The 68,571-nt window shown below is 56.1% G+C and overlaps 2 protein-coding genes across 7 annotated transcripts; both read left to right on the top strand.

Moving 5' to 3' along the window:
- The first annotated feature begins 11,264 nt into the window (after nt 1-11,264).
- Nucleotides 11,265-36,710, top strand: HIC2 (HIC ZBTB transcriptional repressor 2). 3 transcript variants are annotated; one of them, XM_051826733.3, is made up of 3 exons: nt 11,265-11,405; nt 28,755-28,857; nt 30,303-36,710. In XM_051826733.3, the coding sequence occupies exons 2-3, from the start codon at nt 28,832-28,834 to the stop codon at nt 32,137-32,139; spliced, it is 1,863 nt and encodes a 620-aa protein (XP_051682693.2). In that variant the 5' UTR covers nt 11,265-11,405; nt 28,755-28,831; the 3' UTR covers nt 32,140-36,710. The 3 variants fall into 3 exon arrangements, with proteins under 3 accessions (XP_051682693.2, XP_051682692.2, XP_089179358.1); XM_051826732.3 differs by lacking the exon at nt 11,265-11,405 and adding an exon at nt 12,044-12,228; XM_089323232.1 differs by lacking the exon at nt 11,265-11,405 and adding an exon at nt 16,291-16,911.
- Nucleotides 36,711-46,069: 9,359 nt separating this feature from the next.
- On the top strand, nt 46,070-54,926 carry TMEM191C (transmembrane protein 191C). Of its 4 annotated transcripts, XM_002719722.5 has the most exons (10): nt 46,070-46,224; nt 46,484-46,607; nt 46,694-46,744; nt 46,829-46,906; nt 47,002-47,058; nt 47,201-47,260; nt 47,339-47,403; nt 47,486-47,558; nt 47,723-47,763; nt 47,848-54,926. In XM_002719722.5, exons 1-10 carry the CDS (start codon nt 46,070-46,072, stop codon nt 48,050-48,052), a joined length of 909 nt encoding a protein of 302 aa, XP_002719768.2. In that variant the 3' UTR covers nt 48,053-54,926. The 4 variants fall into 4 exon arrangements, with proteins under 4 accessions (XP_002719768.2, XP_008270394.3, XP_089179359.1 ...); XM_008272172.4 differs by having other exon boundaries at nt 47,486-47,763; nt 47,848-48,076; XM_089323233.1 differs by lacking the exon at nt 46,829-46,906 and having other exon boundaries at nt 47,486-47,763; nt 47,848-48,076.
- Nucleotides 54,927-68,571: the final 13,645 nt, after the last annotated feature.

Here is a 68,571-nt window from a genome sequence, read left to right as displayed (position 1 = left end):
AAGGAGTTCTGATACAAGGGTCCCTTCTGCCCAGGGGACTCCGTGCCACACCCCCCACCGTGACCTCTCCCAGATCTGCCTTTTCTGGCCCAGTGTTGCTGTGCATTTCTTTTTTAAAGATTTATTTATTTATTTGAAAGGCAGAGTTACACACAGAGAGAAGGCAAGGCGAGGCAGAGAGAGAGAGATGCCTTCTATCCTCTGGTTCACTCCCCAAATGGCTGCAATGGCTGGAGCTGCACTGATCCGAAGCCAGGAGCCAGGAGATTCCTCCGGGTCTCCCATGTGGATGCAGGGGCCCAAGAACCTGGACCATCTTCTACTGCCTTCCCAGGCCACAGCAGAGAGCTGGATTGGAAGTGGAGCAGCTGGGACTCGAACCGGCGCCCATATGAGATCCTGGCACTGCAGGCCCCGGCAGTGCTGGCCCCCTGCTGTGCATTTCTTAAAATGTGATTAACTGATCCAATTTCAGGCTCACAGTGAAAAATCTGGGAAGGAATTCCCAAGGCTACAATAGGAGAACCCTCAGAGATGCCTCCACGGTTCATTTTAGGCTCTTTCTACTTTTGGGTCACACCCCTCTTTCGCTGTCTCCCCTCCCCCCTGCCCCGCCCCCCAGATGTAGAATCAGAGGCTGGGCGGGTCTTGTAGGTGGTCAAGTCAGGTGCTCCAGCGAAGGTAAGAGCACGCTGGGCCAACTCCAGTCTTGTGAAATCAGGTGGAGCCGGTTCCAGGGACCGAGAACACGGAGGGCTCCTGGGGCTGTGGTGGCACTGCTGTGTCCCCAGGCAGCCTAGACAGGTCCAGCAGGGGCCCCAGCTCACCTCCATCTGTCGCTGTCCCAGGTCGGGGGAGATGGGTCTGTCGTGGGTCTGTTGCCCTGACCCCTCTCGCCCAGGACTAGAATGGCCTGTTTGAAGCACCATTCCCCCTGCCGCCCCAGCAATTGTCCCGGGTCTGTGTGGCCCGTTTTGCTCTCTCATGGGGGCCCTGGAACCCCAGCAGACGCTCTTGTAGCTGACCACCTGACTGCCTGTGCCAGCGGGACACCGATGGCAGCCTTAGGGACCCCCGATGGTCATCTCAGGTGCTTTGGGTGGACGCACCTGCCGAGCCCCGGGAACAGGATGGGGAGAAATCCTGGCACTTTCATTGCCCAAGTGAGTGATCTGGGCAGTTCTTTTGTAGCTGCACTGTCTCAGCTTTTCCTAAAATCAGCCTTTCCAACTGCTCTGTCCCTGGGGCCTGGCGTTGTCCCCACGCCAGCTAAGGTGCCCTTCATAAGTGCCCTCTTATCACTGTTTTTGGGCAGCTGTCCCTATCCGGCCCCTCCCTTCCTGGACTTCTCTGCCCCTCCCAGGTGCTTGGACAGCCCCCAGGCACAAGCCCTGCACCCAGGAATTACTCATTCACTCGTCACCTCCTCCCCCACCGCCCCCGCCCCATCTGACTGTGTCTTATTCTTGTCCAATCCTTGCATGCAGGTATCTAGGCCCTGGTGTGGAGCCAGCACCCAGGATTGCGCAACCAATTCACTGGGGATCAGGACCTCCCCAAGAAAGAAACACTGTTGCCTTTGCCAATGACCTGCACCCAGGCCTCCCCAGGAGCCTCGGCTTCTACATGGCCCAGAGCAACCCAATGCAGATGGTGTCATTTTGTCCAGCTTTTGCAAAGGAGAGAGTGAAGAGGTCGTTCGACAAGGTCACTCAGCAGGCTGGTGGCAGAGCCTGGGTGCTGAATCCTTTGCCTGCCGCTCTTATCTGGAAGATTCCTTCTCCCCTGCCCTGGGGGGCAGGGCTTGGTCTGAGAAGGAGGCCAGAGGGAGGCAGAGCCAGGAATTCAAATTGGTAGGGTTGGTTGAAGTGGCGGGGTGGGGGGCAGTGGCAGCAGGGTGGGGGGGCTGAGACGCTGGGGAGTGGTCCTAGGAGTCAGGCTTGGGCAATCAGGCGCCCAGGGGGTCAGCAGGGCGGGTGCATGCATGCTGAGTCACAGGTCCCAGGGACTCCCGCGGAGGCATCTGGGAGATGGTGCAGGCAGAGTGGGTGCAGAGGAGGGCATGTGGGGGGTGGGGTGCTGGGGCTGGCGAAAGCACCCTAGGGTGGAAGGCCAAGGGTCAGCATTGGGCGCCAAAGGCCTCCTCTTAGAACTCTGGACATTTAAGGAGAAAGCGACCTCAGAGAGGGCAGGGTGGGGGTGGGGGCACGGTTTTCCAGAGGCAGGGAGTGGTCAGCCGCCACAAGGTCAGGCCAGATAAGGGCTTTTGGGCCCAGCCTTCCTCATGACTGTGACCAGAGGCTGCCGTCCCAGCCGCAGGGGCTTCCACGAATGGCTCCTTTTCCCCCCTCACTGGCACAGGAGGCCCCCTCGGGGGAGGTCGCCTCAAAAGACTGGAATTCCATGTCTTCCTCCGGGAGCCAGAATCCCCACGTGGCTTTGGGGTTCCCTCCAGAAACCCTGGCTCCCCAGCTGGGATTGAAGAGGGGTGGGTTTTCTCCATCCTCGTCTCTCCCCCTTCTCCGCACAATCGCTAGAGGGGAACCTCTTGTTGTCTGTGACCTTTTGCCCTGGGGTCTCTCTCTTGTTGTCTGTGACCTTTTGCCCTGGGGTCTCTCTGGCTTTTTCATCTGCTGGGCCTCTTGGGCGCTTCTGCCTGCCTCTGTCTGTGTAATGACCTCAGGTTCACATGAGCCAACGAGGCAGAGATGGCTCTGTGTTCCATTTTTTTTTTTTTTTTTTTTTTGACAGAGTGGACAGTGAGAGAGAGAGAGACAGAGAGAAAGGTCTTCCTTTTGCCGTTGGTTCACCCTCCAATGGCCGCCGCGGCTGGCGTGCTGCAGCCGGTGCACCATGCTGATCCGAAGGCAGGAGCCAAGTGCTTCTCCTGGTCTCCCATGGGGTGCAGGGCCCAAGCACTTGGGCCATCCCCCACTGCACTCCCTGGCCACAGCAGAGAGCTGGCCTGGAAGAGGGGCAACCGGGACAGAATCCGGCGCCCCGACCGGGACTAGAACCCAGTGTGCCGGCACCGCTAGGGGGAGGATTAGCCTATTGAGCGTGGCGCCGGCCCCATTTTACAGGTGGGAAAACTGAGGCCAGCAGAAGCCAATGGCAAAGAAGTATTCATTTGTTTGAAAGAGTGACAGAGGTTTTTTTTTTTTTTTGGTTTTTTTTTTTTTTTTTAGATTTATTTTATTTATTTGAAAGACAGAGTTACAGAGAGAGGTAGAGTCAGAGAGAGAGGTCTTCCATCTGCTGGTTCACTCCCCAAATGGCTGCAATGGCCGGAGCTGCGCCCATCCAAAGCCAGGAGCCAGGAGCTTCTTCCTGGTCTCCTACATGGGTGCAGGGGCCCAAGGACCTGGCATCTTCCACGGCTTTCCCAGGCCATAGTAGAGAGCTGGATCAGAAGAGGAGCAGCCAGGACTAGAATCGGTGCCCATATGGGATGCCAGTGCTTCAGGCCAGGGCTTTAACCCGCTGCACCAGCGCTGGCCCCCAGAGTTCATTCTTGCATCTGCTGGTTCACTCCCCAAATGTTACAATGGCCAGGGCTGCACTGGGCCAGGCTGAAGCCAGGAGCCAGGAATTCCATCCTGGTCTCCCACAAAGGTGGCAGGGCCCCAAGTATTTGGGGGGCAGTCTTCTGCTGCTTTCCCAGGCACACTAGCAGGGAGCTGGATCGGAAGCGGAGCTGCTAGGATTCAAATTGGCATTCCGAATTGGGATGCTGGCATTGCAAGTGGAATCTTAATCTGCTGTGCCACAGTGCAGGCCTCATAGAATTCAATTCTAGAGCAGCTGGCTGGTCAGCAGCATGGCTGGAACTGGGCTGTGGGTCTGACTGCCTCCCCGTGGGCTTTCCCCAGCAATACAGACTGGCCAGCCCTGGTCTCCACCCTTTCTGTCTTGGAGCAACAACTGGGTCCTCTCTTGGATCTTCTGCTGGTCAGCTACAGAGGCCACAGTGATCTGTGGGCAGACCCCAGAACAGATCTTGCCAGTCTCAGACTGGGGGCAGGCGACCCAGGGGCTGGTGCACACAGAGGAAGTCTTGGAGGGACCAAGGTGAAAGCAGACAGACAAAAACCTCCCGAAAAGGAGGACCTCACTGGGATCTTATTTTTCTTTATTTTGTAATTGTCTTTTTATTTATTTTTAAAGATTATGTATTTATGTGAAAATCAGAGCTACAGAGAGAGAGGAAGAGAGAGAGAGAATATCTACCTTCTGCTGGTTGGATCCCCAGGTGGCCAGGCCAAAGCCAGGAGCTTCATCTGTGTCTCCCATGTGGGTGCAGGGGCCCAAGCACTTGGGCCATCTTATGCTGCTTTTCCCAGGCCATTAGCAGAGAGCTGGATTGGAAGTGGAGCAGCTGGGACATAAACCAGTGCCCATACGAGTTGCTGGCATCACAGGTGGTGGCTTTACCCGCTGTGCCATAATGCTGGGCCCTGGCACAGCATTTTTATAAAATACGTCTCCCATAAACTTTTGGAAGATCCCTCAAATGCATGAATTTCAAAATTTTTGCACCAAAATAAAGTTGTACCTTGCTTCTTTTTAGACTTTTTATTTATGTTCATTTCATTTGAAAAGTCAGAGAGACAGCGACAGACAGAGATCATCCATCTGTTGGTTCATTCCCCCAAATGCCTGCAGCAGCCAGAGCTGGGCCAGGCTGAAGCCAGGAGCCTGGGAACCCAGTCTGGACTTTTCAGCTGGTGACAGGGGCTCAAATAGTTGAGACTGCATCTGTTGCCTCCCAGGGTGTGCGTTACCAGGAAGCTGGATCAGAAGTGGAGACAGGACTTGAATACAGGAACTCTGTTGTAGGATGCAGGTGTCCCAAATATGTGTTAATCGCTGTGCCAAACGCCTGCCTGAAACTTTTTTTTAAAAAAATATTGATTTATTTGAAGGGCCAGTATTGTGGAGTAGTGTGTAAAGCCACTGCCTGTAATGCCAGCATCCCATGTGACTGGTTCATGTCCCCACTGCTCTACTTCCGATCCAGCTCCCTGCTAATACACCTGGGAAAGCAGGGGAAGTTGGCCCAAGTACTTGACCCCCTGCCACCTGCACGGGAGACCTGGATGAAGCTCCTGGCTCCTGGCTTCTACCTGGCCCAGATCCGGCCCTTGCAGCCATCTGGGGAGTGAACCAGGAAACAGACGATCTTTCTCTGGGCTCTCCCTCTCTGCCACTCTGCCTTTCAAATAAATAAATCTCCAAAGGACTTGGGCCATCTTCTGTTGCCTTCCCAGGATACCAGCAGGGGACCGGATCAGAAGTGGAGGCACAGGGACTAGAACAGCGCTCCCAGGTGTGATGCGGATTTTGCAAGTGGCAGCTTCCAGTCTTGGCACCACAATGACCCAGCCCAGCCCAGGCCTGTTTTTTTTTTTTTTTTTAATTCCATTTTCCATAAACTTTTTCAAGTTCTCTCATCTATCAGGAAGATCGTGACCAAACGGGTCAGGACCGGGTGGAAACCAGAAGCAAGGATGAAAACTGAAAGGCGGTTGCTTTAGCAGTAGCCAGCAGAGAAGATACTGCCAGGAGCTACTGCTGAGGGGCAGCGTGCCAGGCACAGGGCCGGGGGAGAGCCGAGCCTCTCCCCTGGCCCCTGTAGCCTGCATCTTTCCCAGCCCTTTGGTGAGTGTTCTGTCATCTTCCTCCTTGGCTGTGGACTTCCAGGGCTGGGGACCCCCGCCGATGCTGTTCACTAGCCCAGCACCCACCTTTTTGTTAGCATCACTGGACTGAATGATGATCCAGCTGGAGTGCAGCCAAGGTGTGAGCTCCCTTGAGCTTGTCTGGGGCTGTGGGATGGCAGAATGACAGGGAGGTTGGTGGCGAGAGAGGAGTCCATCTGGGCCGAGACAGGGTGTTTGCAGTAAAGAATATATAGGTTGGAGGTCTTTCTTCTAGTGGGCTACTCAAAAGGGTGAACTGGGCTCATCACGGCAGTCAGAGGGAGCTGGAGTTTGAGCTGGGCTGCGGCCCTTGAGTAAGCCTCAGTTTACTCATCTGTAAAATTGGCGGGGCGGGGAAGGGGAAGGGGCAGCTGTTTGGTGCTGTGGTTAAGATTTCACTTGGGGGGCTGGCACTGTGGCACAGCAGGTTAATGCCCTGGCCTGAGTGCTGGCATCCCATATGGGCGCTGGTTTGAGACCCAGCTGCACCACTTCCTATCCAGCTCTCTGCTATGGCCTGGGACAGCAGCGGAGGATGGCCCAAGTCCTTGGGCCCCTGCACCCATGTGGGAGACCCAGAAGAAGCTCCTGGCTCCTGGCTTTGGATTGGCGCAGCTCCAGCCATTGCAGCCAATTGGGGAACGAACCAGTGGATGGAAGACCTCTCTCTCTCTGTCTCTCCTCTCTCTGTGTAACTCTGACTTTCAAATAAATAAATAAATCTTTAAAAAAAAAAAAAAGATGCCACTTGGGACGGTAACATCCTGTATTGGAGTGCCTGGGTGCGAGTCCCAGCTCCCCTGGGGAGCCCCACTTCCTGCCAGTGAGCACCCCGGGAGGCAGCAGTGATAATCTCAGGAGCTTGGGTCACTGCCATTGGTGTGGAAAACTTGGATTGAGTTCTCCTGACTTCAGCTGTTTTGGGCATTTGGGGAGTGAGTCAGCAGGTGGAAGAATCTCTATCTCTCAGCTTTTCAAACAATAATTAAATTTTTTTTCCTTTTTAAGATTTATTTTATTTGAAAGGCAGCATTAAAGAGAGGCAGAGAGAAGTCTTCCATCTACTGGTTCACTCCCCAAATGGTCACAGTGGCTGGGGCTAGGTGAAGCTGAAGCTAGGAGCCTGTAACTCCATCTGGGTCTCCCACATGGACACAGGTGCCCAAGGACTCTGGCCATCTTCTGCTGCTTTCCCAGGTGCATTAGCAGGGAGCTGGATTGGAAGTGGAGCAGCTAGGGCTCGAGTCAGCGCTCATATAGGATGCTGTCATTGCAGGCGGTAGCTTATCTGCTGCACCACAATGCTGGCCCTTTGACTTTTTTTTTTTTTTTAAGCTGTATTTGTTTCTTTGAAAGGCAGAGTTACAGAGAGGGAGAAACAAAGAGAGAGTGTCCATCTGCTGGTTCACTCCCCAAATGCCCACAACAGCCCAGACTGGGTCAGCCCCAAACCAGGAGCTGGGAACTCCATTCAGCGGCAGGAACCCATGGACTTGGACCGTGTTCAGCTGCCTCCCAGGCACGTTAGCAAGAAGTTATTCTGGATAGGAAGTATAGAATAGCTGGGACTCAAACCAGGCACTCCTAAGAGATGTGAGTGTCCAAAGTGGAGGTTTAACCCACTGAGCCACATATCCCACGCCCATCTGACTTTTAATTGAGTCTCTGCTTGGTGCCAGGTATGAGCTTGGCACTGGGTCTTCCTGTTCTGGGACCCTCCCAGCAGTATTATTAAGGCTGTACAGGGTGAGTGACCTGGGATGGAGGGACAGTGTTGGAGCTGCGTGGGTTTTATAAGGCAGAGCCAGGGAGGTGGGAGAAGGGTAGCCTGGAGCCAGAAGTGGGAGGAGAAACCATGGCATATACAAGTATAGGAGAGTGAACCAGTGGATGGAAGATTCTCTCTTTCTCTCTGTCTCCCTCTCCCTTTCTCCTTCTGTATCTCTGCCTTTCAAATACATAAATAAAATCCTAAAACAGAAAACCAAGCATATGTTATAGACAGCTTTCTGCTATGGCTGGAGCTTGGGATATCAGAGCATGAGAGTGGATATTGTATAGGAAATACACTATAAACAACCACTACTGTTGATCTTTCATTAAAAACAGATGATGGCAAAAGTAACAAAACCAGGAGCTGGTGCCGTGGCACAGCATGAGGCACCAGCATCCCATGTGGGCACCAGTTCAAGTCCTGTCTGCTCCTCTTCCAGTCCAGCTCTCTGCTATGGCCCAGGAAGGCAGTGGAGGATGGCCCAAGTGCTTGGGCCCTGCACCGGATGGGAGACCAGGAGGAAGCACCTGGCTCCTGGTTTCGGATCAGTGCAGCTCCGGCCATTGCGGCCATTTGGGGAATGAACCAACAGAAAGAAGACCTCTCCCTCTCTCTCTCTCCCTCCCCCTCTCTCTCCCTCCCTCCCTCTCACTGTCTGTAACTCTACCTCTCAAATAAATAAATAAAATCTTAAAAAAAAAAAAGTAACAAACCAGTGCCACTGTCCCACTTGACACTTCATATCTGAGCCCGGCGCCTCGTCTGCTCAGCCTCACCTGCCTCAAGTTTCCCGTGAGTCCCACTGCAGATCAGAGAGAGGTTTAGGTTCTGTCCTAGGTGCACAGAGTGTTGGGGGCATTTGGGATGTGCTGTCTGGTTCCATATTGCTAATGTCTGGCTTTTGTATTTCCATATTGCCCTTTTGGGTTGCTGTCGGTGAGAACACAATTTTGAAATCTGCTATTGTCTCTTGAGCTTGTTCCCTCTGATTCTTGCACGGATCTTAAGTAAGATCACACTAGAAGCAAGGAAGTAATCTCGCGTGGATTTTGTAAAGTGCTTCTTGGGAAATGGGCTCAGGGCTCCGGGACTGCAGGCAGAAAAATCAGTACAGAGGACAGAGACACTGAGAGCTTTGCTCACTGCGGTTTAGAAACGTGTTTTTCTCCCTTGTCCCCCCCCGCCACGCCCCAATTTTTTAAGGAATAAGTACAAGAATGAAGATTCCAGAATGTTTAAATAAGCAAGGAAAAAAAAATGTTACGAGCAGGATTTGGAATTCCTACACAGTTTGGGGAAAGTCTTATAATTGGAACGTAGACATCATTTAACCTATTGATTCAACTTCTGAAAAACTGCTTGGCACAAGGGAAAAGCAGGACAATGTGAAGATAACATACCCAGGAACTATTTTAGAAGTAGCTTTTTAATCCCACCACATTGTGGGGCACCTGAAGAGCTACGAATAAGGCAAGTGTTGAATACAGACTAGATATACAGCCCTATATCCAAGAAAGTTTGTCAGCTATTAAAGAGACATTGGGGGCCGGCACCGCAGCTCAATAGGCTAATCCTCCACCTGTGATGCCGGCACTCCGGGTTCTAGTACCAGTTGGGGCGCCAGTTTCTGTCCCAGTTGCTCCTCTTCCAGGCCAGCTCTCTGCTATGGCCCGGGGGAAGGCAGTGTAGTATGGCCCAAGTCCTTGGGCCCTGCACCCGCATGGGAGACCAGGAAAAGCACCTGGCTCCTGGCTTCGGATCAGCGCGGTGCTGCAGTACGCCGGCCGCAGCGGCCATTGGGGGGTGAACCAACGGCAAAGGAAGAACTTTCTCTCTGTCTCTCTCTCTCACTGTCCACTCTGCCTGTCAAAAAAAAAAAAAAAAAAAAAAAAAAGGGGAAAAAAAAAAAAGAGAGACATTGGGGTGGGCTATTAGCATAGTGTGTTAGAGTATGGGGTTCCACCCTATCCACCTCTGTCTCCGGTCTCCAACTTCCTGCTAATGCAGACTCTGGGAGGCAGCATCCAGGAGTCAAGGAATTGTGTCCCTGTTACCCATGAAGAAGACCTGGGTTGAGTTCCTGAGCTGGTGGGCTGTTGCAAGCATAGCATTTGGGGAACAAGCCATTGGATGGGAACTCTCTCTCTCCTCTCTCTCTCTCTCTGCCTTTCCAATAAAAAAATTAAAATATTAAGAAGTGAATTACAGAAATGACCTAGAAACATGTCTGTGATATATTCTTAGGGGACAGAAAGCAACTGTACTCTAAGTTTTATACTAAATTACTGTTAAGTTTTATGGCAACTATGTAAGTTTATATAGGGTATTAATTTACAGTTTCAAAATAATAAAATTTGGAGACACGTGAACAGACATGTATCAACAACAGAGAAGGCGGCGAAGACATCGAGTTGTTTAACATCATTTCAGAGACACAGGTGGGGCGGCAGAGGAAAGACAATGAGTAATTTTTTAAAGATGTTTTTAAAAATACACTTCAGTAGGGCTAAATTGCTCCAATCAGACATGTTACTTTTGTAGGAAAGAACATACTAAAATATACATAATAAAAGACTCAACTTCCAGAAAGAACCTCTGTAAGTAGGTTGATATATTCTCTTTATTTCTCTGTGGATCAATACTTAACATGCCTCTGTCTCACACAATGTTGCATTTTGCTTTCTTTTTTTTTTTTAACCTCATATCATTTGCACTTTACTAAATCATTAAATGTCCTCATAAACACCATTTGTAGTGTATGCCTAAGATTCCACCACACAGACTATTTAGCCAATTCCCCATTGTTAAACATTTACTTTGTATTTTTTTCATTATTTTAAACAATCCCTGGAAACTATTAATTTCCAAATGCAAATGAAACAAGTGACTGTTTGTTGGATGACTGTTCAGTGCCCAACATGCTCCTAGCCACCAGGGTCCAAGCTTTCAGCCTGGGTAGACAGATAATCACTTCCAGCATCTACACCTGAGGTTAATTTCCCTCGCCCAGGATTCCAGAATGCTGATTCCAGGGAGCATGATCGTCTTCAAAGATTTTTTTTTTTTTTTTTGGTTCCTACTGCCAAATTCAGAGTCAGGAATTTTGAGACAACGAATGTGCTTTCAACAGCCCAAGGCCAAGGTGTGCAGGAAAAAAAAAAAAAAAGAAAAAAGAAAAGAGCAGCTCATTTTGGTGCCAAACATTTTTTAAAAAGCCATCTCTAACCGTCTATCAGGGTGATTACCCACCCAAGGCTCTAGCCTGTGTTGGAAGAAATACCATCTGAGTTTGATTTTTAATTTGGTTAAAAAAAAAACAAACAAACAGAAGTCTCTTGGTAGTTGTTATTTGTACGTTTCTGGTTCCTCCAACAGTTTTTTTTTGTTTTTATTTTTTTTATTTTTATTTTTTCCCTTCAATAGGATGTCCTCCAGGGCGCTCTGTTCGTGGAATAGTCCTTTTCTTTTTCACAGATGTTTGATTTTTTTTCCTTTTGTATCTATTGTGTTCTTTCCGTTTCTAGGTTTTTGTATCTCTTGTTCTGCCCTGCCCTGCACGATTTGTTTTACTACCTTTTGGCGAGTTTATTTTATTTTATTTTTGTTTTTGCTCCCAAGGTTGAGGGCAGTGACAGCTGTTTTTTGGCTGTTTATGCCTCCGGCTGAAGTTTAGAATTTTGTGCAGAGGACTCTAACAAACCTACACACGGGTTAGGGCGTAAACGGAGCGCACCGACCTCGTAAACTCCCCTAACTCCCCGGACACGTGCGCCCCCCTCCCCCGGCTCGCGGCCCGTCCCGGCTCCTCCGAGCCACCGAGTGCCGGCCACGAGCCGCGCCGCTCGACCCCCGCGGCCTGGAGGGGCTGCGGCCACCGGAAGGGGCTGGCTGAGCGCAGCGCGCCCGGGACCTCCGCGCCCTCGGAGCAGGTAGGGCCGGCCCGCGGCGCTCGGAGCGGGGCTTCTGCGGGGCGCTGGGGTCAAGGGTCACGGGGCTCCCCAGGCCTCGGGATCCCGACGGCGCGGGGGTCGTCCCGCGGAGCGCAGACCCTCTGAGCAGTAGTCCCTAAGGGCTGCGGCTTTGGGACCACGGCCGAGGGCAACGCGGAGCGGGAAGCAAAGGCGTCCGGGAGGTGAGGCGCAGGCTGCTGGGTGGGCCCTAATGGCGTGGGTACTGCAAAGGGCCAAAGTTAGGCTCCAAAGGGGTCAGCCTTGAGTCGGGGGGCAGGGAGTCCGCCTACTTGGGGGGCTAGGGTGCCTGTTCCGGGGAGCGTGCGGTCCTGATGCCGCAAGAGCGAAACCGGTGTCTCACCCTGGCGCCTCGGCTTGGCGTCCTGTCGGGCTTCTAGGGGTCGGGGCGGGGGGTCCCCGGCTCCTCCGGCGCGCCCCTCCCCCACTGCGCGTAGCTGCGGCCGCTCACTCCGCCCAGCGCTCGGACCGCTCGCCGGCTCCGCCCCTCCGCCCCGCCCCCGACACGGCCACGCCCACTCGCCGCCCCTGGCCCCGCCCCTCCGCTCGCCCATTCAGATGTGGGTTAGGGGTGAGCGGGCGGCGCCGACGTCACAAGCTTCCAAGATGGCGCCGGGCGGGCGGCTGTGAGCGGCGCTCGGGGCGCGCTGGGCGGGGAGCCGAGCCGGGCCGGCGGCGGGCGGACGGGGCGGGCGCGGGCGGCGCAGGCCGGGCGCCGAAGACGAGGGGTCGCGAGCGAGGCCGGCCGGCCGGCGGGCGGAGCGCCGCCGCTAACGCACACGAGGTGAGAGGGTGGCCGGGGGGCGGTGAGGGGGCGCGGGCGGGGGCCGGGGCCGGGGCGCGCCTCCGGGGAGAGGGGCGTGGGCGCGCGCGCGCCCGGGCGACGTGGGGGCTGCGCGCGTGCTCGTCCGCCGGGGCCGGCCGGGGGGGCGCACGCGGGACCCCCGGCCGGCCCCGGCGGGGCTTTGTGGCTTCCCCGGTGCCCGGCGGGGGCGCGGGCGGCCGGGTGGACCCCGGGCACAAAGCCCCCAGGGCCGCGCCGGGCCCGGGGCGCGGGTCTGCAGAGCGGGGGACGGCAGGCGAGCGGGCGCTGGTTCTTTGTGCCTTTTCATTAGCGATCTAATCCGAACGGCGTCGGGCGAGCTGCGCTGCCTGACAGGCGGGCGGCCTCCCATTATGCAGACCGCCCCGCGCCCGCCGTCGCCCCTCGCTGGAGGATTTTGTGATCTCCAGAACTGCGGCCCTGCGCGCCGTGCGCGGTCCCCGCTTCCCAGCAGGAGGACCGGCCAGGGCAAAGGGGGCAGGGTCGGGCCTGGAGGGGCCGCTCTCGGAGCGCCAGGCCCTGCGCCTGGTGGGCTAGCTGCCCTGCCCCCAGACCGCTCCCCTAGGCAGCCGCTTGGCAGGAAGAGAGATGGGCTTGGGGGAGGGGGTCTGGGGGCCCCAGCTTGTCACTCTCTGTTTATCTTCCAAGATGGTTCGTATTCACGCAGGCTTGGGTGTGTGCGTGAGTGGTGGTGGGTGGGGGGCAGAAATGCTTCTCCCTGGGGGTGGGGGGGATGAAGCCAGATAATGCTCCCAGCGGCCCCACCCAGAACAGCCCGGGACTGCTGGGGGAAGGAGCCCGTTGCGGATCCCGGGAGGCTGGAGTGCGCGTTAAGTTCTTTGGCCATGCCTTCTCCTCCCCCTCCACCCGCAGTGTCTTTCCTGGTAGGAGTTGCCAAGCACATCTGGAAAGCTATGCTCCCGGCCCCCCAGCCCCCAACAGCAGGAGGGGTGTAACCCAGGGAGGCCACCTCTCTGACATATGTGGTGGGGGGGAGGGGCAGTGCCTTGCCCATAGGAATCCCGAGGCAAGGCGGTGGATTGTTGACTGATACGGGGGATTGCTGTGCCTCTTGGCCTGGGGGAAGGGGAGAGCTGGCAGGTAGGTAGTAAGGGGGAGGGACTCAGCTTCTAGGCTGAAGTTGGGGCTGTATTCCAAGGACCCCCCCCAACCCCGGGAAGGAGGGATGGAGCTGGGGTACTCAACCTTTCTCTGTCTCACGTTATTGCTTCCTGGTTGGGCTCCGGGCCCCTCCATTCCCATCTGTTGGTGCCTGGGTTCCCTGGGCCTTCAAGGAGAAGAGGCCATGTGGCCGGTCTGGAGCCCTGGCTCCCGGAGGAAGAGTGTGCCTGGTGGGGCAGGGCTGCCCTAGTGGCCTGAAGGGGACAGCAGATGGGCCAGGCCGAGGCCAGCCTCTGGAGACAAAGCTGTGTTGGTGACATTGTGGGTTTACTGGGCTCTTAACACCCAGGAGGTTGGCTGCAGGGCCAATCCTTGGGGACGGAGCGGAGTCCGTTGGCCACCGGCACTGCTCCCAGGAGTGAGTCGTCTGCCTGCAAGTGAACCTCCCACCCTGTGCGGCTGACTTAGGGAAGCCTCTGGGTCCCCCTGGGCAGGCTGGGCGGAAGCTCCCCACCTGCCTCCCTCTCTGGGGGAGTGGGAGGGGAGGGTCAGAGTTCCCAGGTGGGCCTGCTTTTCCTTGGGCTTCTCCCTAGCTTCCCGCAGGCCGCTGTGGGCAGGAGAGCAGCTTGGCCAAGCACTGCTGTGTGCCCAGAATTTCCCCCGGCCAGTTGTTGGGACTTGCGGATTAGTCACTGGGCTTTTACGAGCTATTCCTGAAAAGAGAAATCTCCCTCTGGTTGCTGGCTCTGCACAGAGGAAGCAGCAGCCCGAGGGAGCCCGCCCTTTAATTAAAGCAGAAACAGAAATGATTGCCGCACTTGCTGGGGGGAGGCGCCACAGCGTGGGCAGCGGTGGCCTGGCCTGCTCTGTGCGGTACCTGCTCCTAGGGACAGGTAGGCACGGTCTCCTCCTGCTCCCTGGCCTTGGCCGGCAGCCCGGGCTCCGTCCGCAAGCGGCAGCCCTGGATTAATCCTCACGTAGTGTTTTCTTTCCACAGATCGGATTTCTCATTTTGTTAATAAGCGCAGCCTCCGATCCACTTGAAGTCAGCTGTTGTGGACTCTGAGCAACAGGGCTTTGCATTATTGAGCTGCCAGGCGTGCTGCCTTCCTAGAGTCCTTATTGTCTGCCAGGGTCAGATCACGGGGGTGGGGGGCAGTGCCTTGTAATCAGCAGCTAGCCCCCGGGGAAGGGCTGGCTGGGCAGTTCTGGAGTCAGGAGTGAGGAAGGAATAAAGTTCAGTTTACCCAGGGGACCTGTGGCTCTGCCCTTTCTTTGCTTGGCCAGTTGGCCTCCGGCAGTCAGCCCCACCCCATAGCTCCTCTTGCCCACTGGGGCGCCCCCTCCCCCCACCCCTGCCCCAGCCGGGAGCTTCTGCCTGAGAAAGCCAGAAGTCAGGCTCCTGCCCTCCTGGCTCCTTGAGACCCCCACCCCCTTGGGGTACTGAGCAGGGCGCTTGCGCAGGCTGTCAGGAAGCCTGGGGTGCCTCGCTGGCTCTGCCGGGGACTCTTGACTGTCCCTGCTGGACAGTGTCCCCGTTTGTAAAATGGGAATGAAAACCTGGGTGCCCATATCGCCCGGCCTCTGGAGCTCAGCCTGGGGAAGACAGGCAAACAAATGATTGTGAGATAGGGTGATAAAGGGCTGGCACTGGCCGTGGTGTGGGAGGGAGGGAGGGGCCGGCCGGCCGTGGGCCTGGAGGGGAGCCCTGGGTAGCAAGCCAGGTTGGCTGTGGCTGTAGGTGACCGTTTTAACCGGGGTGTGTGTGTGTGGGGGGTAGGCGGTGGGTGTGGGAAGGCAGACACTGGGAGAGAGGAGAAGCCAGGGAGAGAGGAGAAGCCAGGGAGAGAGGAGAAGCCAGGGAGAGAGAGAAGCCGGCTCGGGAGCACCGCTGCCTGCGGGCATGTGGGAGGCTCTTTTTGAGAGCTTTGTATTTCAGCCAGCCGCCGTGCAGGCGCAGACCCGGGAGCTAGCTAGCTAGCCCGTGGCTAGGTGAGATGGGTGAAATCACACTGGCTGGCCCTGCCCTCCGGCGCTCACCGACCAGCCCTCGAGGCAGGGCGATAGCGGGTTTTCTCGGAATTCTTCCAGTTCTGCACTGCAGACTGGGAGGCTGAATACCTTGCTGGGCCCGCAGGCGAAGTGCCTTCCTTGGACGCCAGAGCCCGTGGGGGCTCCTGCGGCGTGGCAGGCTCTCCCTGCTTCCCCAGCCTGAGCTCGGGACAGCGGGAGATCCGGCCCTGTAAGCCCTAGCTCTCATCCCAGGGAGGGGTGGGGCAGGGAGCCCCCTCCCCAGGACAGGTCCCGGTTCCTGATTAGGGGCTTCCAAACAAGCCCTTCCAGTTTGACTCCCTGGCACAGCCAGCATTTGCTTCCTGCTGGGAGGGGCCTTGCCCTCGGGGTTAGGGACCCGGCTGGGGGGGAGGGCCGGTGGGGGGAGGAGGGGCTGCAGGCTCGCCTTGAGCCCAGTTTTAGCTGGGAGTGGCAAGGCAAGAAAAGCAGGTGGGGATGGGGCTTGCCTTGGGCCCCCAGTGAGCGAGATAAGGAAGGGCCCAGCCCCTGCCACAGTCCAGGACGGGAGGGTGTGGCTGCACTAAGTGGGAGAGCGACCCTCGGGGAGGCTGCCAGGCTTGGGGGGAGGGGTGCTGGGGGGCCGGTAGTCTCCTTCCAGCTGCTCAGTTTCTGTGTGGTGAGTTAGGGGAGAGGAGGAGGGTGGCCTTGGGGTTGGAGCTTAGAGGTCCTTTCTTGTGCTTATTTCCTGTCGGAGCACATGGAGGCAGGATGTGGGGAAACGCAGGTGGCCTCACTTATCCCATGGGCATTCCATGGTGGCTAAGGAAAGGTGGGAGTGGGCCTGGTGGGGTGGGTGTCTACAGGTGGGAGCTGGCCCGCTTGTGGAGGTGGAGGGGCTATTGGCCACGGTGAGGGCGTGGCTGCCCTCACCCCCACCCCGTGGCTGCCCCCGGGGCCTGTTGGTGACCGCCTCATGGGCCCTGCAGCTCCCTCTGCACCTCAGTGACTCTTTTTTGTTCACACACAACGTGGGGAGGGAGAGAGGGGCCTGGGACCCATGTGGTCTGTGCTGGCGCCCCGCCCCTTGGTTGGGCCCTTGTCTGGGTGGACTCAGGCGGCTGCCATTTCCGCTGCTCTAGCAGGTGGCAGTAACCAGAATCCAGCAGGCAATGAGGCTGAGTTCTTTAGTGCTGTTGCCTCGGTTGCTCAGAACCGCCTCCCTCCAAGGCCTGGGGGCGGCAGCAGCAGCAGCTGGGGGTGGGGAGCGCCCCACCATCTCAGGCTGAGGTCGACTGGCTGAGTCATGGTCACAGAGGGGCCTCTCCTAGGGGGTCCTGGCCTCATAGCCTGGGGTTCCAGAGTCTGCCCTGGCCAGGCTTCTGGGTAGCCGGGCTGGGCCTGACAGTGACGCTTGGGTTCCTTGTGGCTGAAACAGGTGTGACGGGACCACAGCCTCCTCTTGTTCTCCTTGACTTCAGCTTCCCTGGGAGGAAGGAGGCCGTTGCAGAGGTTGGTTTGCTGGGCTGTGTTGTGTGGTCAACGTGAGGCCACTCACCTGGAGGCAGGGAGCCAGAGCTTCAGGGAAGACTCGGCTGGGCTCCCTGTGCTGGGGCAGAGCTGCGGGCTCTCCTGGGGTTGACCACGTGTGTGTGTGTGTGTGTGGAGAGGCAGGGGGACTGGCGAGGCCCTGGGTGTGCGGTGGCTGCGGCGGGTGCCCCGGGCAGAACAGCGATTGTTTGGAGTTGGCGACACAGCCCTCCTCGGGATCTGGTCTTAGGGACGAGGCCCTTGTCTTGCTGCTGTATCCCCACTGCAGCGCTTCCCCAGGTCATCAGGAGCTCCCCCCAGCAGACCCTCCACGGCCCAGGGGACAGGTGGACTCTGCGCCGTCCTCTGCCTCCCATTCCCAGCCCCTTCCTTCCCTTCCGGCTCGTTGGCCTCTTCTGTCCCGTGCAGATGTGTGCCTTTGCCACCCAGCTCCAGAGAGGCCTGTGGGGGGGACACACATGGGCGCGTGGGGTCTGGCCATCCTGGTAAGGAAAGGGAGACACCAGGCCATGCAGCCTGCTGAGGGTCCACCAGGTGGGGAGGTGCTGGCCTTGGGTCATCCCCGGCTGTGGCAGGTGACGCTGAGCGCCCTGTGCAGGCCGAGGGGACAGAGACTTTCCAAAGTCCCACATTCCGGGCCTGTGGGGAAGCTGATAAGGGCAGCAGGGCTGGCTGGGCCGCTCTGGCAGGGGGGGACTTTGACTTCATGCCCCCAGCAGGCAGCTTGCACCTCCCGCTTCCTGGTAGCGCCCCTCCCCCACTGCCCCCTCTGCCTCCAGGTGTGCATGGCCTGCAGCACCAGGGCGGGCTCTGCGAGTTAGCCTGAGGCCCGAGGTCTCCCTGAGGCCTGCCCCAGTGCACACGGATGCTGTTTGAAATGGTGCTTTCCTTTGATTCATGATGTGTCCGTCAGCCTGCTGTAGGTTTACTTATGGGATTTTGAGTCCTGAGGTTGACTTGGGTGGTCCCCATCCCTCCACCTCTGTGGGCTTCATTTTTCTTGCCTGTAATAATTTTTTTTAAGGTTTATTTATTTATTTGAGAGGCAGAGAGGCAGAGAAAGAGGTCTTCCATCCGCTGGTTCACTCTCTAGATGGCTGCAGTGGTCGGAGATGAGCCAATCCGGAGCCAGGAGCTTCTTCCAGGTCTCCCATGCGGGTGCAGGGGCCCAAGCACTTGGGCCATCCTCTACTGCTTTCCCAGGCCACAGCAGAGAGCTGGATCAGAATTGGAGCAGCTGGGACTTGAATTGGTGCCCACATGGGATGCCGGCACTGCAGGCTACAGCTTTACCTGCTATGCCATAGTGCTGGCCCCAGGGGTTGTGAACATTTGAGGCCTCGCATGTCAGCCTCCCGAGGCCTCTTCTCCCCAACACTTCAACATCGCCACCTTTGCCCCATGTCAGCACTTGGCCAGTGGTATGCAGAGCCCTGGACCCGTCCAGGTGGCTGAGGGGTAAATGTAGACCAGTGAGCTCCCATCTGGGTGGTCCCCTGTGGGACTGCGTGCCCAGGACCAGTGTGTCCTCACTCTGGCCAGGACGAGAGCTACCTGCTCTTTGTCATGGAGCAGTATTTTTCACTTGAAAGAAATGATCAACAGAGGAAAGTGTGCATGTTCAGGTGTGGAGGTGTTTGTCAGACATCCTTGAAAATGAACAAAGGGAGCCTGTGGGTGGGGAAAACTGTGTTGCCAATGATGCCCATTCCAAGCATTTGCTGGGAAAGTTAAGATGTTGGAAAGCTTGCATCCATGGCGATGAGCTGGGCAGTTTCCCCGGCCCTTAAGTCTTCTTGGATAACATCAGCCATGAGGCAAGCTGTTGGGATGGGTCGGTGTTGTACAATGAAACGTTTTCCAAGTGACCAGTGCTTGATGCTAACAGAATCTTCTCTGAATCCCAGTGCAAGGTAGACCATGGGACTCTGGGGCACCCGAATGGGAACTAGTCACTCCACGTGGCCTAGAGCCCCCGGTGCAGCTTCTGTGCCAGTCACTGAGGGAGCGGAGGCAGGGTGGGGCTATGGAAGGACTCCTCCACTCGGTGTGAGGCCAGGATCGTAGAGCCAGGCAACACCGGGTGTCCTCCACGCTGAGGACAGAAGCAGTCGGGGTTCCAGCCCCTTCTGAATAGCCAGGTGCTGAAGAGTTGGACTGAGAGAGACAAGCGGTGCCACCCTTCCAACTGCTAAGTTTTCTTTTTTTTGCGAGTGTTTGTTTTCCCCATCAAAATGTATTCACATGTCCATGGGACAGATTTATTACTGATTTTGAACTGGATTATAATAAAATGGTGCATCTTTCCAGCACGGTCAGCGGAACAGCGCCGACCTGATGCTGACAGTGTGGAAGGTGCAGAAGCCAAGGCTCTCTGGGGGTCCTGACTAATTTTAAGAATCTAAGTCGCGTGCTTTTGGAGCCGGGGTGGGGCAGGGCACCGTGCCACCTTATCTTGCGTGTAGTATTTCTCCTTATCTCCCAGAATTGCTTCTGGCTTCCTGGCACTTGCCCAGCTGACAAACGCCTGCGAGTGCCCGCTGCACGCCTGGTGCTAGCGTCTGCGGCCGCTTGGGGCACCAGCGGGGTCCCTGACTTTAGGTGGTGGTGGTTGGGGCGGGGCGGGCAGCCGTGCAGTGGCTTGCGGTGGTGTTGACATCCCCTGAGAGGTGGTAGGAAGAATGGTGGGAGGGGAAGGGATGCCACGTGGGTCAGGTCCTCCCTGCAGACAGCACAGCCTCCCTGGGGTGCTGAGAGGCACGGCTGTGGAAGTGGGGAGCTGGGCTTGGCACCCCTCTTGGAAACACGCTGTGGGCCAGGCCATGCCATGGCCTCCCTCCCAGGTGATCAAAATCCCTGGCAGGCCTTAGGCAGGGAGTGGCTTGGTGAGATGAGTAATTGAGAAAGTAACTCGGGTTGATTGGAGGGGGCTGGGAGCCGGCACAGGTGGGTCGTGTTTTCACTCAACAGTGGCTCTAACTCTGCCCCTCCGGGGGAGCTACACGGCTGCCCCCCAGGTTCTGGGGCCCTGGCTTGGGTGTGAGGACAGGGTGGTAGTGTGTGGGTTGTCACCTGTGGGAACCGAGCCCGCCAGTCTTGGTTCCTGCGTGGTTGCTGTAGTTGGGCCTGTAGCCTCTTGGCTCCTCTGCGGATCGGGATCAGGACCCCGGCCCCGCCCCCCTTTCTTTTGGGACTTCTGCACGGAGCAGGCTCAGCTTCCTTAGTAAACTTAGAGATTGAGCTGTAAAGGTATTAGCCAGAGGGTGTAAGTCACATGCGCGCACACACGTACACACATCTGAAAGAAAGAGGATGAGGAGGAGGAGTGGTAGGCCAGCTTGTTCCTCAGTAGCAGGCATCCCACGAGCTGGACACCTCCGCTTCCCCGTCACCAGGTAAAGCGCGCCCCCCAACACCCACCGGAGCTTCTCCCCTCCTTCTGTGGAAGTCACCACTCTGCTGTCGTGAGGGTTAACCATGCCCTGGCTTTTCTGTCAACTCTTGGCTAGACCCCCTAGAGGGCCGGCAGCTTGTTGGGCCCGACTTGCTGTCTTCTGCATAGCCCTGCGTTCCCGGCCCCCACACCTCGTCACAGGCAGTAAGCATTGGGCGGTTGCAGGGCCTTCGCTTCGTGCCGTTTCCGTAAGCAGCCCGTGTTTCCACGCCTGGCCTGGGCTCCTCGGGCTGAGAAGTGCCTTTTATTTCACCTCTACACTGTGACGCTGAAGTAGCCCTTCCAGCACCACCAACGCTCAACTTTTAAAAGCACAGGGAAGCTTTGCGAAATGTTGTATGTCCCCCCCCTCCCCCCGAATCCTTGTCTAGATCCCTTTCTGAGCGCTCGGCCCCTCCTCTCTCTTTCAGGTTACCTGCTGGACAGGTGAGCCCTGTTCAGTGAAGTGCCACACCTGGAGGGTTCTCTGGCCTGGGTCACAGACTAGTCTTTTCTGTGGGAGTTGCCTAATTTTTTTTTTGTCCTTAAAAATCCTGAAACTCCCAGTGCGTGCCCACGCTGCCGCCTCTGACTGGATTTTGTCCTCTGCACCTGCTGCTTGTCCGCAGCCCCTGAGCTGGTTTGCTGGAGACTCTGAGAGTTCCGGCTTTGGGCTGCCCCCGCAGGAGCACGTAGGCTGTTTCCCCTCTTGTCCGGTGGCTTCCTTCAGCCCGGGTCCCTGAAGGCCTCACCCACGTCCTTGTTGGCTTCCTCCTTTTGATAGACCCAGCCGGCTGCCACCGGGACCGGCTCAGGGCCTTCGCCAGGAGCTCTTCGGTGTCCTGTTTGGAGCGCGGGGTTCTGCTCTGAGTTTCCTGTTTTCTCCATGGGGCTTGCCGTGTAGGATTTGAAGAAACCCCCTATGCCGTCTTTGGAAGCTGTAGGACCTTAGGCTGGTGAAAACACGTTATCAGGGTATTTGTATCTGCAGCTGGCAGACAGGAGGCTGCTCCTAATACTGAGATTTTAAAGTCGTCACTAGGTTTCCTGTGGGTTCCCAACGGCCCATTGGCTGAGCCGCCTCTTCCAGGACAGACACGCTGTCCTGACTTGGTCACTTTGCCAGCGGTCCTGTGTAGTGGTGTTCCTGTTAGCTGCGGGGTGTCAGGGGAGGTCCCTGCTGGACCAGGTCTACTAGCTGATCAGATCCCAGTCCAGAGTCTCTGCCTCTTGAAGGTTTCTATTCAGTGTATGGAAGAGTGTGCACAGCTCGAAGAATCTGTCACTGGGGCAGGACCTTGTGGTGACACCAGCATCCCATATGGGCGCCAGTTCACTTCCCGGCTGCTCCACTTTCGATCCAGCTTCCTGCTAATGACCTGGGAAAGCAGCAGAGGATGGCCCAAGTGCTTAGGCCCCTGCCACCCACATGGGAGACCTGGCTCCAGCCTAGCCCAGCCCTGGCGGTTGCCACCATCTGGGAAGTGAACCAGCAGATGGAAGATCTCTCTCTATATATAACTATACTTTTCAAATAAATAAGTAAATCTTAAAAAAAAAAAATGTGAGAGAGCAGAAAGAGTTCCCATCTTCTGGTTTTCTCCCCAAATGCCCACGACAGCCAGGAGCTGGGGACTCAACCCAGGCCCCCGATGTGGGTGGCAGGAGCCTGGTTACTTGAGTGCTCACCACTGCCTTCTACGGTCAGCTCGGGACCGAGCCCAGGCATTCTGGTACGGGACATGAGTGTCTTCCCTGAGCCTGCTTTCTGAACCGACATCCAGAGCAAGAAACAGCCCCGGAAGCCCTCAGGTGCCCTTTCAGCCACTCTTGGCATGTGCGCACACGCATACACACACATGCACACACACACAGGCACACCCCTTTCTCGTGCTGGATTAATGTTGCTGGCTTTTGAATGTCTGGAATTGGAAATGAGACCAAACTGCATTGTCTGTTTGGGTCTGACTTCTTTGCTTAGTGGTGTGGTTGAGAGGTTGATCTGTGTTGTGTCTTAAGGCAAACCATGCGGCTCAGCCCGTAAACAGCAAATTCCTATGGTTCACCCCAAATGAAGCTCCCTTGTAACTTCAGGGACCGTAGGAGGGCATGGGAGTAGTTTCTGGCATTGAGCAGCGACCACAGATGGATGGCTCCTGTTGGTGCATGCCTCGGAGTTCTTGGGGCTCAGGATTTGCATGTTTTCAGCTTTAAAAGATCCTGTGCTGGGCTTGTGATGTGGTGCAGCAGATTAAATCGCTAGCAGCATCCCATATGGGCTCTGGTTCAAGTTCCAGCTGCTCCATTTCTATCCAGCTCCCTGCTGCTGCACCTGGGAAAGCAACAGAAGATGGCCCAAGTGCTGGGCCCCTGCACCAATGTGGGAAATCCAAGTGAAGCTTCTGCCTGTGGCCTGGTCCTGCCCTGGCTGATGCAGCCATTTGGGGAGTGGACCAGCTGAAGGAAGATTTCCCTCCCTCCCTCCTTCTCTGTCTTTTCCACTCTCATTCTGCCTTTTAAATAAAAATAACTTTTTATTTTAAAAATTTATTCATTTTATTTGAAAGGCAGAGTTAGAGAAAAAGATTGAGAGAGACAGATAGACATCTTCCATCTGCTGGTTCACTCCCTAAATGGCAGAAATGGCTAGGGCTGGGCCAGGCCAGAGCCAGGAGCTTCTTCCCGGTCTCCCATGTGGGTGCAGGGGCCCAAGCACTTGGGCCGTCCTTAATTGCTCTCCCAGGTGCATCAGCAGGGAACTGAAGAAGTGGAGCAGCCAGGACTCAAATTGGCACCCATATGGGATGCCATCACTGCAGGCAGTGGCTTTACCCGCTATGCCACAGCACCGGCCCCAATAAATAAATCTTAAAAAAAAAACAAAAAAAAGTGCCATCCAGGGGTTGTCTAGAGTATGTGGCCTTCCTCTGGCCACTGTCTGGCCAACGTTTGGTTTCATCTGTGCTTTTCATGGTGATTTTAAGTCCTGTCCTTCTGTCTTTTCTGGAACTGTCCTGGTCTTACTTTAAATATCCCCTTTCGTCCTCTCATTCATCCCTGGGAGATTTGTTTTTAGGTTTCCTTTGGCTAATTACTGTCTGGCATGGAGGTTTTTGTTTTTGTTTTTGTTTTTTGAGATTTATTTATTTATTTACTTGAAAGGCAGATGCAGAGAGGCAGAGGCACAGAGAGAGAGAGAGGTCTTCCATCTGCTGGTTCACTCCCCATATGACTGCAATGGCTGGAGCTGGGCTGATCTGAAGCCAGGAGCTTCTTCCTGGTCTCTCACGTGGGTGCAGGGGCCCAAGGACTTGGGCCATCTTCTGCTTTCCCAGGCCATAGCAGAGAGCTGCATCGGAAGTGGAGCAGCCAGGACTAGAACCGGTGCCCATATGGGATGCCGGCACTGCAGGTGGTGGCTTTACCCACTAATGCACAGTGCTGGTCCCTGGCATTGAGTTTTTGTGCTTTTGTTTTTTCCTGTTTTCCCTCATTCCTGTCCCAGCCGGGGCAGGTGAAGGTTCGTGGAGCGGTGCCTCTACTGCTTTTCGGCCATCGAATTATGGAGTGATGATGATAGAGGTGGCAGGGTATCTGTGTCCCCTCTGTACTAGGCAGGAGAAATTGTAAGCCACCAGGGGTTGGCCTGGAATGGACGAAACTGGAGCTTGCTTTCCTGGAGCCGGGCCGGGCAGTTGCAGCTCTGACTCAGCTGTGCCAGGCCCCTCCCTTTGGGGCTCCGCTATCTCATGGAAGGGTGTCCTGGGGCAAGCAGATGATCCTGATAGTCCCTCAGCTGCTGGCCCAGGCAGCCCAGTGCCCTTTTTAAAAACTCCTAGGAATGTCCTGCTGTTTACCACTGTGCCTTTCCCTAACTCCCTCCCTCCCCTGCTCACCGAGCGGCCTTCTCTGCCTGCTGCCCACAGCTCTGTGCAGAAACAGCCGTTAAATTGTTCCACTTCCATAAGCTGTGCTCTCTTGCCTGTCCCCGCCCCACCACCACCAGGGCACACTTGCCACTTGTCACGGGGTCTTGGCCCTATCTGCCACCCCCCACCCTGCCCCAGCAGGATCCCACCTGCAGGTTCCCAGGATTGCCCTGGCCTTGCCTCCCACTGGCTTCAGAGACAGGAGTGAGGGAAGGCAGAGGGGCCCCAAGGCTCTGCCTTCTGGAGAAGCCAGCTTTGGGGTCCGGGGTGCTCACTCTGGTGCCTTTTCTGGAGGCGACATAGCCACGAGCTTCCTCACGTGTCAGGTGGGTTGTCGGGGGACCAGCTGCGGGCAACACTTGGGCATGAAAACTACCGTGGAGGAGCTGTAGGGGGCCAAGGTGGAGGCCGCCTCCCTCATGGTGGGCAATAGGGCTGGCCGGTGAGGTGGAGAAGGCAGGAGGCCGGCCCAGGTCCCCGTCACCAGGCCACCAACGCTGCGAGGAGCCTCACGGTCGGAGGGCAGGCTGGGCTCCTGGCACACCCGGAGCCTGTTGCTTTCCAAGAGGATGAGCTGGGAGAGGAGCCAGGAGCTGCTGGCCGGCATCCAGGTCTGCGCCTGATTACATGGCTGGGCCTGCCCGGAGCAGTGAGCCCCATCCACCTCCACTGCCAGCCCCTGCCTGGAGGGACAGGGCAGGAGGTCAGGAGGCCGAGGTGTTCCCAGAGGCTGGGTGACAGCGCTGGGCCCCTGCCTTGGTTGCCTATGGTGGACCAAGGAAATGTAGCATGGGTGAGAGACCCTGCTGTGGTCAGCTGTGAGGTCCTGGGCGTTGGGGCAGGGAGCATGGGCTGCAGCCCGGAAGTCCTCGCTCTGCTACCTGCCTGGTCTGAGACCTCCGACATGGTGCTGAGCCCCTGAGAGCCTTCCTCCTCTTCGAGGAAACTGGGGGTGGAAGATAATGAGACCAGGTCGCTCCATCTTCCCCGTGGGGCGATGGGAGCTGGAAGAGGCCGTGCAGGAGAACTCCAGGCCTGCCTTGTGGCTGTATGGCTGTATGGCTGGTTGGTGGGTCTGCCACTAAGCTTGGGAGGCTGCAGCTTCTCCCCTCCAGGCAGGCTTTCCCCTTGGCAGAGGCCAGCACTCACACGGGACCACCCACCCCCAGAGGATAAGATGATCCTGGTTGGGGGCATTGCCCGCATGTCTGGGACCCCCGATTGTAGTCAGATGTGCTTAAAGCTCCGGGGGTGTGGAAGGTGCCTGGTGGCTGTGCCCTGCCCACTCCTCTCCCCTGGCCACGCCGCGGCTGCGGGCGCTGGTTCACCATTTCTGCTTTGGCCGGGAGGTGGTTGAGGTGAAAGGAGCGGCTGCCTGGGTGGGAGCGCGCCCTTACTCTCTCTGGGTGAGGAGGTTTCCCAGAGGCTCACTAGGGACCGCCCGTTTCCCTGGTCACCACCCTCCCCTCCAGGCCGCCTTCCGGGCGTGAGCCAGGAGGGGTTGGGGATAGGCCTGGGTCTCCTGTGGCCTGAGACCACACCTAGAGTAGTTGTCCACTGGAGGTAGGTGTGCGGGGGCTGCCATCTTCCCGAGGGAGCTCTTTGGAGGCCCTTAGAATAACTACAGCAGCCCTGGACGCCCTCGCTTTGGGCAGCTGGTGTTCTGGGGCCAAGCTGGGGCAGGGGGGTATGGAGTTGTCCTCCTCAGCTTTCTGCCTGAGCAAGGATCTGTTTGGTTTTTGCAAGAGTTACAGAGAGAGAAGGAGAGACAGGGAGAGAGCTCCCATCCATTGGTTCACTTCCGAGATGGCCAGGCTAAAACCAGGAGCCATTAGTTTCTTCTGGGTCTCCCATGTGGGTGCAGGGGCCCAAGTACTTACTTGGACCATCTTCTGCTGCTTTCTCAGGTCATAGCAGAGAGCTGGATTGGAAGTGGAGCAGCCGGGACTCGAATCAGTGCCCATTTGGGATGCTGGCACTGCAGGCGGTGGCTTTACCTGTTGCGCCACACGTACACCTCCCCCCCACTCCGGTTTCATCTTTACACCTCCTTCTCTCACCCTCATTGGAAGATGCCTGGCAGAAGCACACCGTCCTGGCCTCAGGGGTTGCTAGGAAGAGAGGCCTTGGGTGGCCTGGCCCTGCCTCCCTCGGCACCCCTGCGGCCATGTGGACTTCCTGCCTGGTGGGGAGGTGACAGGGTGCGTCCTGGGGTTGAGGCTCATCAGCCTGACTGGCTGGGACTGCTTTGTGTGCTCCAGCCCTGTCTGGGCACTGGGCTGGCCTGTGCCAGCCTCTGGCTTTCCTGTGGCAGAGGTGTGGGGGGTGGCCATTCTGTTATCAGAGCTTGGATCTCTGCCCTGCCTCCTGAGTTCACAAAGGAGCCAGGGCCACCAGTAAGGAAGCCTAAACCAGCAAGGTAGCTTCCGTGTCACCCCTTCCTGCCTCCCCCTCGGAGACTGGAGGGGCCTGGTCGCAGTCTCAGAGAAGCGCCGTTGGCCCCAGGTTGGGCAGGCAGGGTTGCTTGGGGCTGACAGGCGCCAGGGCTGCTGCCAGGGGCTGGGTGCCAGGCGGTGTCCTCATCCCAGCCTGTGGGCAGAGGCGGGCCGACACCAGCCCCCATCCCAGGTTCCGGGGCTGGCCCGCAGCCACGTCTCTAGTTAACCTGGCAGTGCCCCAGGACGTGGCCTCTCCGGGGGTAGGTGCCAGCTACTCCTGTGCCTGCAGCAGGCGCTGTATGGCCCCCTCTCTGGGGTGTGCGCGCGCATGGTGTCCTGCAGGAGCGGGTAGGTAAGCCTGGGCGTGGGTGGCGGCTGGACTGCACTGTGCTTCTGTGAACTCCTGCTGCCCCCTCACCCAGGCTGTCCCCAGCCCTGATTCCTCGTGACTGACCCCGCCTGGGGTCCCGTCCCTCCCTGGCTAGGAGACTTGGTAGTTAACTCTGCCTAGCCTGGGCGCTGTCCCAGGATGCCCGAGCCCGCTCTGCCCCCGTTCTCTGCGCAGCATCTCATAGCTGACCTGACTTCTGGCAGGCACTGAGGCGTGGGACACCGAGCAGATGTGGGTGGCTGCTCCGCCTGGGCGGGCCGCCAGGGTTCGGGGGTGTGTGGTGGGTGTCCGGTACGTTCTGATGCTCTGCCTGACTTCTGCCAAGGCCAGCTGAGTCCCTAGGGGCAGCATGTGGCAGGCGCTGAGGCATGGGTCATGGAGCAGATAGGGTTATGCTGTGCTAGGGGGGCTGCCTTGTGGGCATCTGGTGGGTTCTGATGCAGCGCTTGACTTCCGGTGCAGCCCCCCGCTGCTCGCTCAAGTGTTTGCATGGGCTTTGCTCTGTCCTGTGTGCAGCCACCCTGGCCCTCGCCTGTCCTCAGCCCTCTTGGGTGAGGGGGGCTTGGGCCCCACCTCATTAAACGTGGAGGCTCTCAGTCCTGCTGCCCTCTGGGCCTTTGGTGAGGTCTGGGGCTAACCAGATGCCCCTCCCCCTTCGAGAGGGGGAGCTGCACCAGGGGCTGGAGAGACAGCTGGCAGCTTGCAGCCTAGAGGCCTCCCAGCCGCAGGCGGGCACCCCGGGTCTGGTCACATTCCTAAGGGACCTGCTGAGCCTCCCTGGCCCTGGGGGTGGGGTGGGGGAAGGGCAGGAAGGAATGGGCTCTGGGCTGTGGCAGGCTCCCTCCCCCATCCCTGGCTTCATTCCAAGGGAGCCTAGGCTGGCCTGTGTGTGTGTGTGTGTGTGTGTGTGTGAGAGAGAGAGAGAGAGAGAGAGGCAAGGACCCAGAATCTCAGGGTCCCCACCTGCAGGAGCCAGAGTTGAGCTGTAGGGGAGACGGAGCCCGCCCTCATGTGGCCGCAGCTGCACAGGGGGGCTTTGGTGGGCTGGTATTGAAAGGCCCACCCTGCAGTTGGGGCAGCCTTTAGCAGTGAACCCTGGGGAGAGGGGAGGCCATGTGGTCGCCCTGGGCTGGGCTGGGCAGGAGGGGGCTGGGCCCTCTGGGCAGGGAGGAGGGAGCCGAGATCTGGACGGGAAGGAGGCAGGGGAGCCAGAAGCGGTTGAGACTGGTTCTTATAAATAGCCCTTGCACAAGTGGCTCCAAATTTGACCTTTTGTTATGTAAATGTGGCCAGCCTGAGGAGGGCCTTGCCCAGGCCTCCTGCCACCACGCCCGTCTGCCTGCCAGGAACTGTGTGCAGGCCACCAGCGCTCCCAAGGCCAGGAGGGCCTCTGGGGATCGTAGATCTCCTGTGTATCTGTGTAGATCTCCTGTGTATCTGTGTAGATCTCCTGTGTATCTGTGTGTTGCTGGGGTTTGGTACCCACCCCACTTCCTGCGTGTGAACGCCTTCCTTCTTCTTCCCTGCGATCACGGACTTGGGCACAGGGCTGCTGTTCCGGTTGGCGCCCCCCACGCTGACTGTCCGAGTGACTGCTTGTTTCCCATCCCCAGGTGCTGAGGCGGGCATTGATGCACCCCCAGGAAGCCCGCGCACTCAAGGAGGCCGCCCCCCGCTGGCTGCTGCTCACATGGTTTCTGGGCCCCTGGCACTCCGGTAGGCCAAGGGGGAGGCTCTGGGCCGGGAGGGTGGCGGAGCATGGAGCTGCCTGTGAGAGCCTGAAGGGTCCCACCTCCACCTGCAGAAGCAGGGCCTGGGCTGGACACACCTACACTCACACCTTCCCATTCCTGGGCTTTGTGCCATCTGCTGGCCAGTCCCCGGCAGCTGGAAGCAGGGTTGGGGCTGTGCTGCGCACCCCTGTGCCCCACCCCTGCTCTCCCTACCGCGGGACGGCCCGGTCCTTGGCAGAAGGGCCGCTCGGTGGTGTGGGGGAGCCTGGCTGGGAGTACCCTGTGCCAGTAGGCTTGTGTGTTCGCTGTGGAAACCAGAGGTGTGTGACCTCAGTGTCTGTGCCAGCCCGCCTGGCAGAGGCCAGCCTGTCCAATGCCCAAGCCGGGCCGAGGCATTTCCTAGAAAGGACACAGGACTCAAGGTGCCTGGTGCTGGGGCGGTGCTCAGAGCCTGCCCCGACAAGGCTCTCACGCACAGGTGGAAGTGGGCGAGGACCAGCGGCCGTGGAGAGAGGGTGTGGGGGTCTGGGAGGCAGGGAGCGAACTCCCCGCAAACCTTCAGCTTGGGCGCTCTTGTGGGTGGCCTGAGAAGCTGAGGCCAGCAGATGGCCGCTTGGACTTGTCCGGTTTCCAAAACAGCTTGCGTTTGGCACTGGGAGATGGGGCACGTGGAAATCCGGATTCCCAGCTGGTTTAGAAAGCTGGGAAGAGCAGCCCTGAGGCTCTGTGTTCCCAGGCAGGAATGGCCAGCTCACCGAGCGCTGCCACTCCCTCCCTTGGCCTCTGCTTCCTGCATTCCATAGCCACCTGCTGGTCGTTTTTGGGTCCTGTGCTTGTCTCCGTCCATCCGTCCACCTGTGGGTCTGTGACCACCTTTTTATTTTTTTAAAGATTCATTTATTTTGAAAGGCAGATAGAGACAGATCTGCCATCTGCTGGTTCACTCCCCAAATGGCCGCAGGGGCCGGGGCTGGGCAAAGCTGAAGTCGGGAGAGCCTGGAATTCCATCAGTCTGCTGTGTGGGTGGCTGGGGCGGGGGCAGGTGCTTCCCAGGCACGTTAGCAGGAAGCTGGATCAGAAGCAGAGCAGCTGGGACTTGAACTGGAGCTCCAACAGGGGATGCCAGCCTGCAGCTGAAACCTTTGCTACTTCAATGCGGGGGCGGGGGGGGGGGGACCAACCAGTTGCCTTTAGTGAGGAGAAGTAGCTTGGGTTGTGAAGCCAAATTCAAAGCTACTTGACCCTCTCGTGGCCCTCGACATCCATTTTGTCATTGATGTGAATGGGACGGAGGCCTCAGTGGGCTGGGCATAGTGAGCGTCCTGCCAGGGTCAGTGCAGAGCCACCCCCACCTCAAATCCTGCCCTGGGGCCCTGGCTGGAGTATGCCCCTGTGAGCTAACGGCTGCGTGCCTGTCCTTGCCCGCAGGTGGTGCGCGTGGGCCGGGCGTGGGGACATGGGGCCGGACATGGAGCTGCCCAGCCACTCGAAGCAACTCCTGCTGCAGCTAAACCAGCAGAGGACCAAGGGCTTCCTGTGTGATGTCATCATCATGGTGGAGAACTCCATCTTCCGGGCCCACAAGAACGTGCTGGCCGCCAGTAGCATCTACTTCAAGTCCCTGGTCCTGCACGACAACCTCATCAACCTGGACACCGACATGGTCAGCTCCACGGTGTTCCAGCAGATCCTGGACTTCATCTACACGGGCAAGCTGCTGCCCAGTGACCAGCCGGCCGAACCTAACTTCAACACCCTCCTCACCGCCGCCAGCTACCTCCAGCTGCCCGAGTTGGCAGCCCTTTGCCGCCGCAAGCTCAAGCGAGCCGGCAAGCCCTTTGGCGCGGGCAGGGTGGGGGCTGCGGGCGTGGGCCGGCCCCCCCGCAGCCAGCGGCTGTCTACAGCCTCAGTCATCCAGGCCCGGTATCCAGGGCTCGTGGACGGGCGCAAGGGGTCCCACATCCCCCAGGAGCTGCCCCAGGCCAAAGGCTCAGACGAAGAGGAGCTCTTCCTGGCCGGCTCGGCCCAGGAGGGCGCCCATGGCCTGGGCGGTGCTGTCTGTCCAGTGAGCGGTGAGGTTGGCCTGGGCGGCTGCAGCGGCAGCACCAATGGGAGCAGCGGGGGCTGCGAGCAGGAGCTGGGCCTGGACCTGTCCAAGAAGAGCCCGCCCCTGCCCCCTGCCACGCCCGGCCCCCACCTTACCCCCGACGACCCTGCGCAGCTGAGTGACAGCCAGCATGGCTCGCCCCCCTCTGCCTCTGCCCCACCCGTTGCCAACAGTGCCTCTTACTCCGAGCTGGGCGGCACCCCTGATGAGCCCATGGATCTCGAGGGGACCGAGGACAACCACCTGGGCCTGCTGGAGGGGCCCAGCGGGCAGCCCCGCAAGAGCCTCCGGCACTCGGCCCGCAAGAAGGAGTGGAGCAAGAAGGAGCCCGTGGCCGGCTCCCCTTTCGAGCGGAGAGAGGCAGGGCCCAAGGGCCCCGGCCCCGGGGAGGAGAGTGAGGGGCTCGGGGACAGGGTTCCCAATGGCATCCTGGCCAGCGGCGTTGGCGGGGGCAGCCAGGGTGGGCCCTATGGGGAGCCCCCGTACCCCTGCAAGGAGGAGGAGGAGAACGGCAAGGATGGGAGTGATGACAGCGGGCAGAGCGGGAGCGAGGGGGGCGGGGGCCACGCCAGTGGTGCGCATTATATGTACCGGCCCGAGGGCTACGACAGCGTGCCCTACGGGGACAACCTGTACGTGTGCATCCCCTGCGCCAAGGGCTTCCCCAGCTCGGAGCAGCTCAACGCGCATGTGGAGACGCACACGGAGGAGGAGCTGTTCATCAAAGAGGAGGGGGCCTACGAGACGGGCAGCGGGGGCGCCGAAGAGGAGGCCGAGGACCTGTCGGCGCCCAGTGCGTCCTACGCGGCCGAGCCCCGGCCCTTCAAGTGCTCGGTCTGCGAGAAGACCTACAAGGACCCGGCCACCCTGCGGCAGCACGAGAAGACCCACTGGCTCACGCGGCCCTTCCCCTGCAACATCTGCGGCAAGATGTTCACGCAGCGCGGCACCATGACGCGCCACATGCGGAGCCACCTGGGCCTGAAGCCCTTCGCCTGCGACGAGTGCGGCATGCGCTTCACGCGCCAGTACCGCCTCACCGAGCACATGCGCGTGCACTCGGGCGAGAAGCCCTACGAGTGCCAGCTGTGCGGCGGCAAGTTCACGCAGCAGCGCAACCTCATCAGCCATCTGCGCATGCACACCTCCCCATCCTAGAAGCCAAAGACCCGCGGGCGCCCTCTGTGGCTGGAGAAGCGAGGAGGCGGCGGCGCAGCGGGAGGGGCTCCCGGCGGCCCCGGCCCGCCCAGGCCCCGCCTCCACACACCCAGAGAGAGCTTTAATCGACAGTCTGTACCAAGGGAAGCTGAGAGGAGAGAAGCCGCCGGCGGCCCGACCCGGGCATGGTGCTGGTGTCCAGTCTACCTCCCCCCCCAACCCGGCTGCCAGCTTCCCCTCGGGGAGTGGCTCGCGTGGGTGTTGCCTGGGGGGAACCTGGTCCCTTTGCTGCCGGCCAGGTGCGTGAGTCCTGCTCTGTGCTAGCAGAGGCCAGGGGTGCTGTGTGCCCGGCAGGGGCCGTGTCTGTGTGCGTGCACGTGTGCTTGTGTTTCTGTGCGGGGCGTGCGGGTGGCCCTGGCTCTACAGGGAGCAGGTGCTGGGGAGGTGGGGGTGGGGTGGGGTGCAGGGTAGAGCCTCCCTCCGTGAGCCAGGACAGACCCCGCTCGCTGATGCTGGAACAGTCAGGGTGAACTCACCCGCCTACCTCTCCAACTTAAGAGCCCTCGGGGCCTGTGTTGCTGTTGATTTCCTACTGATCTGTTCCTTTTTTTTTTTTTTTTTTTTTTTGAATTGTGTTTTTTAAAACCAAAACCAACAAGAGTTTGTTTTCTTCCCGGCCCGCTTTGGGGCCGAGCCTGGGTCTGCAGACTGAATGTAATCGGGGCGGCTGGCCTGCCTGCTGCCCGCAGCCCCCGGCGCTGCGGGGGTGCACAGGGGAGCCTCCTCCTCTAGGCCCCCCAGGAGCCTGTCTTCCCCAAAGGCTCCCTGGCCCCAAGAGCCTCGCCTCAGGAGAGAGAGTGCTTTTTCCTAGTTTCCAAGGAATATTCTTTGTTTAGAGGTACTTGTGGTTTGTTTTTTGTTTGTTTTTTTTTAATTAAGAGGAAAAACCAGTGTAACGTTTATGAGACTGTTGGAACTGGAAGGTCTGGGGTTCCAAGCGGCTGGAAGTGAGGCCGGGGCCGTTGGTGTTTCGTGTTTGCATTTCCGGTGTGGGTGTGGTGTGTGGCGTGTGCGTGGGCGGAAGTTTCGCTTTCCTTCCCCACTGAACAAGGTGGAGAGACCTCTGACCTTTTTGCTACCTCTTGGATCCATTGATGACACAGTGATGCTGGGTGCTGGGGCCGCTCTCCTGGTGCACCTGCTGCTCACGTGTGGTTCTGGCATCCCAAGCCTGGGAGCGCCACGCACCTGAGTGGAAGGGAAACCGCGAGGAGGAAGCAGCTCTGTCAGGGCCAGGGTGAGGCGGAAGTGAGCCCCCCACCTCCCCCTCCAATGCCTGTGGGACCTGGAGCTTGGGAGGGCAGTAGCCCCTGCCAGGCTAGCGAGTGAGTGAGTGCGAGCGAGTGAGCTGTGGGAGGAGCTGACCAAAAATGTGGACTCCCTGGAGGTGAGGGGATGGGCACCTCCCAAGTGGGCATCTGGTCCCCACTGTCACCCTCGCCTTGGGCTTTCTCAGCCACCTCTGGGCCCCTAGCCAAGGGCAGGCCAAGGGCACTGCTCTTGGCTCACAGCCCTCAGCGTCTCTCAGAGCTGTGGGGCTGGGCTGGCCAGCAGGGTCTTAATCTTCACTTGGCTTCACACTTTTCTCTTGGGTTTTTTTTGTTTTTGTTTTTAAGTTTAGACCAAAAAACCTACGTTGTTTCCTACCCCTCCAGGGACCTCCTGCTGAAGACAGAGCCTCAGACCGGGGACCCAGGTGGTGAACTGGGTGTGTTTGGGGGTGTGAGGGCAGCCCAGCCACAGCAGGCTCCTCTTCCCTTCCGGGAGGGGGGATGGAGGACCTGGGGCTGGAGTTCCAGCAAGTGGGCCTGGGGACCTGAGTGGAGCGCCTCCACCCCCACACACCCCGCCCCAGGCTCCCCCCAACCCCACAAGGGAGCAGGGCCCCTGCTCTCCCCACCCCGTCAGCACTTAAGCCACACGACGCAAAGTCTGTACCACACAGGGATCATTCAGGCCGGGCCACGCGCTTGGTGGCTTCCAGCCGTGGCAGCCGCAGCATCTGCAGGGTGACTCCTGGAAGAAGTAGGCAATTCAGGGACTGGGGGGCCCAAAGCCCTCACCCGGCGGCGACGGCCATGCGACCTAGTATTGTACCCATCCTAGTATTGTATGGAGCCTTTTCTGTATTTTAACGAGAAAGCAAGAACACTAGTTTCCTATTTAAGATTTTGAGGGTTTGTGGGGGTGGTGCAGGGGGTGACACAACACTTGGTTTTTCTCCCTCCCTTGCACCCCCCCATCCGTGTTGAGTGCGTGCTTGTGCTTGCGGGAGTGTGCGTGGTGCTGAAGGGCCTCGCTGGGACATCGGGCGCCGTCGGAGGCCACGGCGGCGGCCACTTCTCTGCTTTAGCCACTTAGTTCCTGAATGTTTCTCGGAGAAACAGGAACCAGAAAAAATAGCAGATGTCACGTAGGAAAAGAGGAAAAGCAAAAAAAAAAGAAAAAAAAAAAAAAAAGGAAAACAAAAGAAAAAAGGAAAAAAAAAAGCTCATACCCAAATTCACAAAACCTATTTTTTAAACCAAAGCACATTTTGAATGAGTATGGAACCTCAGTGGGCTCAGAAAAAAAGATACTAATATATTTATCTCATTGTTTACATAAACTTGCGTAGTTTCAGACCTCAGCAGCTGTAAGACCAGTCCCAAGGACGGCCCTCTTTCCCAGCTCAGGTGGGCAAAGGCAAGCCCTGGGGGCAGGGCAGGGGGCTGGGAGTCCCCCCCCCGGGAATCACTGCTCTCATCAACCCCCCCCCAACTCCGTTCCTGGGGCCTCCCCAGAGCCCAGCTGGCACCAAAGAGCTCGGACCCGAGCTGACCCTGCCCCTGAGGCCTGCGGGCGGGACTGCGGCAGTCCCAGCCAGCACCCCGAGGGGCTGCCGGTAGGCTCTGGCTACAGGGCCCCTGTCTGGGCTGGGGCCTCGGGGTGAGGTTGGCTGCCCTGCCCGTGTCCCTTGGGGTGGGCTGATGCGAGGGTCTTGGGCCAAACAGTGTGGACCTCGCAGACAGCTCAGTCGACTCCCTCCCTCCCGGGAAGGGGGGACCTCAGTGGCACCCAGCCCAGGCAGCGGAAAGGGGCTGCCCCGGGGCTGGTCCTTACCTACACAGACGGTGCGAACACTCTGACCAGTGTTGTTTTTGTATCAATATGTTTGTGCAGTGATGAATGTATTTATTTCTCAGACTGGGCGCGAGTGTGTGAGCAGCAGGCCGGGCTGCGCCACCGCCGGCTCCCGCTGGAGCAGAGCCACAAGCAAGGGCTCCTTCCAGGATTGCAAAAAAAAATTTTTTTAAAGGAAAAGAAAAAAAAAAAGATGAACCTTTAAGCAAATAAGAATCTCAGAGACTCGCAGCATAGCCATACACCTCAGCCTGTGAACCGAACAATCCGGACCCAGACTGACTGCCCCGTCCGCGCGCCATCGTGTGTGTTTCCCGTCCTCGCCGCTGGGGGGCGCCGGGTCGGGGCTCCCCCCTCCCAATCCCCACCCTGTCAGTATTCACCGAACCTCAGGCCCCGCCCCGTGCAGGAGTGCGATCCGGGCGGCTGGGCAGGCAGACCCCTTGCCGCCCGCCACCGTCCTGGGTTGGGAAGGGCCTGGGCAGCCTTGAAGGGGGAGCAGGGGTGGGGGGGGTGGGGACAGGGCTCAGGGAGCAGGCGGCGGCGGCATCCGTCCCGCCCCCAGGTTTGGGGGACCAGAGCCGAGGGCGCCCTCCACCCTGCCACGTCCCCCCTCCCCCACTCCGCGGAAGGGACCAAGGTCCTGCCATCCCCCAGACTCACCCTGGGGCCCTTGATACTGAACCTGTGAATCGGATGCCAGCAGTGGGGGCGGAGCCTCAGTCTGACATTCCAAACCTGGGGTGGGTGTGAGTTGTAGGACTCTGGCTGCCCAGGACCCCCCTCCCAGGATGCCCCCCACTTTATAATGTTCTACAGGAACCCCCCTCCCCCTACCTCACCTTGCTATTTATTGCTGTAATTTATTGACCTCAAAAATGCTGCATAACAGACCTCAGTGGGGCAGGGAGGGTCTCCAGGGCTCCCACCCTCCACTTGGCGGGCCCCGCGGGGCCAGGTGCTGAGGGGAGTCTCTCTGCCCCCACCCACCCATCACTTGCTCCCCCCTGCTCCTGGGGGGCCCAGGTTGGGCTCTGGCCCATTTGCAAATACCTCGAGGGGGAGGGGAGGGGAGGGGTGTGTTTAGACCTGTTAAGTTTCATTGCAACTGGAAGAGGGATCTTGTCCTGCCACATCCAGGGGCAGGGCCCCCGGAATCGCACTCCTGTACTGGCCATACCGCGGTCACTTACCACACTGACCTCAGTGTCCCTCGAGCGTTTTTGGATAAAGTCAGGTCAGAGCTGCAGGTGCGCAGCCCTCCAATGTCCCAGAAGAGCGAAATCACCAACAACTGATCTCTCCGTGCAGAAGCGTGCAGTCTTAATGTACAGCGACGAGAAACTGTTATTTTATGATCTTTTCATTAAAAGCTCGACTGAAAAACCCTCATGGTGTGGGGCCTTTGGTCTGCTCTGGCTGTCTTCCCCAGGGAAAGCAACCTAGGATATAGGAGGGTGGGCGCTGGGGGGCTGCCTGCCACTTTCTGCATTGGATTGGGACCTGAGCCCAGGAAGTCATGGCTGTGTCAGGGTGCGTGCAGAAGTCGGTGTCCAGGACCCCCCTTTGGGGTTGGTGAAGGGGCAAGGGTGGTGGGTGGTCTCTCCCACCCGTGGCTCCCCCCTGCTGCTTTGTCCTGAGGGTGAAAAGGGGGGGATAAGGAAAAATAATTTCTGGGTCCCCAGAGTATATGACGACCCAGGAGGAGGAGCCAAAATTGGGACCCTGGCCCCTTGGCTCAGGACAGTGGCAGACGAGCCTCAAGGGTCTTGGAATCCCCCTACCCCCCAAGGACACAGTTGTTCCCTGTTCTAAATCTTGTCAGGTGTGATCTGTTTTCAAATTTTCCGTGTTACCAAAGTAATCCCTGAGTATAGCATAAATAGTTTTTTTTTTGACAGAGTTAGAGAAAGGTCTTCCTTCCGTTGGTCCACTCCTCAAATGGCTGCAATGGCCCATGCTGCACTGATCCAAAGCCAGGAGCCAGGTGCTTCCTCCTGGTCTCCCATGTGGGTGCAGGGCCCAAGCACTTGGGCCATCCTCCACTGCTTTCCTGGGCCACAGCAGAGAGCTGGACTGGAAGAGAAGGAACCGGGACTAGAACCCGGTGCTCATATGGGATGCCGGTGCCTCAGGCGGAGGATTAACCAAGTGAGCCATGGCACCAGCCTGTAAATAGTTAAAATGTCTTTAGCAGGACCATTACTTATCCACCCAATTCTCATACACCAGCACTTTTAATTTCTAAAGCGCTTGTCCTGTGCATGGCTTGCCACATAGTAAATAATGGATTAAAAAAAAATTCATTTGAAAAGCAGAGAAGGAGAGCTTCCATCCACTGGTTCACTTCCCCAAAAGCTTGCAACAGCCAGGGCAGGAGCAGGCTGGAGCCAAGAGCCTGGAATGCCATCTGGGTCTCCCACCTGAGTGGCAGGACTCCCAGTACTTGGGCCATCACCTGCTGTCTTCCCAGGCACTTTAGCAGGAAGCTTGATTGGAAGCAGAGCAGCTGGGAGTTGAACCAGCGCTCCGATGTGGGATGTCGCAGCTCAACCTGCTGCACCACAGACGCGCCCTGAATAGAGTGCTGTCTTGATTCAACCTTTTCAGAGTCTGGACTTACTGATAAGGACCTGAATTCACTGAATTACATTTGCTTCCACCCATGATGTTGGCATCCCAGATGAGCCCCAGTTCGAGTCCCTGCTGTTCCACTTCCAGTCCAACTCCCTGTTAATGGCATCTGGGAAAGTAGTGGAAGGTGGCCAAAGTCCCTGGGCCCCTGCCACCCACATGGGAAACCTGGATGGAGTGCTGGGCACCAGTCTTCAGCCTGATCCAGGCAGCCCCAGCTGTTCATGGCTATCTGGGGGAGTGAAGCAGCAGATGGAAGATCTCTGTCCCTCCTTTTCTGTCACTCTGCCATTTTAATATATATACACACATATATGTATATATGTATAGGTAATATATGTATATATATGAAGTCAATCTGAACTCAGAAGTGATTACTAGAGGCTGGAATAGGGGAAGGGTAGATGGAGGTTGGGCAGTGGACACCAAAGCACAGGTAGAAATAGCAAACAGTGTGACACACCATGGAGTGGCAGTTGTAGTTCCCAGTAATGCGTTGTATAGCATATGAAGAGTTGGGAGGTCCCAAACATAAGACCAAGGAAAAAAACGCTACTTAGCAGACCGAACAGTTTCCATGGATCACGTATTTGAAGTACCGCACTCTCTCCCATAAAAAATGTACAAGGATTACTTGCTAATTACCTGCCAATTAAAGCAGGTGCAGCATGTGACTGGCCAGTCCGTAGGCATTCTTAGCACCGGGCCAATCTGTCAACTTACGGCTGAGCCAGGTGCTGTACTGGGTCTTTTATCTCCTTGGTGCAATGTCTTTCTTTGAGGTTAATAATTGACTTGTTCATTTGGCCGGCTGCCTGTGAGTCATTGTCTGCCTTTATCCTTTGATCCCCACAAAAGGCTTCCAGTACAGTTTCAGTACAGCTTTTTCTCCCCCCCCCCCCCCTGTCTGTTCTGGTACTTATTTATTTGTTGAGAGTCATCCTTCCTGGAGCCAGCCAGTGTTACACAGAAGGAGGTGGGACTCTCCCAGCTTCTGTCCTAAACGAAGAGCCCTGTCTACTGCAATGCGGGAGATGAGACGCTTGCTCGGGTAGCTCAATTCCTCCTCCAGTACGATCCCGAGAAACAGCACATGGGAAGCAGGTGTTTTGGAACTGAATGCTTTTCAATTGCGCAGAACTGAGAGCAGTCCAGCTGGGTATAAAACATGAGCTGGAGAGGCCGGCACTGTGGTGTAGCAGGTAAAGCTGCCGCTTGCAGTGCCGGCATCCCATATGGGCGCTGGTTCAAGTCCCGGCTGTTCCACTTCCAATCCAGCTCTCTGCTGTGGCCTGGGAAAGCAGTGGAAGATGGCCCAAGTTCTTGGGCCCCTGAACCTGTGTGGGAGACCCGGAGGAAGCTCCTGGATCCTACTTTCAGATTGGCTCAGCTCCAGCCATTGCGGCCAGTTGGGGAGTGAACCAGCAGGTGGAAGACCATTTTCTCCCTCTCTGTGTGTCTCCTCTCTCTGTGTAACTCTGACTTTCAAATAAATAAATAAATAAATAAATAAATCTTTAATAAAAAAAAAAAAAAAGATGTCTTTGGGGATGCCCATATCAGTGTATCTACTCTGCTCCCAGCTTCCTGCCAATGCACACCCTGGGAGGCATCAGCTGTGATGGGTCAAGTACTCGATTCCTTGTTCCTGACATGGGAGATCTTGATTGAATTACTGGCTCCTGGTTTCAACTTGGTATAACCCTGACTATTGTAGACATTTGAAGAGTGAATCAGAAAACAGAATATCCTCTCTCTCTCTGCTTTTCAGACTAATTGAAAATCAATAGATAACTTTTAAGGTTTATTTTATTTATTTGAGGGGCAGAGTTACAGACAGAGAAAGGGAGAGACAGAGAGAAAGGTCTTCCATCTGCTGGTTCACTCTCCAAATGGCTGCAACAGCCGGAGCCAGGCTGATCTGAAGCCAGGAGCCAGGAGCTTCCTCCAGATTTCCCACCCAGATGTAGAGGCCCAAGCAGTTGGGCCATCTTCCACTGCTTTCCCAGGCTATAGTAGGGAGCTGGATCAGAAGTAGAGCAGCCAGGACTCCAACCGGCGCCCATATGGGATGCCGGCACTGCAGGTGGAGGCTTAACCTACTAGAACATGGTGCTGGGGCCCTAGATAATTTCTTTATAAATGCCTCTTTCCAAGCCGGTATAGGGCCTCCCTGTGGCAAGAGCACGGGACATACAGGGAGCAGGGGCAGGGGAAGACAGTTGTGTGGTCCAGCCGGCATTGGTGCCCCCACCAAAGGAGAACTCAGGAGTTTAGTCCCCAAATCCTTAGATTAATGATACTAAGAGGCCTGGAACATTAATTCAATCACAGTATTTAAAAGCAGGTGCTGGCTGGCGCCATGGCTCACTAGGCTAATCCTCCACCTTGCGGCGCCGGCACACCAGGTTCTAGTCCCGATCGGGGTGCCAAATTCTGTCCCGGTTGCCCCTCTTCCAGGCCAGCTCTCTGCTGTGGCCCGGGAGTGCAGTGGAGGATGGCCCAAGTGCTTGGGCCCTGTACCCACATAGGAGACCAGGAGAAGCACCTGGCTCCTGGCTTCAGATCAGTGCAGTGCGCCGGCCGCAGCTTGCTGGCCGCGTTGGCCATTGGGGGGTGAACCAACAGTAAAGGAAGACCTTTCTCTCTGTCTCTCTCTCACTGTCCACTCTGCCTGTTAAAAAAAAAAAAAAAAAAAAAAGCAGATGCTTAGAGAAGGGATTGGATTGGATGAAGTTGGTTGGGGGTGGACAGGTGGACGGGAGGGCCCATGATTGAATCATGACAGCTCTTCAAGGAAAGGGAGAAAGACTACCTGGAGGTGGACCCTGCCCTCCCTCTCTCAGCACGTGGTGCTCTGGCGCCGCCTGGGGCTCTGCCAGCAGGTTCGCCTTCACTGCAGGCTGAGAGCAGCGGGACCTCTTTCTTCTACAAAGTTAAGTCACCTGGGTGTTCTGTTACAGTAGCAAAAGGCTGACAGATACAGGAGGCACACACAGTTGCAAACCTGGAAGGAAGCTTTTAATGGCTCCTGCCACGTGACCTGGCCCCAAGCCCAACCTTTAAAGGTCTTAGGGGTGGGCTGCCTCGCACTGCCCCTACCTCCACAGGCAATCAGGGAATGGGGGCATGTGTGGGACCTGGGCCATGGGCTTAGGCACTGGATGCCGCGCTGTGCACCTGCCCCGCCCTGGCCAGTGTGGGCTTTCTCACTGTTTGGCACCAGGAAACGTAGGCGCGATCAGGAAGCTCCCACAGACCAGGCACCTGCGTGGAGGAGCTGGGCCAGGGTCAGGCCCAGGGCTGAGGGGCAGGCAGGATGTAGGCTCTCCGGGGCAGGGGACCTATTGGCCTGGCCGTCCCTGGGGATCAGGGGCTGGGTGAGTCTTCCTTGCAGGGTGTGGCTGCTGGTCTACCCAGCAAGAGCTAGTTCTGAGCTGGGGATGCCAGACAGGTTGGGGGGGGGGGGTCTGGCTCTTGGGCAAGGCAGCGGACCCATGGGAGGTGGCTGTCCCGCTCTGGCATATCCCCGCCCCCACCTCCGCTGTCCATGTCAGGACTGGCAGAGCCCCTGCGGCACACGGGGCAGGCAGCAGCAGCAGGCTCCCTGGTCAGCCCTTGGGCCCTGCTGGGAAGGCGCAGGCAGTCCTCTCCAGCTCCACGTGCTCTGAGCCTGGCTGGCCTCGGTGGCGCCTCGGACTCCTGGCCGGAATCCAAAAAAACAAGCCATTGGCCCCGAGTGATTTAGGGACCAGCTTATGGCGTGGCTCAGCCCCTCTTCCTGTCGCAGGTGGGAGGAGCAGCAGCGGGAGCGATCGTGGCCACCCCTGCCCTAGATGCTCCTGCAGCCGCAGGTGAGCCGGACTCTTGGCAAAGTGGTCCCACCTTGCTGACCGGAAGCCTGCAGGCACGCGGCCTGAGGCCTGAAAGGAAAGGGCACCCGCCGAGGCCGCCGGAAGCTCCCTAAACTCCCGGGTGGTGTCAGAGCGCGCGGCCTGGGGGAAGGGGACCCGGGCAGCGGCTCCCAGTCCTGAGACTTCACTGGGGGCCCCCCAGGGCAGGGGGCGAGGGGCGTGTCCTGGGTGGGGGCGGGGTTAGAGGACTCTGCACAGGGGTAGGGCGAGGAGAGAGGGTGTGGCTGCCGTAAGAAACTTGCCTGGGGCCAGAGATGGGCGAAAGGCGTGAGGGGCTTGGGGCCTGGCACCAGTTGGCTCCTGAATGGCCTTGAAAAGGCAAATCAGGGAGCAGAGGCTTGACCTTGAGGCTTCGAGGCCCGGCGCTGCGGCGGGTGGGGCTGGGGAGGGGTGGGTGGATGGTTCAGGCTGCACCTTATAAAGCACCTGTGTGTTCTCACTGCCCTGGGGGCTTGAAGGTCTGGGTCAGGAGGGTTCCTCCCCCTCCCTATTTTTATGTATTTAATTGAGAGAAGAGAGGCTGAGAGTTGCCATCTGCTTGTTGACTACCCAAATATCCTTGATGGCCCCTGACCAAAGCCTGGAGCTGGGAACTCAGTTTGAGTCTCCCACGTGGGTGGCAGGGACCCATCACTGCTGCCTCCTGGGGTGTGCATTAGCAGGAAGCTGGAGCTAGAAGTGGAGCCACGGTTGGAACTTAGGTCCTCAGATACGGGACATGGGCATCTTGTTTATCTACCTTTTATAGATGTATTTATTTATTTGAAAGGCAAAGCAAGAGAGAGAAAGAGAGCGAAAACTTCCATCTACTGGTTCACTCCCCAAATGGTTGCAATGGCCAGAGCTGGGCTGATCCAAAGCCAGGAGTCTAGAACTCCATCCTGGTCTCCCACGTGGGTGGGCAGGGACCCAAGCACTTGGGCCATCCTCTGCTGCCTTCCCAGATGTGTTAGCAGGGAGCTGGATGGGAAGTGGAGCAGCCAGGACTTGAACCCGACACTCCAATATGGGATGCCGGTGTTACAAGCAAGGCTCAACCCTCTGCACCACAACACCAGCCCTGATGACCTCTTTAAAGACCATATCTCTGGGCCGGTGCCGTGGCTCACTAGGCTAATCCTCCGCCTTGTGGTGCCGGCACACCGGGTTCTAGTCCCGGTCGGGGCGCCGGATTCTGTCCCGGTTGCCCCTCTTCCAGGCCAGCTCTCTGCTGTGGCCAGGGAGTGCAGTGGAGGATGGCCCAGGTGCTTGGGCCCTGCACCCCATGGGAGACCAGGAGAAGCACCTGGCTCCGGCAAGGGGGACAAGAAAGTTGTTGCCATTGTGGGGGTGGAGAGAGACTGGGCGGGTCCCCGGCAGCAGCCACCCTTTGGGCAGGTGTGCATCTGCAATCCCATGCTCCCATCTCTGCCCGTGTTTCCCTGGTGTGACTCACACAGGCCCGGCAGTCACATAGCAGGTGGCATGAGAGGTGGCCACTCCTTAGAGGGGGGAGGCACTCCTGAGAAGGTTGCTCAGCCCTGGGAGAGGGGACCAATGGGGCAGCATCTTGGTTTAGCTCCTCTGCCAAGGGTGGAGGGGGAGGCATAAAGACCCTAAAAAACGCATACTGGATGCGTGGTGCCCTGGCGTGGGGAGGGAGCTGCCATTTGGATGCGATGTGAAGGAAAGGCACTGAGGGAGGGCACAGGCAAAGGAGAAGCGTGTGCTCAGGCCCTGGAGCAGACAGCAGGAGGCCAGTTCCCTCGCCCAGTGTTCCTTCCTCAGGAGTAGGCTTCTGGGTGATGTCGGACCTTTGGAGTTGTGAGAGGATTTGGAACCGTGTTCCATGAGTCGGGAGGGCTGTGGGGCACCTCCCTGGCTGCTGTAGGGAGGGGGTGGAGCAGGCAGACTCTAGGAGGTGGTGGAATGGTCCAGCCAGAGCCATGAAGCTAGGGGTGGCGAGAGGGCAGCAGGGAGAGGTTCAGGTTAAGTCTATGCAGGGAGCACCCTCTGTGCCACTGACCGTGACCACTGCGGTCTCAGCGTGCCAGCACCTGAGATCCTCCGAGGACTACAAAAGGGTCAGGTCAGGAGCAGGACCCTGCACACACCCAGGGGAGGGACCTAGTGGCACAGGTCAGATGGTGACGCCTGCATTGCTAGATGGCCACTTTTCTCAGGCACTGGAATGCATCTCTTTTTTCAATTACAAATAGTTCTCTTACTAGGAAAGCTATGAGGGGCTGGTGTTGTGGTGTAGCGGGTTAAGCTGCTGCTTGCGATGCCGGCGTCTTATCTGAGCACTGGTTCGAGTCCTGGCTGCTCCACTTCTGATCCAGCTCCCTGCTAATGCACCTGGGAAAGGTGGCCCATGTGCTTGGACCCCTTATACCCACGTGGGAGACTAGGAAGAAGCTCCGGGCTCCTGATTGGCACGGCTCCGGCCGTTGCAGCCATTTGGGGCATGAACCATCTGTTGAAGACTTTTATATGTTCGTGCGAGAGACCTGTCGCTCCCCCTCTTCGTGGAGGAACGACACAAGACCCTGCGCTGTTCTTTGTCTGCTTGGCCCTCCCCGGGTTTGCTGCTGGTTCTTCCCGGGTTGGCTACCGACCCTTCCACCTCCATAGAAGGGCGGTTCCCCCGCCACTTTCCCCACTTCCGTGGGGGAGCGGCACACCGGGGGCTGCACAGGTGTTCCTTCAGATAGATGTTCCTGGTGCATGTTGTCTCTCTCCTCCTTTATAGTCCTCTTCCACCAATCCCAACTCTGCTATCCACACGCCGAGTACGCTGCTCTCCTCCAATCAGGAGCAGGATCAGCTCCTGCAGGTCATCACTCAAGTTGGCGAGAGGCAGCTGCGTAGAAGTTGTTACTCCCTTCTCAGCGCCATATTGTGGGAGAGCAGATGCATAGAATAAGTCTTAATTCCAGTAACAGTCTAGTCCGAGTTGCTCCCCACAGAGACCTTGAGGATTTAATTTTTTTTTTTTTGACAGGAAGAGTTAGACAGAGAGACAAAGAAAAGTCTTCCTTTTTCCATTGGTTCACCCCCAAAATGGCCGCCACAGCTGGCACTGCGCTGATCCGAAGCCAGGAACCAGTTGCTCCCTCCCGGTCTCCCATGTGGGTGCAGGGCCCAAGGACCTGGGCCATCCTCCACACCTTCCCAGGCCACAGCAGAGAGCTGGACTGGAAGAGGAGCTACCGGGACAGAACCGGCGCCCTGACCGGGACTAGAACCTGGGGTGCCGGTGCCGCAGGCAGAGGATTAGCTAAGTGAGCCGTGGTGCCGGCCGAGGATTTAATTCTTTAAAGACTTGCATTTTGTTATTCCTCGAGCCACCCAATCCTCTTAAATAGTCGCATGAGTACAAGTTCTTCCATTATCTTGATATTTCAAACTTTACTTCCATCTTTTTTCAGTTGGGAAATAAAGTTTCAAAGACAGAGTCCTCTGAGGTTTCCATACAGGCATGTATTTTATTTTTACAATCGTGTCCTGTCCCACAGACTTTTATTGAGTCTCTCTCAGCCTGCCCTCCTCCTGCTGGGACCCGCCCGCAGGGCTGCCCAGGAAGGTAGCAGAAGCGTGTTCAGCAGCAGAGAGCAGGCTCCAAGCTTGGGCGGCTCAAGAGGTGGACGCGGCAGGTGGGCAGTCGAGCTTGGCTCCGGGGTGGGGGTGGGGGCTTGCGTTAAAACTCAGCTTTCCTGTGTGTTGAAACGCGTCCCGAGCGCACACATTTCCCGTTGTCGTGTCTGTGTGTGTGCGGAGTGGGTGGGGAACAGTGGCTCCACGCGCTAGGCTATTGCGGGAAACCACAGGGCAGGACGCATGGGGGGCGGGGCAGCCCCCAGCGGCCGCCCCTCGCCCCCGCTCCCGGTCAACCCGTGTGGGACGCCAGGGCAAACCACGCGTGGGCCCCGCCACCGCGGCCTCCCACCGCGTCTTCACCGCTGCCCTAAGCGCCCGCCCCAGGCGTTAGCCTCTTGCTGGTCTTTCATTGATCCGATCATGGCGTTTGCTTACATTTTTATAAATGATGAACTAAGCTGGCTCTGGCCAGACGCACTCGGGGGGCGGGGCAGGAGGGGAGCGGAGGGGCGGCTCTGTGCTCGGGCGCCTCCTGCCGTCCATTGTGACGCCGACCAGGGCTGGGTGGGGTGGCCGGGTGTCTTAGGCGAGCTGGGGGGCCAGGCAGAGCCCCTGGAGCCATGGCCGAGGAGCAGGAGCAGCTGCTGCAGCTGCAGAAAGACAACCGCGACGGCCGCCTGCGGAAGCAAGAGCTGGAGGAGCTGGTGCGCGGGCTGGAGGCGGAGAGCGAGAGCCTCACTGGGCGCCTGCAGGACCTGCGCGAGCGGGAGCGGAGGTGCGCGCGCGCGATTCGCGGAGCACCTGCCGACTGCCCAGGGCCCTGCACGCACACACACACACACACACACACACACCCCAGTTCTAGGCGGTTAGGACCGGGGCGTTACCTCCAGGTGACCTGGGAGGCGGAGGGCGCAACCCCAGGGCCCACCCTCCCCCAGACCGCGTCTGGCCTTTCCTGGGGAGGGAGGGTTTGGGAGATCCCGATTCCCCCTCCGCACCCTCCGCAGCACTGGACTCCGTTTCCTCCGCAGCCTGCAGCGGAGGCGAAGCCAGGCGGCGCGGGCCCTAAGAGGCGAGGCGCGCGAGGCGGCGCGGGAGCGTGCGGAGCGGGCGCGTGGGCTGCTGGAGGCGGCGGAGCGGCACAAGCGGGACCTGGTGTGTGTCGGAGGGACCCTGGGGGCGGGACCCCGGGGGCGGGGCCTCTGGCGTGGCCGGGACCGCCCTCTGGACCCTCTCCTCAGGAGCAACACAACCAGCAGCTGCAGGAGCAGTGGGAGGAGCTGTCCAGTCAGGTACGTGCAGGAATGGCCCTGGGCCCCGCTCCCGTCCCCAGCCCCCTGGACAGCGCCCCCCTTCCTCACGAGCTCCCCTCCTAGCTCTTCTACTACGGAGGGGAACAGCTGAGTCAGCAGCGCGCGGAGCAGCAACTCGGGACCCAACTGGTGGCGCTGCAGGTGCTTGGGCGGGGCCTTGAGGGCCGGGGCCACGCCCAACGCGGTACCCCCCTCCCCCGTTCCTGACCATCCTGCTATCCTCCCCCTCCCCCAAGAAACAGCTGGAGCTGCTGGAGGCCAAGTTCGCCATGCAGGCGCAGGGCCTGCGGCAGGTGCGCGTGCGGAGCTGGGATCCTGGCGGGGAGAGGGGAGATGGTGGGCTTTGCGTGTGGGTGGAGCTTGGGCAGGTGCAGGAGGGTAGGGAGGGGGAGGGGTGAGTCCTCTGGAGTCTAATCGGAGCTCCCCGCACCCCAGGGCGCGCAGCGGACGGAGGAGGCCTGGGCCAGCTTCCAGGAGCAGAGCGGAGTCCTGCAGGTGGCCTCCAGCCCCCTCCTCCCCAGCCCCCTCCTCCCCAGTCAGGCCGCTGGAAGGCCTGACTCGCAACCCTTCCAGGAGCTGCAGGGAAAAGTAATGGAGGCGGCAGCTGCGCTGGACGCCTCTAGAGGAGGCCGGGAACCGTAAGAGGGAGTTCGGGCTGTTGAGTGCGGCGGGGCGACGGTGGGGGCACGGGGCAGTCCGCCCACCCACCCCTCGCCGCAGGTGGGACTCGCAGCCTCGCCGAGTGCAGGACTGCGCGGGCTCGCTCATGGAGGAGGTGGCCAAGGCGGACTGTGTGAGCGCGGGCTGGGGCGGGCTGCAGCCGGGGCCCGCCTCCCACGGGGGAGCCGCCCCCCTCGCCCCCACGAGGCGCCGCAGCCCGTGCCTCCCTGCGCGTCCCGCGGGAGCTCTGGCTTGGCGCAGCGTGGAGCTGGACGCCCCGCTCTCGAATCCCCGCAGGAGAAGCGGCTGTTCGGCGGCGCGGGCGCAGGTGGGATCAGGTGAGCCGGACGGCGGGCGCGCGGCTCCGGTTCACCCCCGGGGTGCCCTCCGCCGCCAACCGCGCGTCTGCCTGACGTCCGTAGGCTGTGGGCTCTGGGCGCGCTACAGACCCTGCTGCTGCTCCCGCTCGGCTTCCTGGCGCTGCCGCTGCTCTACGTGGCGTTGCTGAACCCCGACGCCATCCGCCGGGGACTCCCGCGCCTCGGCTCGGACGCCGCCTTCCGCCGCCTGCGCTACACGTTGTCCCCACTGCTCGAGCTGCGCGCGCGCGGGCTCCTGCCCGCCTAGCGCGCATCACGCCGGCCGCCCGCACCTCTGTGTCGCGTGTGTGGTTTCTGGGGGCGCCGAGGGGGCGATGGCTGGGATGCGGGGGGGGGGGTGGTCCGGAGGATCAGCGCCGAACCTTCTAGAAGGAGCCTGCGCCCCGGGGGGCGGCCCCAAGTTGCCTTTCCCACCGCCCCCCGAGGGTCCCTGCAGCTTCCTTCGTGCGCACTGGGGGAGCTGGGCGGGTGCCTTCCCGCGGGCGCTGCCGGCTCTGCGCGTCCGAGCTCGCCCGCATCTTTAGTGGAAATGAACCAGAAAGTTGCATTCTGATACAAATACCGCTCTGCTTGGCTTTCTTAAAATTATTAATGAAATTGGTTTTGGGCCGGCGCCGCTGCTCACTAGGCCAATCCTCCGCCTTGTGGCGCCAGCACCCCGGGTTCTGTCCCGGTTGTCCCTCTTCCAGGCCAGCTCTCTGCTGTGGCCAGGGAGTGTAGTGGAGGATGGCCCAAGTATTTGGGCCCTGCACCCCATGGAAGACCAGGAGAAGCACCTGGCTCCTGCCATCGGATCAGTGCTTTGCGCCGGCCCGCAGCGCGCCGGCGGCGGCGGCCATTGGAGGGTGAACCAACGGCAAAGGAAGACCTTTCTCTCTGTTTCTCTCTCTCACTGTCCACTCTGCCTGTCAAAAAAAAAAAAAAAAATTGGTTTTGGCTTATCTGCCTGTGAACAGACACGTAGGTTTTTGCTACGCCCTTTAAGCTAGTTTTTTCTTATTGATCTGCCCGATTTGGTAAATCTATGTATGAAAAAAAGATTTATTTGAAAGAGTTACAGAGAGATGCCCATCACAGGTCCACTCCTCACATGTGCTGGGAGGGGCCCTGAATGCAGATCGCACCTGTGGGCTGTGGGCGCTGCTGCTTTCCTCAGTCTGAAGCTGGAGTCGGCGCTGGAGCGGCTGTGGAGCCCAGGTGAGGGCCAGCTGCCTTAACCAGCGCCCAGAGCACCAGGCTAAACGCCCACGCAAGAGGCATTCCTTTTACCAACGCGAATTAGCTTGATTTGCTCCCCCCACATCGTGTACCATAGCATCGGGGCCGCTGCCTGCAGCGCCGGCATCCCCCATGGGCGCCAATTCGAGTCCTGGGTGCTCCACTTCCGATGCGAAGCCAGGCTCTGGGGTTCGTCTCCCGTGTCCCACATTTTCAGAGTTGGCGGGTGACTGTCCTCAGCACTCTTTCATTTGGTTTTTGGTCTCTGCAGCAGTCTTCTCTAGTTTGTGGCTTTAGACCCTCCAACTCTCCAGGAGAGCAAACAGCATTTTTAGCTTCTTTGCTGGATTTAGCTGAATTTGCTGGGTTGCCGGGGTCTGGGTATGTAGCGTGATTGAGTTCTTTGCCAGTTGGACAAACTGCCTTTTGATAAGTCCTGTGGAGTTATTTCTTGTATATTTGAATTTATTTCTACTGTGATATAATGTGTTAATCCTGATCCCCCCCACACTGGGTTGTTCTAGAAATCACTCTTTGTGGCGTCCCTACTACTGGACCGTGGCTCATGTCTGTCATTCTCCCTAAATGTGACCTGATTATTCCCTCTGGACCTGCTATTTTTTAGTTAGTGCCACTTTCATTTATTGATTTTTTTTTAAAGATTTGAAAGGCAGAGATTGATTGATCCATCTTCCATGCACTGGTTCACTCCCCACATGGCTGCAATGGCCAGGGCTGGGCTAGACTGAAGCCAGGAGCCAGGAGCTTCTTCCTGGTCTCCCACACGGGTGCAGGGGCCCAAGCACTTGGGCCATCTTCTGCTGTTTCCCCAGGCCAAAGCAGAGAGTAGGATCAGAAGTGGAACAGCTGGGACTTGAACAGGTGCCCACAGGGGATGCCAATGCTGCAGATGGCAGCTTAACCCACTACATCACAGCACCAGTCCATTTCATTTTATTTTATTTTTTAAGATTTATTTATTTGAAGACAAGAGTGAGGGATATTCCATCTGCTGACTCAGTCCCCAATAGCCTCAACAGCTGGAGCTGTTCCCAACCTAAGCCAGGAACTTGGAGCTCCATCTAGGTCTCCTATCCATGTGGCAGGGGCCCAAACATTAGGGCCATCCTCTGCTGCTTTCCCAGATGCACAGAGTGGGATCAGAAGCGGAGCAGCTGGGACTCAAACCGGTGCTCTGATGTGGGGTGCTGACATTGCAGGCAGCTAAAGCTTAGCTCGCTGACCCACAGTGCTGGCCTGTAGTTGCACTGTTTTCCCTCCGGATATCTTACTGTTACTGATTCCTCACTTAATTGCAGACAGCAGCATCTGTATGACTTTTACTGAAGTTCTATCTATGTATCTGAAAGGCGGAGGGGACACAGAGATCTTCTGTCCACTGGTTCAGTCCCCAAATGCCTGCAACCCTGGATGGAGCCAGGAGCCAGGAGCTCCATCCATCCAGACCTCTTGTACTTAAGGCCTCCTGGGGCCTCCTGGGGTGTGCATCAGCAGGAAGAGGGAATGGAGCCTGGAGCAGGGCATTGAACCTCCTATCTGGGCATCTTAACCACTAACTGCCCACCCACATAGTCCCTGCTTTTTAACCTTTTTTTTTTTTTTTTTTTTTTTAAGACTTGTTTACTTGAGGGCACAGTTAAGAGAGGGAGAGACAGATGGGGCCTTGTTGCTTAGCTGGTTAAAGTGCCTGTCCAGTGAGAGGGAGAGACAGGTCTTCCATATTACTGGTTCACTCCCCCAAATGGCTGTAATGGCTGGAGCTGGGCTGATCTGAAGCCAGCAGCTAAGAATCTGAGTCTCCCACATGGGTGCAGGGGCCCAAGCACTTGGGTCATCTTCTGCTTCCCTAGGCCATCAGCAGGGAGCTGGATCAGAAGTGGAGCAGCTGAGATTCCAGCCAGTGCCCATATGGGATGCCGGCACCACAGGCCGGCCCCACTTTTTAATTGAATTGTTCAGCCCATGTTGAACATAATTGTTGATATAGTTGGGTTGAGGTCTGCTAACTATGATTTCTCTGTCTCATCCATTATTTTTTCTATTTTTCCTTTGCTGCCTTCATTTGGATTAGTATATATATATTTTAAAGATTATTTATCTGAAAGGCAGAGTTAGAGAGGGTGTGTGTGTATGTGGGGGGGAGGGGGAGACAGGTTTTCCACCTGCTGGTTCACTCCCCAGATGGCCACAACTACTGGAGCTGAGCCAGTGGGAAACCAGGAGCTGCTTCTGGGTCTCCCATGTGGGTTGCAGGGCTATGGAGCAGCTGAGACTCGAACTGGCACCCAGATGGGATGACAGCACTGCAGAGGGTGGCTTAACCTGCTAGGCCACAGGGCCAGCCCCTGGATTAATATTTACAAACTTCATTTAACTTACATACATATTGGCTTCCATCTCTTTCCATACTGCTAACTCAAACTGTGCTTTTGGAACTGGGTAGCTGTGGTTTTCATCAAGTCTTGTCAGGTTGGTTGGAGTGCCTGAATTAAAAAAAAAAGATTCATTTTTCATCTACTTGAATGGCAGTGTGAGAGAGAGGAGACAGCTTTCTCTCCCACAAGTCCGTGCTGGGCCAGGCTAAAGCACACAGACCAGAACACCATCAGGGTCCCCGATGGGAGTCGTCGGGGCCCAAGCACGCAGGCCATCAGCTGAGCATTAGCAGCACGCTGGACAGAGCGTGGTAGCTGGGCCCGGCCCCGGCCCTGCGCTCCGATAGGGGATGCAGGTGTCTCAAGTGGCGGCTTAACCCAGGGTGCTGCCAGCCACCCCCCTCCCCGGTTCAGTTTTTCTTAACCACGCTCACTGTTGCCCGGTGACTGGTTTCTTTGCCCCGTTTCCTGTGTGCTTCAGGTAATGGGGCCACGGTGGCTGGGGGCTGCTCATGCGGGGACCTCAGTCCCGGAGCATAGCACCTGATTGGCGCAAACACGTGCCCAGGAGACGCGGCTGCCCGGAGGGAGACTGCACCAACCCAGAGCAGCACTTTTTTTTGCTCTGTGCCGTGTGTGGCGCTCCCGTCTGTTAAGCCGCATCCTGTGGGCCTGGGCCTATGACCCCAGCGGCCTGGTCTTTACCCTGGGAAAAGATGGCAAACTCCACCACTGGATGTTGTTGGCTTTTTATTTTGTCTCCATTGGTAAAATCTGAAGTTGAATACTTTTTAATACACAAGAAAATACTTCATGTACCTATGAAGTACATGGGAGTGGAAGGAAGTAGGGTAGGTGGATGCTCTCAGAAACACACACACACACACACACATGCACGTGCTCTCACATATGCATGCTCTCATGCACAGGTGTGCACAAGGCACATGAACACATGCATGTGCAAACACACATGCACCCAGACACACGCAAGGATATGTGCATGCTTATATGTGTGCACAATGCCCACACACGCACGCACATATACTTATGCTCTCATGCATGCACACACAATGCTCTCATGTGTGCACACACATGTGCATACATGCCCCACACATGTTCACATTCATGGGTGTGCAAGGGCACATGTGCACATACTTTCATGCACATGTGCACAATCTGGTGCACGCTGTACACAGATGTGACAGGGGTGGTCCCAAGATGCCCACAGAGAGAAGCTGGAGGCAGACACAGCCTGAAGCTGCCATCATCACTAGGGCAGGAGGGTTGCATGGGTGGCTGCTGATGGTGCCTGCACCCCACCCTCACTGTGGGGACCCCAGACCACAGGCTGAGAATCCCGCACTCCTCCTGGACAGACTGGGTCTCCTGGAGTGACACAGCTGGGGTTGAGCTCAATCACCTCCCAGACATGCCTAGGTGGTGCAGTAAGGGAGGAGGTGAAGGATTTCAGCGGTGCAGCTGACACTGATTGCTGGCTGCAGATGTGCCCTGTGCAGTTCTGTATGCTTGCTGCATGCCTGGAAATTCCCAGAATCTGGGTTCAGTGGACAAGTCTGTAGGACGTGACCCGGGGATGCTTCTCAGCCCACCACTGGCTGCCTCAGTGTCCGCAATCAGGAATATGTACGAACCCATGAGGGGTACTTGCAGCAGTGGTACATGCAGTGGGTGGTTCATAAATTCACACTTGTCAACAGTGTTCCCCAGCCAGTGAGGCACAGGGGCTGTCATAGGAGCCTCAGCTATCCCAGAACACTCAGGGGCAAGCAGGGTTAGCATCAAGGTCGAGGTCAGGGGCCCTAAGAAGCCAAACACCATGGAGAAGACAGGAGTGGGCCTCATAGTCCCCGGGGCCCCATCTTCCGGCAGTGGGGAAGGCCACTGAGTCCCTGCACAACCCTGCAGTGGACAGATATTCAGCAAGGGTGCAGGTTGACAACAGGGGAGGGGCCACCTTTCCACAGACAGCACCGCCGTGACCACAGCCTCCAGGGTGGGGACATTGGAACCCCCACGTGGCCAGTGAGGGCGTGGGAGATAGCATGAGCAGCAGACAGCCTGTGGGCTCTTCAAAGTGGGAAGCCAGGAGCCACAGGAAGGGCGGCCCAGGAGACAGGAGGGTGTGGGCATATGGCCGTCCTGGTCAGCGGTGGTCAGGACACGTGCCCCTCACGTGGGATGGCTGACAGAGCAAGGTCTACCCATGTCCCTGAGGATGCCGGGCGACATCAACAGTGTGAGCCGTGAGGACACCACACCGTGGGAGGTCAGCGGCATAAGAGACACAGGCCACAGGAGTCTGCTCCTGGGAAACATGGGAAAAGTCCACCAGAGCAGGAACAGCGCCCGGCTGCTCCACTTCCAGTGCAGGTCCCTGCTGCTGTGCCTGGGAGAGCAGGGGAAGATGGCCCAAGTGTCTGGGCCCCTGCACCCACCTGGGAGACCTGGAAGAGACTCCTGGCTTTGGCCTGACGCAGCCATGACCATTGTGGCCATTCAGGGAGTGAACCAGCAGATGAAAGACCGACCGACTGACCGACCCCCCCCCCCCACCTTTCAAATAACTGAATAAACGGAAGGAAGGAAGGAATCGATGGGTACCTTTGGGTGGGTGTTGGGAGTGGTTAGTGGCTGGAGGTGGGTGGACATGGAAGTGGTGGCCGACACCCGGCTGTGGAGATGCACTGAACACCAGCCAGCTGTGCACCGTGCCTCTGACACCGTGGACAGAAAGAGAGCCTCAGGGTCCTGCCCACGTCCAGGGCTTGCACAAGCACGTCACGGCTGCCCTACAGACGAGTCTCTCCACACCCTGGGGAGACAGTGAGGAAGTCATTTTTCATCTGGTTTGACCTTCAACTTTATAGTAAGGGGCGATGTGCGCAGCTTGTGCGAACGTTGTCTGGGCGATGTGGAAGTGCAGCGTTGTCATTGGGGCCACAACTGACATGGATGTTGGTGAGCACGTGGACTTGCACACGGCAGAGTCCCAGGAACTGGCACCCTCCTGGCCTCTGGACAGGAGACATGCTCAGAGCATTCTAGAATGCCAAGCCCAAGCAGGAGGCACCTGCTGCTGCCCCCGTTCCTGGGTCTCCTCCTGGTCATGGTGGACACATGGCGTTCTTCTGCCATCCTTGCTTGGCCCACAGGTCTGAAGGAGGGAGGAAGAGAAGGGGGAGGGAAGGAAGAGGGGAGGGCATGTGAGGGGAGGGGGAGGCCTACATAGGGGCCTGCTCCTGCCTTGTTCCAGGAAAGTGCACCTTGGAGACTGCTCAGGTGCAGCCTCCCCAAGTGGGCTGGGCCAGTAGTGGGCGTGCGGCCGCCCCGGGCATACTTGCCCACAGGCCTGTGTTGTCTGGAGGACACACTCCTGGCAGGAGGCACTGGGCACTCGGGTGCTGCACTTGCAGCTGTGCCCTTGTCTGTCCTGGCCCCATGGCGCTGGGCAGGTCAGGAAACTTTATTTATTTATTTATTTTGACAGAGTGGACAGTGAGAGAGAGAGAGACAGAGAGAAAGGTCTTCCTTTGCCTTTGGTTCACCCTCCAATGGCCTCTGCGGCCAGCGCGCTGCGGCCGGCACACCACGCTGATCCGATGGCAGGAGCCAGGTGCTTTTCCTGGTCTCCCATGGGGTGCAGGGCCCAAGCACCTGGGCCATCCTCCACTGCACTCCCGGGCCACAGCAGAGAGCTGGCCTGGAAGAGGGGCGACCGGGACAGAATCCGGCACCCCAACCGGGACTAGAACCCGGTGTGCCGGCGCCGCTAGGCGGAGGATTAGCGTGTTGAGCAGCGGTGCCAGCCATGGTCAGGAAACTTTAACCTTCACCCTTTAACCTTTGGTGAGGCAGGGGTTTTGATCTGCCTGCTTTTAGAGTGTGCAGGGGTTGATTTGTTTCCCTAAGTGGAGAGTAGGTTTGACCCGGTTATGGTGCCAGTCCCCTCCCCAGCGGGGCCCCTGCTGGGCCAGGATGATGCTGCAGGCACAGCTGATGTCCTTCAGAGAGGTGGACGGGACGAGGACAGGGCTGTGCCCAGGGAGGAGGTCCCAGCCCTCGCTCCAGGTGTGCTCTTGGTGCTGGCTCAGCCGATTCACCTCAAGAGAGACAGGTTCGTGGCTGCCAGGCAGAACATACACGCCCATGTGTGCTCTGTGTGTGCACACTCATTTTGTGCATGCTTGTTTGTGCATGCAAATCGTGCTTGTTCTGTGTGCTCTGTGCATGCTGTGTGTGCTCTGTGTGTGCATGCTGTGTGCATGCTGATGTGTTCTGTGTGTGCATGCTCTGTGTGTGTGTGCATGCTCTCTGCATGCTCTGTTTGCACTCTGTGTGTGTGTGCTGTCTGCACACTTGTGTGTGCTGTGTGCACGCATACTCTCTGTGTGTGCACGCTGTGAGTGTGCTCTGTGCCTGCTGTATGTGTCCTGTGTGTGCATGCTCTCTCTGCGTGTGTGCATGTGTGCATGCAGATAAAGCATCACTTACCGACCACTAAGCACGCTGAGCGTCAGGGTTTAATTTCCGGCTTGCCCATTTAGCAGCTATGGCAGCCTCTCAACCCCTCCATTTTTCTGCCTGGGAAATGGAGCTATTGTGCTCCCTGTGAAGGTCACTATGGATACAATGGCAGGGGCCTAATGAGTGGGGGCCCGGCCCATGGGTGCATGCAGCAGGGCTGGCCAGCTTCCAGGTGCACAGACATCTGGGGGGTTGGGGGGTGCTGGGTTGTACACAGGCATGAACCCTGTGGGTATAGTGTGTCCACAACACAGGCTGCCTGTGAGCACATGTGTCTGTTGGAGGGGAGGACAGCAGGGGAGAGGAGGAGGGAGGGGGAAGGAGAGATGGGGAGGGGGGAGATGGGGCTGGGGCATGGAGGGTGTACTCCAACCTCCTCCACCTGCCTTCCATCTTCTCCCTTAGGGTCTGCCCTGGGGTCTCAGGCTCTGTCCTGGGGAGGGGGTGTCTGGCCATTTGGTGGTGGGGGGTGGGGGCACCGCCTCTGCCCGGGAGAAAAGGAGTGGATTCCAACAGGTGAAGAGTCACAGAGGGAGATGGGGTGAAATTCAGGGGTCAGGGGGTGGAGCCCAGCAGAAAGTGAGAACAGGGGCCTCCTGGAGGCCACAGGGCCTGGCAGGACAACCCCAAGGCTGGGCTCCGCGGAAGGCCGCCTGGCTCCAGGAGATCTGAGGGCCCTGTGCACGGACTCCTGGACAGGAGGGCTCTGGGGAAGGCCTCTGGTCTTACCCGCCCCGCTTCAGTCCGAGAGTCCCAGAGAAGGTGGTGCTGTGTCCTTCATCCACAGTGCGGGGTCTCAGCCTCTCTCACCACAGCCCGCAGGATGCCAACAGGGCGCAGGAGGAGGCATTGCAGGCAGGTCGGAGTTTATGGGCTGCGAAGAGGCTGCCGCGCCCAGCCGCTCTCCTGGCAACCTCCCATGCCATCCGGAGGCCTGTCTCCAGATCTCCAACAGGAGAGATGGGAGGGATGCCCCAGGGGGTGACCCCTCTGCAGCGGCTCCCTCCCTTTTGGGGGCACGCGCAGCCGGGCGGGCAATCTCACTCGGCCCTGAGGTGGGGGTACGGGGTCGCCTGGCCCCGGAGCGGCGAAGGAGGCAATGGGCAGAGGCTCACGCCTGCTGTGGGCCAGAGACCTGGGTTCCCCCAGCCCCACTGCCACAGCTCCGGAGACAGCCCACAGCTCATGGCCCGGCGAGGGCACTCTAGAGCTTGATTTTGATTTTTTTTTTTTTAACCCACCGGGAGCCGCCCTGAGAGACATGGCTTGGAGCCTGTGGGTGCGATTTCGAATCCCCCAGGGATTCGGGAGGCGAAGGGGAAATGGCAGTGGTGGGAGAATGTGTACCCCAAACCTTCCGGGAATCACCAGGTGCCGGCCAGATCTGCGCGCCCCACTGGTGGCACACGGGGCGGTGGCGGGAGAGGTGGGCGACCTTGGAGGAGGGCAAGGTCCCCGGGGACCAGACCACCCCACACGCGTCTACCTTCGCGCGCCCACACAGGGTCTGACTTAGGTCAATTTCCATGCGGATCCTGGGGTGCGTATGGCCCTGTTGGCACGCTCGTGCTTATTGGCGTCAAGGGTCTCAGCCCCTGGGAGCATCTCTGAGGCCTTGGGGCGCTCAGGCTGGACCGGCAGGACACAGGCGGTGCTGTCTCTCCGGCTTCCCACCCGCACCCCCCTGCCCTGCTCGCTCCAACTGACCCGCGAGCGGCCACGCTTACGGGAGGCAGTGTTGTGGGCTTTTCCCTGCCTGCGTTGCCTGCTGTGTTCCCCCATCCCAACCCCCAGCTGAGAGAGGGAGTGGCTTTTCCAACTACCTCCAAACTGCACCTCCTTACGGTGAGCTGTCTTCTGTGAGCAACCTGGCCTGCTCACCCTGGTTATGGCAGAAAGGGAGGGTGGAAGGGAGATGGTTGCTGGCCATGTGTCTGCAAACGGCAACCATCTGCACCCCATTACCTAACCACAGACCTCTGTGGGTGCCAAACTTCAGAGCCCTGAAAGTTGGGAGGGATTCTGAGCGTGGAGCCCTCATGCTAGGCTATTCCTGGAAGCTGAGCCCTGCACCTGCCCCTGGGAGATGAGTCACGCTGAGGGTGAAGGCTTGATGGATTTCTCCGTAGTATTTATTACTTAAAAATAGTAAATAAATAAATAAATAAAACTGGAGGAAGTCCAGAAAACTCCAAGTATCTCAGAAACTGAGAGGAGAGGGATCAGTGGTGGCCTAGTTCCTTTATAGGGACAGCAGCCACACAGTCGCAGCTCCAGAGGCTGCGCATTGCACCCTAGGCCCAGGGCAGAGGGCCCTGCCTTGTTCTACTCCATCACACACTCCAAATGCAAAGGAAAAAGGCACAGAGTGTTACTCCTGCAACATTATAGATCTCTAAATGTAGCTACATATTAATGGTACTGATACTAAAATTGGGGGGCTTGTTAGGGATTGTCGTTAAGATACAAGAGGAAGAAACAGACCTGAATGCCCATCATGGTGGTCTTTCTCCAAAAGTGGCCTCAGAGAGTTTCTTTCTCACACTACCTCCCAGCTTCTTGGTTTCTAAAGCTCCTGAGTTGATCAGTGTGTTTATCCAGTAATTTTTTTCACTCAATTAACTGATACTGATAAACTATTCTTGGTCAGGCATTGTCTGCAGTATCATACTTCTTCAATGGCTCCCCACGTGTCTGCCTAGAAATGCCTTATAATCTGGTGAATTACAAGCGAGTGGTTATAGGACTGCATGGGCTGGATACGTGAGGAGCTGGAGAGGAGAATCCAGAGGTCAAGAAAGATTTCCCAAAGGAGCGCCATTTTAGTTGATGTGACACCATGGGTGAGTATGTCCTAAGTGTGGGTTCGGAATGGCGAGATAGAGAGACAAGTCTAAGAGAACCGTCATCAGATCATTGTGGCTGAACTGCAGATTTGCAATGGAGAAGTGGGGAGACAAAATCTCCCCGTGAGCCATGATCATTGACGAGCAGTGCACATGTGTCTGTGTGCAGTGACGATAGGATAATGAGGTCGGACAGACAAAGCTGATAACTGTGAATGGGCTGAGGATGAGGATGGTGAGCTAGAGTTGGGATCACAAAAGGGAAGCAACAATCCAGAGGAGAAATGGTGATGGCTTGAACTGAAGACCTTCCTGGCAACACAATTCTAATTCCATGTTAGACAAGGGGGGAAAAAAGGAACTCAAATCCTCCAAACAGAATATCTGCAATGTGGTTAATGTTCTGTGAATGCTATTTTCCTAGCAATTCAACTTCCAAATAGGTCAATGTTAAAAATATTGAGGCCAAGTTTTTGTTATTTTCCATTAGCCACCAGTAAAAAGATTATATTAATGTGGGATTGACCAAGTCTACCGGGAAGGTAACTAATAGTCCTGTGTTTGAGGGTACCCACAAGTTTCTACACAGCTCCGAACGTTTTTACTTATCTCATCTCTGACAGAGTTCTGGGGTTTTCAGAAAAGTGGCGTGTAACGTCAGCTGCGTTCTGAAGTCATCAGCATCCAGCTCTTGGGAACTATCAAGTTATCAGGCTTCACTACTGAAAACATAACACAATTCAAGCGGAGCTACTCCAAATGGTTCAGGTCACACTTAGGTAATATTTTGAGTGAGATGAAGACAGGTTTTCACCCAAACGACTCCTTTAAATGGCCTACGTTTGTGTACCAGATTGTGTTATTGTGTGAAGTCAACCAAGGGTATAAGAAAGCTTCCTTCCCAAGAAAGGGAAGGTTCTTTATGTTGATGAGGTCTGGACAAGTACAGTCTCAATACTTTTCTTCCAAAAAGAAACAGAAAAAGGGACATTATTTGTGATCCCTTAAACTTCTTCATAGAATTTTTAAAGCAGTTGACCCCACAGGTCTTTGGGATCCACAAATATTCTTTCATTTGTAGTTCATCTTGGAGGTGACATGTAAAAATCAAAAAAACCCGAGGCAAATAATTATGCTTTTTCTTTTCTTTTTTTAAAAAATTAATGTAGTTGTTTGAAAGGCAGAGTTACAGAGAGGCAGAGGCAAAGGGAGAGGTCTCCCATCTGCTGGTTCACTTCCCAGAGGGGGCAATGGCTGGAGCTGTGCCTATCTGAAGCCTGGAGCCAGGAGCTTCCTCTGTATCTCCCACACTGGTGCAAGAGTCCAAGGGCTTGGGCCATCTTCTATTGCTTTCCCAGGCCATAGCAGAAAGCTGGATCAGAAGTGGAGTAGCCAGGACTCGAACTGGTGCCCATATGGGATGCTGGCACTGCAGGCAGCTTTACCCACTACGCCACAGCGCCAGCCCCTGATGCTTTTTCTTGTGTGTGCTTATAAGGAAATTTTCCAAGTGTTGAGTGTGTTCAGTCACCCCCAACATGCTTCTGCATCACCTTGGAGATTTGCTGGCCCTCAGCCTCACAGGCTGGGCTGGTCCCCAAGGTGACAGAACCTTTCTGCTTCCCCACTGGGGTATAGAAAAGCAAAATGTCTTGGGCCCCAAAGGACAATTACTTTCAACTGCTCAATAATTCCTCTGCTTCTTTCAGAAGAGGAGGAGAAGGTGGGTAAGGAAATGAGGGAGTGTGCAGCCAACTGATTGCTGGTTTTGGACAGCAGCGCTTACACCACATGCCCGTGAGATACTTCAATGCTTTCTCACTGCTGCAGGGCTCCGAAACAAAATAGTTCGCTTCCGATCCTGCAGGCTCCAAACCAAATGACTACCCAAAACCAGCCTGTGATAATGCCTGAGTGACTTAGTAATGTCTCATTTCAATTACATTCCAGTTCCACAAGTGGAAAATAAAGGCCTTCCAGGCCTGTGTATTTCAAGCTCAAGTCCCTGCCAGGGAGAGAATTTGTTGGGACTGTAGCATAGCATGCAGAGGCCAGCAATGCAGGAACGGACCCTCTATTTCCCCCCGTAGTTTATTTGAAGAGATTCAAATAAACTGAATTTTCAAATAGTAACTAACTTATGAAGCTGTGTTTCTGTGAGATCGTAAGATACGCATAGCGATTCACGAACCGTCTACATCCTGTTCCTTACCTGGAAACAGCTGCAGCACTTGTTATGAGGCCATAGTAAAAGTACAAAATGATGAGTCTAAGTGAAATGTGCCATGTGCTAGACACAAATAGACATTGCATAGTTTCAGAAGTATGTTTTGGTGGTTTATAAAGTCCAGTTTAAACAAGTTTGGGCCAATTTTTTTCCGCTGCAGTTTGCGCTGCGACCGCTAGATGGCGCTGCCCGCGTGGAGTCACTGCTACCGGTGAACGCGCACCCCAACGGCGCCCTAACTCAGAATTTCAAGGGCCAGCGCCCTAGTGCAGTTTGTGAGGCAGTTATCCCAGGTGCTAACCGTACCGAGCGCTGATTTTCCGGGGAGCTGTACATCGTATTTTGCTCTTACTTCTTCCAGGTAATTAAGACGTCTACTTCTGTATTCCCTACAAGAGTCTCGCTTCTCCAGCACTTGAGCATATTTTCTGGTTTTTCACTGGTGTGATTTTTTCGTTCCTTCTTTTTGTTTGTTTTTAATTTTTGTGCTTCCCCTTGCCACCTGGTTTCCTGGGAAGGGCGAGTCGGGTCTGGGAAGGCAGTGCTCCTGACCTCCACGGTCCTATGCACCATGAATGCTGGAAGCCATCTGCACTTGCTCTGGAGGTCAGTGAGCAGTCAACAATGCACTGAGGAGTTTATGGGAAAACAGAGAGACAAAACAAGGAAATCTTTCAGGTTCCACCGCCCCAGCCGAGAGTGGCAGTCAGCCATTTTGATGAGTCGGTCAACAGGGTTAGAAAACATCTCTCTGCTGTGGCCAGGGAGTGCAGTGGAGAATGGCCCAAGTGCTTGGGCCCTGCACCCCATGGGAGACCAGGAGAAGCACCTGGCTCCTGCCATCGGATCAGCGCGGTGCGCCGGCCACAGCATGCTGGCCGTAGAGGCCATTGGAGGGTGAACTAACGGAAAAGGAAGACCTTTCTCTGTCTCTCTCTCTCATTGTCCACTCTGCCTGTCTCCCCCCCCCCCCAAAAAAAAAAATCTGATCACTGGAAAAACAGGGATTTCCCATTGCTCCATCTCACGGGCCACTTCTCCAGTGACAACTGTGGCAAAAACACACCCCTTCTTAGAAGCTTTTCCCTAGACCCAATCCACTCTCAAAAATTAAGATTTAATTACCCAGAGGACTCACACCCTGTTGATTTCTATGCTAAATTTAAAGTGTAAACTTTAATACTCAAAGACAACATCTGGCAAATAGTTTACTTAATGCATTACAAAAATTAACAAGGCTCATCTGTTAATGGAGCATGGCCGTTTCCTGATGGCTGAAGATGGAAAATACCACAGAAAGCAAATCAAATGTGTAATTTTTAAGCTGGCATTCTGTATTAAAAGGAAGGAAGGAATATTTTAAGGTAATATCTGTATCTCTTTTTTCTGTTAAATTCGCATGGTATTTCATGCAGGCTATGTATAAATTAGACACCGAGGAAGAATTCTAAATCTGAGACCTTAAACTCCATAATTTCACAACAAAAACTAAGTAGTATAATATTTGACTTCAAATATTCAGTTCTAGGAGCTCCCACAATATTTCTTTCCTTGCTAAAGTCATGGAAATAGAAAAGGGGAGAGTGAAAACCATTCTATCATCTAAATAAGTGTTTCATTAGACTATTTTCTGGGCTTGTATTTCCCACTATAAACCAAACATTCAGAACACATTGTGTCACATGAAGATAGGCCTCAGTCAGATGTGTCGTCGTCAGCATCTGCTCTGTCGAAAACATGTTCAAACAGGTGAAACGGTGGCTCCTACGTACTGCTGAGGATTCTATGGGTGTTACATTCCCTTTGGAAGGCAAGGATTCGGACACCCAAGTATCTATCCTCCTGATGCTCTCCAGAGAGCAGTGTGGGGAAGACGGAGACTCTGAGTCTTTGTTCACACAGCACTCTGACCTTTCTGGCCTGGTTTGAAATCAAGTCTGTGGCTGTCAGTCGCCCATGTGTTTTCCCTGGTGTTTGTCCAATTGTAATAGCAGGTTTTTTTTTTTTTTTTGGGGGGGGGGATTTCCCATAGGCATAAACAATTAGTGTGCTTTGCATGCCCATTCTCACATATTGACTATATGTTGAGAATATGCACCTATGGGTTAGAATTCCAGGGGTCTGGGTGAGTTCAGAGAGCACTTGGGACTGGCCATCATGGTCCTGACTGTGGTCACTCCACACACTGAGAATGTCCTCCTCTGGGTCAGCCTCACTGGCGCAAACCTGAAGGAGCTTTTCTCCTCCAATCATAAGCGCGCCTCACACTCCCAGATATGGTCTGTGCAGTATATTTGTCTTTCTCAAAGGAGGCTTTTTTTATTTGAAATATGATTTGGACTAAGTAAGAGGCTTTTTGTGTTCTCCTAGTTAGCTCAAGGGAAGCTTTTTTGAGCGTATCTTTCAATGTATCAGGCAAAATATCAATAATATAAATGCTATATTTTTAAGATGTTATGGGAAATGTCAAAGTGTTTTTAGATTAAAGTATTTCATACTAAAATACCTTACATTCAAATATTCTACATTTAAAATTAAAACAACTGATTATCCTGACAAAAAGTCAGAAATTGAGCTTTATGCTTCTAGCTGCCCACCTGTAGTTGTTAAAGTCCCTCAATTTGATTTTGTATTAATCTATTCCTTTCTTCTTAAAATGAATTCAAGTTTTATGATTTTAAATTAAAATATTGTTGGCAAACATGAAATATTTCATCCTATTTCTGTGATTATATCGAGATATTATAAATGTTTAGGTGTATTTGGTATACAATGATTAACAACAACATGTCTTTTCATATTTCTCTATACTTAAGGCTGGTTTAGAAAGATATTTTTGATATAATGTATTTTTAATGTAGGCTAACTTTCTTCAGGTTAGGAAGGTATCACGAATTTAAAATAAGTGTTATTTAAAATAAATTCATAGAAACAAGTAGTTTTTCATATTATGTCATTTTCAGTTTTTTAAAAGATTTATTTATTTACTTGAGAGGCATAGTTACAGATATGGGGCAGGGAGGGAGGGAGGGAGGGGGAGAGAGAGAGAAAGAGAAAAAGAGGGGGGGAGGGAGGGAGGGAGGGAGAGGGAGGTCTTCCATCCACTGGTTCACTTCCTAAATAACCACAAGGGCTAGAGGTTGCCCAAACCAAAGCCAGGAGCTAGGAGCTTCTTCTGGGTGTCCAACAAGGGTACAGGGTCTCAAGCACGTGGACCATCTTCCGCTGCTTTCCCAGGCCATCAGCAGGGAGCTGGATCAGAAGAAGAGCAGCTGTGCCTACATGGGATGGCGGTGCCATAGGTGTATGCTTAACTTACTACACCACAGCACCTGCCCAGATCATATCATTTTCTGTTTATTATACTTACAGCAGAAATACGTAGTGTTGTCTCAGTTTGCAGAGACACAGGCACACAATGAGAAAAACTCTGATCTGTCTTAATAACTGGAATATAAATTAGCCATGTATTAGGAAAATCTTACTAGGACACATCTAGTTGGGGAAGTCACACTCAATCCATAGTGTTGATTAAAGAATCCAACTCCATCCTTCCTGTTTTGTGAAGCAGAACCTTACACCTTTATCTGAGTGGCAAAACCAGAACAGCAACATACAAATTTTAATCCCATCCATCTTCAAGTAGCTGCAGATCTTAAGAACCTACTCTGTTGTCCTTTGTGTGAAAACTGGAAAACATCATTCTAGTGCTTAAGACGTATCTGTACAGCAGACGATTGAGGCCAATATGGTCCGTGCTCATTGTATTTCCTACCTGACCTACCACGTTCTGTTAAAGCAGTGTGTGGTGCATGGAGAATCCCAACTCCTGGACATAAGGAAACTCCAGTGGGAATCCTAGGTGGGATTGCAATTATAATCACAGCCCGCAGGGGTTCCCGGGATGGGAGACTTGTGACCAGCCACAGTGTCTCTGGTGTGGCTGACCCCCTGAGCTACTGCTGGGGCTCCCACCTGGGGAGCCGGGAGAGCAGGATCACCAGGGCAGAAGCAGAAATGCTGATGACAGGAAGGCTGGGGTAGGAGAACCCCTCTCTGTCAGTCAGTCTTCTCATTGCCCTTTTGTGCTCCTGTGAGATCTGAATCTGGTTGCAGAGTTACCCTCTGTTGGCTCTGTCTGGGCCCCTCCGGGCTCCATGGCTCTGTCCTTCGGGGAACAGGAGCAAGCTCACAGCTTCCACCCATGGGCCTTCCCATGAGGGCAGCACACAGAAGCTGTAGGGAATCCTCATGGTGATGCACGGATGGAAAGAAAGCTGTCAGGAGCACTCCGTTGTTGTCTCTGCCTCATGTTTCCTGCTTTGAAAACATAGTGGCATGGGTGCACAAAGGAATAACCCTGTCACAGGTGCAGACACTGGAGGCACAGTGCTGTGTGCCCAGTGCTGCCCTGGCGCTGGCCATCCTTGTCTGTCTGTCATTTCTTGAGACAGAAGGAAGACTGCCTGGTTGAGACCGCTATTCTCAGGGAAGGTGGGAGAGCAGTGTGTGCTGCCCTTGCCTTCCTCATGCCGTTGTCATCCTAAAGCCTGATCTGATATATTCTGCCCTCACCCAGATTTCAAATGAAGCCAGAAATGTGGCCATTCCCCAAATTAGAAGTAATGAGGAATAAAACCAGCCCAGAATTCAGGTTAAGTTAGGATCTATGACTATAGTTATAGTCTAGATGAGTGTGTGTGTGGATACTGTAGGAAATGTCAGTATTTGAGGTAACAAGATGGATGACAATCAAATAGAACAGGGCAGGAGAGTCTGGAAATCCCCTGATGTGTCTTTGTGGAAGAAAAGAGGATTTTCTGAGACCCCAAACTGGAAGGAAGACTGTTAAATCTTAGGGACACTCAGGTTTGAGGAACATGGTTAAATTGGACTGATGCATATTGAGAGTGCATCTCCATTTTAATTGCCCGTTGATTCCCTTAAAAGAATTACCTTTCTTTGTTTCCAGACCCATTAGATAGTCTCCCAGGATATTCACAGAGAGCTACAAATGCATGCAAGCTTCCAAGATAACACAACAATTTGAATACAACATATCAAAATAAAACTCCCAGTCTGCAGATGGGCAGAAACACGAAATTTGTAACAATAGTCAAACATTCTAACTTGAAAAGTTAGATCTTTCCCATAAGATGAATTTAATTTTTAGTTCTTAATTTTATTTCCATAGTCACTTTTCCAGATATTCAACCCTAAACTTGTCCCTGGATTCTAAACACTTGTGGCCTCACAAAAACCTGCCCATGGATGTTTCCTTGATTATAATTGTCAAAACTTTTTTTAAAGATTTTTATTTATGGGGCTGGCACTGTGGCACTGTGGCGCAGCGGGTTAATGCCCTGGCCTGAAGTGCCAGCAATCCCATAGAGGCGCCGGTTCTAGTCCTGGCTGCTCCTCTTCTAATCCAGCTCTCTGCTATGGCCTGGGATAGCAGTGGAAGATGGCACAAGTCCTTGGGCCCCTGCACCCACATGGGAGACCCGGAAGAAGCTCCTGGCTTCGTATCAGCGCAGCTCCAGCCATTGGTGCCATCTGGGGAGTGAACCAGCAGATGGAAGACCTCTCCTCTCTGTCTCTGTCTCTGTCTCTACCTCTCTCTGTACCTCTGTCTTTCAAATAAATCTTTTTTTTTCCTAAAATCTTAAAAAGGATTTTACTTATTTATTTTAGAGGTAGGACTATAGACAGAGAAAAGCCTTCCATCTGCTGGTTCACTCCCCAAAATGCCACAATGGCCAGAGCTGGGCCAATCAAAAGCCAGGGGCTTCTTCTAAGTCTTCCATGCAAGCGCAGGGGCCCAACCACGTGGGCCATTTTCCACCACTTTTCCAGGTCATAGACAGAGAGCTGGACAGGAAGAAGAGCAGCCAGGACACGAACTGGCACCCATATAGGATGCTGGTGCTGCAGGTGGAGGCTTTACCTACTATGCTACAGTGCCAGCCCGGATTCCCAAAACTTTGAAGCAATCAAGGTGTCCTTCTATAGGTTAATAAACAAATAAACTGTGGTGAATTCACCAGCATGAAATACTATTCAGAAATGAGCTATCAAGTTGTGAGGAGACTTAACTGTATATGACTCAGGGAAAGAAAGCCGACCTGCAAAGGATGCTGTGTGACTTCATTTATATGACATTCTAGAAATGGTAACACTGTGGAAGCATTGAAAAGACCAGTGGCTGCTTGGGGTTTGTGTGGAGGGAGGGATGAACAGGCAGGGCAAAGAGCTATTTTAGGGCAGTGGCACCATTTCGTGTGACACTGCAATGAAGGATACATGTGATTATAGATTTCTCAAAGTGTGTAGGATGTGGGGCTGGCATTGTGGTGTAGTGGGTAGAGCCACCAGCTGGGACACCAGCGTCCCATACAGGGGCCAGTTTGTGTCCTGGCTGCTCTGCTTCTGACCAAGCCCCCTGCTAATGTGCCTGGCGAAGCAACAGAAGGTGGCCCAAGTGCTTGGACCTGCCATGGCCACCCACATGAGAGATCTGGATGGAGTTTCTGGCTCCTGGCTTCAGCCAGGTGCAGATTTGGTAGTTGCAGCCATCTGTGGAGTGAACTAGTGGATGGGATACTTCTCTCTCTCTCTCTGTCTCTCTCTCTCTCTCTCTCTCTGTCTGTCTCTCTGTCTCCCTACCCCTCTTTCTCCCTCTCCCTTTCCTTCTCTCTCCCTCTCCTTCCCCTCTTCCTTTTTGTAACCCAAACTTTCCAATAAATAAATCATTTTTTAAAAATGTAGCCTGTAATACACCAATAGTGAATTCAACACAGAGTATGGACTTTGGGTAAAAATGAGGTGCAGCATGGACTTGTTGATTGGAACCAGTGTTCTCTGTTGCTGGATGTTGGTAGTGGCAGAAGTTGTGCACATGTAAGAGCAGAGATGTGAGAAGATTCTATAAAGTTTATCTTCAATTTTTCTGTGAACTAAAACTGCTCTAAAATTAATGCCATTTTTTTTTTCGCTGAATTTGATTCTTATTTTCCTTGCAGGAACAAAAAGTTCTCTAAAATCTTCAGCCCCCAGTGATAGGATCAGGCAGAGTAAAAACTTCTTTAGATGGGAGTGTTGTCATCACTTTAGATGGGAGTGTTCAGGGACCACTCGAGATCTGAACCAGACCGGCAACAGGGGGGTGAGGGCTGAAGACCATAAGGAGCCCCTCAGCCGTGGGTCACTCTGGGGCTGCGGGGCAGGCAGGAAGCCATGGCCTGGATGGATCAGATCCTGCTTGGTGCAAGACGCAGCACTGAGGCCGGCACGGTTGGGCGGGTCCGGGAGCGTGACCTCACTGCTGTAGCTCCTTCATCCTGTTGAGCACGCTGCTGGCGCGGAACCGCTGGATCTGGGTCCCGTTGAAGGTGTGGTTCAGGAGGATGGTCTGCTGGGTTCCATTGGGGTGCTTGATGATGTACTTCAGGGGCTTGCTAGGGGCAAAGTCCTTCAGGCCCTAAATGGTCAGCTTGTCCCCAGGGTGGATCTTGTTGTAGTCGGCAGGGTCTGC

The sequence above is a fragment of the Oryctolagus cuniculus genome, chromosome 21, assembly GCF_051225735.1.
Source record: "Oryctolagus cuniculus isolate XC-2025 breed Fujian yellow rabbit chromosome 21, ASM5122573v1, whole genome shotgun sequence".
NCBI classification, from domain to species: Eukaryota; Metazoa; Chordata; class Mammalia; order Lagomorpha; family Leporidae; genus Oryctolagus; species Oryctolagus cuniculus.
Note: the sequence above shows the minus strand (reverse complement) of the source record. Positions and strands in the feature narration are given on the sequence as shown.

Coding starts and splice junctions, on each gene's coding strand:
- TMEM191C (XM_008272172.4), top strand. CDS start 46,070: ATGGCCGAGGAGCAGGAGCAGCTGCTGCAGCTGCAGAAAGACAACCGC. Junction 47,261..47,338: donor AGCAGAGCGGAGTCCTGCAG/GTGGCCTCCAGC, acceptor CAACCCTTCCAG/GAGCTGCAGGGAAAAGTAAT. Junction 47,764..47,847: donor GCGGGCGCAGGTGGGATCAG/GTGAGCCGGACG, acceptor TGACGTCCGTAG/GCTGTGGGCTCTGGGCGCGC.
- HIC2 (XM_051826733.3), top strand. CDS start 28,832: ATGGTTTCTGGGCCCCTGGCACTCCG. Junction 28,858..30,302: donor TCTGGGCCCCTGGCACTCCG/GTAGGCCAAGGG, acceptor CCTTGCCCGCAG/GTGGTGCGCGTGGGCCGGGC.